Raw genomic sequence first — 72089 nt, 5'->3', positions numbered from 1 at the left:
GCTGGATGCTGGAACTGGAATCCAATCTTCTCAAATCTCAACCGCGGGCTCGAGGGTTTAAGCGGGGAGCGACTGCCGCTTTGGGCTGTGGTTAGCGGCGGTGACTGTGATTAGCGGGTGGTCAAAGATGGAAGGGAGTGTGAGAGTGCATCGGAGACCGCGCGGAGAGTACGACGCCTGTCGCGGTCACTGGTCGCGCCACAGTGGGGCACGCTGCATGGGTGGCTCTGGGCTCTGGCTCGGGTATCCCAGCAGGGAAATTGGGCCGCATCGGAGGTAACGAAGCCCAGATAGACAAACAGAAGGGGCCAATGGAGGCTCGGTAAGCATCGGATGCCCCGCGGGCCGCGGCGACAACCGACAAGATTTCAGTTTTTTTATATGACGACGAAGGTTCAGTACTTCAGTAGAGCACGTGACACACGTCCATCACGGCACGTACTGGTAAACAAGTTCCAATTTTCTTACGCTAGTACTCTCTTTATCCCAAAAATTGCAATTCTCACTTTCCAATATGTTAAATAAATTTAAACTTGATCAAATTTATAACTATTTATTTATGATACCAAATAAGTATCACTAGATTAACTATAAAATATATTTTTACAGTAAACCATTTTAGAAATATAAAAATTGATAATATTTTTCTATAAACTTAGTCAAACTTTAAAAATAACTTGTATCAAATCTACAATTACATTCTTTTAGGACAGAGGGGGTATATGCTTGAGGGTGGGATGACTGTAAACCAAAACCAAAAGCCGGGTAAGTAGAGTTGTATCGTAGTTGCACAAGATCAAGACCTCGCAGGAGCCGATTGTGAGCCTTTGGCAACCAGCTTTTGCCCACCTGGTTAGGGACATGTATATATTTGAACTAGAAGGTTGGAATGGCTACTAAACTCTTTTGGGCATAATGAACACTTGAAATACCCTTTGAGTTTGGTTTACTTACCACATCCCAAAAACATAAGGACTTTGTGGGGATACAGTGGGTGCAGCCTGCAGCCCCTAGAAATTAAATCAATATCGAGTATCTTAGGGAATGTCCCACTACAAGAATTATGTGGTTCTATGACATGGGCTAACATTTAGTCCTTAGATTTGGGGTGCCAAATAGCCAAATAGGACGGCTATACATGAGCTAATTATGAGTTAATAAGTGCTAATGATGCTGATTAGTGGTTAGAACTCATTATCGCTTATTAGCCCAAGTTTTTTTTAGCAACGCTATTAGCCCATGTTTAGTCTGCTATCGCGAGATGGCTAATTTTTAGCCATGTGATCTAAACACCCACAAATTAAGCCAGTTATGACTTAGGAGTGGGCCAAACCATATAATGTGGGGCACCGTTGACTTTCTCTTGATGCTTATATTGTCTTAGATTTTCATAAACGCTTACATTTTGGGATGGAAAGAGTAATGGTTTTTGTTTAAATTGATGGATTCAAAATTCATACCAGTACGAGGGATCAAAACATTACAATTACTCCATAAAATCATTAAGTTTCCATGTGTTCACCAAGAATATACACAAAGATCTTTTTTGAGAGGTGCATGCACAAAATAATAATTAGTGCATTATCTTATTTCCATATAAAAAAAAAGGCACAGATGATGGGTAAGCTGTATATGGCACTGTACGAAGAAGGTACATGTATATGGCATGGGCAGTACGAGACATTTGCCATTTCTCATTTGGTATGCTGACTTTTGCTGAGTGTTGGCTAAAATCGGGTATGAGAGGTCAAGTCAAGCAAGTGTAACCATACGACAATACACGCATCGGCAGCCTCACAGGTAGAAGTATTAGACGATGGGTCATATAGAGGTACATTACATGATATGTATAGCCGTTGTCCAGCCCTATTCGTTTCGCTGAAATTTGGCTTATGCTGATGCTTATGCTAAAATGCTGTGAGAGGAAAGCACTCAAAAATATCGCTGAAGTAGTGCACCAGACTTTCCTCGGTTCCGTGAAATTAAACCGAATCTTATAAAAATGTGCATTCCGAACTGTTCTTTAAATGTCAGGTCTTGTTTGGATTGAAGGAAGAACATAGGAAACTTACAGGAAACTCATTTCAGATGAATCATTTCCTTTCTCATCGTTTGGAACAAGGGAAGCAGCAAAATACTTTCTAGAGGAACGGCAATGGTACCTGTACTTTTGCAGGAATCAGAAAATGAGCTCTAAGCTCAGGAAAACTTTCCTACGGCCATTCACGGTCTCTCTCGTCTGCTAACCATGCTTTTAGCTGGTAGAATTAACTTGTTGCGTGCGTACAGTCAATGGTTGGTGATAGAGTTGCACAGGGTCCGAGGCCCATATCTAAGAGTCACAATTTATTAAATGCCAAGTAATTATAAAACACAATTAAGTCGGTCCACTATTATTAGAGATGCTATTATTAGTTTAACACTTTTATGTTTTTCTATTCCCGTGTCATGGATTCATACGTTCTAAACACATCATCTTCCTACGTTTTCTATTCCTCTATTTTGCAATCTCATTCATATTCCTTTTCTCCGTTTTCGTACATTCCTATGTTTTAGGATCTTCGTTCCGAACAGACCCTTAGTCAAAACGAGTGTCCATTACATGTGTACACTTCCTTAAAAAGCTAATAAAACAAATTTAAGTTGAATACTACAACAGAAAAGTCATCTCATCACTGAATGCAAAAGGAGGGGACATTGTCCATTGCAATGCTCAAATTTGATCATGTAGTTTGATTTTACCGTGGAATGTGTCCTATAATGACAAATTACAATAACCCAGATCATCAACAAACAAACATTAAGCTCTAGATTCATCATACTTTGCAGATGTTCAGATACCAAATACAATTATTCAGATCATCAACAAACAAATATTACCCTCCATGAGCAGCAAGAAATTGAGTCAATGGCCTATACAATGTTGTGGACACAATCTGAGATGAACCATTGTACCGTGAATCCATGACCTCTAGCAAACAAACTTACATTCTATATTCAGGTGAATAAGCTATGTGATAGTTCTATATTCAGCATGGTATCCACTGCAATCTCATGAGAAGAAGTCCAGGAGACAATATGGTGTCCTGAGAGGCCAATGAACAATTTATGATTGTGCTATCTTCAAATTACAAGATGATAGCTGTTGGGGACCAAATACTGGGGTACCCAAAGAGGATGAGCTAATGACCATCAAACATTGATGCTTCCGAACAAGACAAGAACGCAACTACACTTCTTGACCAACGATCGAAGGTTGGCTCTGTCTCATCCGACCCCTGAGGGCTGGCTCCGCCTCGCCCGACCCCTAAGGGCTAGACTCCGCCTCGCCCGATGTCTGGGGACAGACTCCGCCTCGCCCGACGGCTGAGGGCTGGCTCTGCCTCGCCCGATGTCTGGGGGCAGACTCCGCCTTGCCCGACGTCCAAGGGCTGGCTCCGCCACGTCCGACCCCCGAGGGCTGGACTCTGCCTCGCCCGACGTCTGGGGGTAGACTCCACCTTGCCCGACGACTGAGGGCTGGCTCCGCCACGCCCGACGTCCAGGGGCTAGGCTCCGTCTCACCCGATGTCTATGTGCTACTCCTTCATAACTACGCGTGCAGATAAGGCAGGGTGCTCAAGTCAACCGCAATACCGAGGACCATACCCTGCACGCCTGTAGAAAAGTACCGTCCGGATATGATAAGATGGGCGCTTTAAAGCCCTTCCGGACATGTCAGAGCCCAAACATTGTTACAGGCGCCAACATTTGCCCTACAGTGTTATGGGCGCCGGCATTTGCCTTCGAACACGAATCCTGACGGAAACATACGACAACCACTACGGTCCAGAGGAAACTCAAGTCATCTACAGAAATGAACGTGGGGTCTCTACGCCGTCTGCTCCCTGTAGGGTCGTGGCTCGGCACCCTGGTGCGTCGCGCCACCCGTCGGGATGGGATGAGACGTGACCCCTTGCTGAACGACGCTAGAGCATGGCCCTATCAGGATCAGCGAACGTGTTATCCCTAACACCGTCTGACCATGTCAGCGGGGATGGCTCAGAGGAAAAGGAAGACTCGGCACCTTCGAAGGAGCTTCTTGGCCTCTGGTTTTTCTTCTTTCTTCCATCTGTAATCCCTACTCCCCTTGATCTATAAAAGGGAAGGCACGACACCCCACTAAGGGGATGGATCGATTCAACACTTCACACATAGCTGAGCAGCATTGAGGCTCTCAGTACCCGTTTGACCTTTCCATCTGAGACTTGGGACATGTCCCTCTCTTGATCGTTTGTACCCTCTACTACGAACCTTTCAGTGTTAATAACACGAGCAGCAGCAGCAAACTAGGCGTAGGGACATTCTGCCTGAACCAATATAAACCTTGTGTCTTTTAGCACATCATCCGGGCCCAACGCGCAACAAATACAAATTTACTAGTTGGTGTTTACTCAAAACACCGACAGTTGGCGCGTTGCGTGTTCTGACATTAACATCAGGCCACGGATGGCTAGCCATAGAATCAGCTAGGTCCCGGGCACACACATGCGCTTCAGTGACCTAGACTTTATCGTCACAGTGGGAGGAGAGTTGGCACTGGCTCACACCGCCAGCCAACCTCTCCCCTCCATCGGCCTCAACTACGGGTGGCTTGAGCGCCAGCTCCGTGCCTCCCTAAGACCCCAGCCGTCTAGGGAGGACCAACGTCGCCTCATCCTTTCCGACACCAATGACATGGCATGGCTCGCTGGAGGAGAATCTTTCTCTCCAGAACACCACATACGGAGCGCCCCGACAGCGCTTTCGTTCGGTCTCCGCAACGCTGCGGCGACCGTTAGCCACCTTGTGGCACGACGCATGGTCTAGCCACCCACGAACAACGAGTTTGTAGGGATGATCGAACACATCATGGAATCTCTCCACAACCTCCTCATAGAGGAGCCAGGGTCACCCTCTGGCTCTGACTCCAGCAGGGGGAGCCATCACCCCTCCTAGGAATGCTTCATGATGGGTACCCCCAAGGGACACGTCAAAAGTGTCTCCAGGGAGGAGGCTACCCCAGTGGACAACCTCGATGATGAGGCCAAAGGGGAGATAGCGGCCCCACCTTGCATGGGTGTGGAGCAGCTGAAAGCCCAACATTGGGAGATCAAGGAACAGTGACTCCAGCTTGAGTGGGAATGCGTGGAGCTCGATTGGGAGATCGAACGTTGCAGAGATGGTGGGCGCGCACACGCCATGGCCCGTGATGTAAACTAGAGGAGCATCACCAATGATAAAGCCCTTCCTCACTTCGCCCGGGCAAGCTAGAACATCGCCGCTGCGGCCCTACTTCATGGCCTTCTAGAGGCCGCGATGCCCGAAGACCATCGGGCCCACCATGAGATTCGCACGCTACTTGACCGTGCAGCGGCGTAGCAGGCTAAGAGCTCATTGTCTCAACGACGCAAGCTTGTTGCTAGCCATCGTACACCCTCGGAGTGCCCCGGTAGGGATGCATCAGTCCACCAGGCGCCGCGAGATGGTAGGCAGCTCACCGTGGTTCTGGTGCACCAGTGTCTTGACCGCAATTGGCACGCACGAAGCACCCTCGACGCCTACAGACGTGCCTACGATGACCTAAGAGAGGGAGCCAGACATGACTATCACCCTTGTCATGGCGGACGCTCCGACAGCAGCGAGGACCGGAGCCTGAGCCCTGGCCTGCCGGGGCCTCAGGCCTACGGCCGACACATCCTCAATGTTGCCTTCCCACCAAGGTACCAATCACCAACCAACATTTCGAAGTACTCTGGGAAAACAAATCCTGGACTATAGCTCAAAGACTATCAGCTTGCCTACCATGCTGGCTGTGCGGATAATGATGACTTCATTATCCACAACCTTCCATTGTTCTTGGTCGATTTGGCACGAGCGTGGTTGGAACACCTGCCATCCAACAGAATCTAGAGTTGGGTGGACCTGAAGGAGATCTTTGTGGAGAACTTCTAGGGCACATACAAGTGCCCTAGGAACCCATGGGACCTCAAAAACTACCGACAGAAGGCTGGTGAAACCCTCCGTGGGTACATCCAGCGCTTCTCTCGATAGTGCAACGAGCTACCTAACGTCATCGATGTCGATGTTATAGGGGCTTTCCTATCTGGGACTACCTGCAAGTCTTTGGTCCATAAGCTAGGACGCAAGGACCCATGAACCACTAAGAAACTCCTGGACATCGCCACCAGCCACACCTTAGGAGAAGAAGCGGTCGGGGCGATCTTTGATCGTCTTGATGGCAAGGCAAGGTGGGACAAGGGCACCAGCGAAGGCGCCTCCAATCGTTCTGCCAAAAGGAAGAACAAGAAGCAACAGCGCAAGGACTCGCTCATGGCCGCTGCTGACCGCAAGGGTGGTCGGAAGCCCACGGAGAGCACTCCGAACCATTTTGAAAAAGTACTCGAGGGGCCACGCCCAAACCATGCTATTCTGGTCAAGCATCTATACAAGGACTATAGCCTCATGTGGTGGTTCTTGTCCGGAGGCTCCAACAAAGGGGAGCACGGAAAGGACCCTGCCCCCACCACGAACGATGTCGAGGAGAAGGACGATGGCTTTCCAACACCGGACAGCTGCCTCATGATCTTCGGAGGATCGGTGGCCTATGACTCTAAACATCATCAGATGGTCACACACCGTGAGGTCTATACAACTGAACCGGCCACACCTTCCTTCCTCCAGTGGTCTGAGTCTGCCATAACCTTCAATCGGACCGACCACCCAGAGAGCGTCCCACATCCGGGGAGATATCCGCTTGTGGTCGACCCGATCGTTGGCATGAAGCGGCTCACCAAAATACTGACGGATGGAGGCAGCGGCCTCAACATCATGTATGACAAGATGCTCGACAAAATGGGCATCGACCGGACATGCCTCCGCCCAACCTGAGCACCTTTCCACGGTATCGTGCCTGGAAAGCAGGCTATGCCGCTTGGGCAGATCGATCTGTCTGTTACCTTCGGGGATCTATTCAATTATAGGATGGAAACCCTCACCTTCGAGGTGGTCGAATTCCCTAGAACCTTCCACACCATCCTAGGACGTCCATGCTACGCGAAGTTCATGGCCATCCCCAACTATACATACCTCAAGCTAAAAATACTGGGCCCCAGTGGGGTCATCACCGTCGGCACCTCCTTTTAGCGTGCCTATGAGTGTGAGGTCGAGTGCTGCGGTCACACCGTAGCAATCGTCGCCTCCGGAGAGCTCGCTGCCATCAAGGAGGAGGTCACCGAAGAAGCACCCGACACCAAGAAATCGACCGGGTCATTTGAGCCTGCAAAGGGCTTTAAAGAAGTCATCATAGACCTCAGGACCACCAAGGGTAAAATGGTGCGCGTTGGTACCACGCTTTCCTCTGAATAGGAAGGCACGCTCGTCGGCTTCCTCCACGCTAACAGAGACATCTTTGTGTGGAAACCCTCGGACATGCCAGGCATCCCGAGGGAAGTCGCCGAGCACACCTTAAAGATCCACCCAGGCTCCAAATCAGTGAAACAACACCTGTGTCGCTTCGACAAGGGGAAATGCAGGACCATCAGCTAAGAGATAGCAAAACTTTCAGCAGCTGGGTTCATCAAGGAAGTATACCATCCAGAGTGGTTAGCCAATTCCATTCTTGTACAAAAGAAGAGTGGGAAATGAAGGATGTGTGTTGACTATATGGGTCTCAACAAGGCTGCCCGAAGGATCCGTTTCCTTTGCCGTGCATAGACTAAATAGTCGACTCTACCTCAGGATGTGAAACTCTCTGCTTCCTTGATGCGTACTCCGGGTACCATCAAATCGTGATGAAAGAGTCCGACCAACTTACGACATCTTTCATCACCCCCTTCGGATCGTTCTGCTATGTCTCAATACCATTCGGTCTGAAGAACGCTGGGGCTACATACCAGTGTTGTATGCTCAAGTGTTTTGGGGACTTCATCGGGCGGACCGTTGAGGCCTACGTTGATGACATCGTGGTTAAGTCTAAAAAGGCTGACCACCTCATTGCCAATCTTGAGCAGACCTTTGCAAAACTCTGAGCAAATGGCATCAAACTCAATCTCGAGAAGTGTGTTTTCAGGGTCCCGAGGGGTATGCTACTTGGTTTCATCGTCTCCGAGCATGGCATCAAAGCCAACCCAAAGAAGATCTCAGCCATCACAAGGATGGGCCTGATTCAGAACATAAAGGGGGTTCAATGAGTTATAGGGTGCCTCGCCACGCTCAGTCGATTCATGTCGCGCCTCGGTGAACGAGGTCTCCCCCTTTATCGACTCTTGAAGAAAGCCGACCACTTCGAATGGACATCTAAGGCCCAAGTGGCACTTGACATGGTCAAACTGCTTCTGACAAAGGCCCCAATCTTGGTTCCTCCAATCAATAGATAATCCCTTTTGCTATACATAGCGGCCACCACGCAAGTGGTCAGCGCCGCCCTAGTAGTGGAGCGGGAAGAAGAGGGGCACGCCCTCAAGGTGCAGCGCCCTATGTACTTCATCAGTGAGGTACTATCCAACTCTAAGACCTGCTACTCTCAAATCTAGAAGCTCCTGTACGCCATCCTTATCACCAAGAGGAAGCTACGCCACTACTTTGAGTCACACCCGGTGACGATCGTAACGTTGTTCCCCCTCGGCGAGGTCATCCAAAGCCAAGATGCCATGGGAAGAACTGCAAAGTGGGCACTTGAGTTGATGGATCGGGGCATTACATATGCCTCCTAAATGATATTCAAGTTCTAGGTGTTAGCTGACTTCATAGTGGAATGGACCGAGGTCCAAATGCCGCCAGCGGTCATTGATCAAGAGTACTGGACCATGTATTTCGATGGGTCCCTGATGAAGAAAGGCACTAGTGCGGGGCTAGTCTTTGTATCGCCCCTCGCGGTACGCATGAGGTACATGGTTTGTCTCCATTTCCCCTCATCCAATAATGTGGCTGAGTATAAAGCACTCATCAACAGCCTACGCATTGCCATCGAGTTGGACATCCGACGCCTCGACATCTAGGGTGACTCCCAGCTAGTCATCAACTAAGTCATGAAGGAGTCAAGCTATCATGATGCCAAGATGGCTGCATACTGCCAAGAAGTCCGACGGCTGGAGGACAAATTCGACGGCCTCAAACTCAATCACATCCTGAGGCGCCTCAACGAGACGGCCGACGTGCTTATGAAGGCGGCATTAAAAAGTCCTAATGGCTAGAGGGGGGTGAATAGCCTAATAAAATTTCTACAACAACACTTAACAAAGTGGTTAGACAATTATGAGGCAAAGCAAGTGTTGCGCTAGCCTGCTTAAAATGCAAGCCACCTACCACAATTCTAGTTTAGATAGTGTCTATTCACACAATAGCAAAGACACTATTCTATGTTAGTGTGCTCTCAAAGACTAACTAAAGAGCCACACCAACCAAGCAAGCAAGCTCTCACAACTAGCTACACTAAAGAGCTTGTCAACTAGTTTGCGGTAAAGTAAAGAGAGTGATTAGAATAGTTAAACCACCGTGTAGATGAAGTACCAATCAATCACAAAGATGAATAACAATGGAGACCAATCACCTCGGAATCAAAGGATGAACACAATGATTTTTACCGAGGTTCACTTGCTTGCCATCAAGCTAGTCCTCGTTGTGGCGATTCACTCACTTGGAGGTTCACGCGCTAATTGGCTTCACATGCCAAACCCTCAATAGGGTGCCGCACAACCAACACAAGATGAGGATCACACAAGCCACGAGCAATCCACTAGAGTACCTTTTGGCGCTCCACCGGGGAAAGGTCAAGAACCCCTCACAATCACCATGATCGGAGCCGGAGATAATCACCACCTCCGCTCGACGATCCTCGCTGCTCCAAGCTGTCTAGGTGGCGGCAACCACCAGAGTAACAAGCGAAATCCATAGCGAAACACGATCACTAAGTGCCTCTAGATGCAATCACTCAAGCAATGCACTTGGATCACTCCCAATCTCACTATGATGATGAATCAATGATGTAGATGAGTGGGAGTCCTTTTGCTAGGCTCACAAGGTTGCTATGTCAATAAAAATGTGCAAGAGACTTCCCTTGAGCCGGCCATGGGGCTATAAATAGAGCCCCCATCAAATAGAGCCGTTATACCCCTTCACTGGGCAAAACGCGCTCTGACCGGATGCTCCGGTCAAACTGACCGGACGCTGGCCCTTAGCGTCCGGTCGCCTGATGGACGCCACGCGTCACTAGCTTCAAACGTTGTTCGTCAGATTCCAATGGCTATGAAGCTGACCGGACGCTCCGGTCAAAACTGACTGAACGCTGAAGCCCCAGCGTTCGGTCATTTCCAGTAAGCTCCCCGAGGCATGTTTTTTCGACCGGACGCGTCCGGTCCACCTTGATCGGACGCAGACCAGCGTCCGGTGCTCAACCCTACCCACTGTGCCGTCTGACAGCTCGACCGGATGTAGCCTTTCAGCGTTCGGTCGCTGAGTGACCCAGCGTCCAGTCAGTAGACCGACGCCAGCATCATTTCGACCAACTCCATTTCAACTCTAACTTCTTCACCCTTGCTCAAATGTGCCAACCACCAAGAATTTTGCACCCGACGCAATAGAAAATAGACATTTCATTTTTCCAAAGGGACCCAAACCCATCTCAACCCTGCAAACATCTTGTGCGCATGAGTTAGCATATTTTCACAAATGTTATCAAGGGTGTTAGCACTCCACTAGATCCTAAATGCATATGCAATGAGTTAGAGCATCTAGTGGCACTTTGATAACCGCATTCCTATACGAGTTTCACCCCTCTTAATAGTACGGCTATCAAACCTAAATGTGATCACACTCTCTAAGTGTCTTGATCACCAAAACAAAATAGCTCCTATGGTTTATACCTTTGCCTTGAGCCTTTTGTTTTTCTCTTTCTTCATTTCAAGTTTAAGCCCTTGATCATTGCCATGCCATCACCATTGTCATGCTATGATCTTCATTAGCTTCTTCTACTTGAAGTGTGCTACCTATGTCATGAGCACTTGATAAACTAGGTTAGCACTTAGGGTTTCATCAATTCACCAAAACCAAACTAGAGCTTTTAGGCATCCGACCAAGAGCCAGTGCCAACAGGTGTCTTCGCCAACAACCAACACAAGCCCTCAGTGTGCTATGAATGGTCAAAACAGGCCAATGACAGTCCGCCCGATCTAGCCTCGGGGCTACCAACCAATGGCTCCGTCCCGCCCCGAGGTCATGGAGCTTGAAGAAGATCCAATGACAGAGCCTAACCCTCTGGTCGACTAGAGAATACGCTACCTCAACTACCTACTCCATGACACACTGCCAATGGACAAGGCAGAGGTTCGATGGCTCACACGCAGCGCCAAGTCCTTCATTCTTGTGGAGGATGAACTCTACAAACGAAGACACACCAGGATCCTGCAGCGCTGCATCCCCCTTGAGCAGGGGAAGCGCTTACTGAGTGATATCCACGGTGGGGTCTGCGGTCACCATGCCATGCCTAGAACCTTAGTTGGAAATGCATTCTGACAGGGCTTCTACTGGCCCACTACAGTAGCTGACACCGAGCAGATCATGCGCACCTGCGAAGGGTGTTAGTACTACGCTCGGCAAACTCACCTCCTAGCCTAGGCACTTTAGATGATCCCCATCACGTGGCCCTTTGTGCTCTGGGGGCTCAATCTAGTTGGACCTCTCAAGAAGGCACCCGGGGGCTACACCCACTTACTTATCACCATAGACAGGTTCACAAAGTGGATAGAAGCTCGGCTGATCTCCGCGATCAAGTCCGAGCAAGTTGTGCTGTTCTTCCTCGACATCATCCATCGCTTTGGAGTCCCAAACTCTATCATCATGGACAACGGTACGCAATTCACTAGAAAGAATTTCCTTCGATTCTACGATGAATACCACATCCGGGATGATTGGGCCACCGTCGTGCACCCCCAAACAAACGGGCAGGTTGAGCGTGCAAACGGCAAGCTCCTATAAGGCCTCAAACCCGGGATCTTCAACCGGTTGAACAAGTTCGGCGTGCGCTAGGTCGCCAAGCTTCCTTTGGTACTCTAGAGCCTGAGGACAACCCCTAGTCAGGCCACCGGCTACACACCATTCTTCATGGTCTACGGTTCCTAGGCTATCCTCCCAATCGACCTCGACTATGGAGCACTAAGGATCAGGGCATACGATGAACAGGGAGCCAAGACATCCCACAAGGACGCCATGGACTGGCTGGACAAAGCACGCAACGTTGCCCTCCTCCGTTCGGCCAAGTACCAACAGACGTTGTGACGTTACCACGACCGACGAGTGCGGGGCCGAGCCTTCAATGTTGAGGACCTAGTCCTCCACCTCATGTAGAGCAACAAGGACCACCACAAGCTCTCCCCGCCCTGGGAGGGGCCGTACGTCATCATAGAAGTACTCTGGCTAGGCGCCTACAAGCTAAAAACCATGAACGGCGAAGTCTTCACGAATGCCTAGAACATCGAGCAGCTATGTCGCTTTTATCCCTTAATAAACGCATACTTTCTCTTATCAGTTTTTTCATCAAAATCCCTGATCTTTTGTAACCTCCGACCCCTGCAAGTGTGAGGGATCGGACCTCACTCGAGGGCTGGTATGAGTATATTTATCTTACAAACATTCTCTATGCTTTCCCTCTTTTCTCATGGTAAGTCCTAAGAGCTAGGATTTTAGGAACAAACTTTGAGTAAAATAGGTAGGACTGTAGGAAACCCATGCCCCGATGGCTACGGTCTCTTTGCTCACCAGCGTGATTAGAATTGGCTCACCTGCACAATGAGCTCTTGCAACCTTAACCACGGAAAGGGTCGGGATGCGCTAAACCTTTTTTACACAAAAAGGGGATAAGAAATAAGAAGTTGTTTGCTACAACAAAATTTGAAAGCTTGTCCATTTGTTACAAATTTTCGCCGCCTAGCTTCCTAGCTTAACTATATTCTTGCGCGGGATGTTCGCATCCCTTATATCCGTAGGAAATTCTTGTTTTAGCAGGTAGTCCGAATCAACCAAATGGCACAACATTTGCCAGGAAATAGATGGGACAAGCTTCCCCTAACAAAGTGATTTCATCACAAAAAGGGACTGATGTATTCATGAATACAAAAAACTGTTCACACGGGGGCTCCCCACAACTTAAACGGTTACATTTGCTGACCACTTCTACTCTAAATACTACTACGGCTGCCACGCCACGCTCTCCGTCGGCAACGTCCTACCGCTCCGCAGGATCCCTGAGGGTGCCATTGTCTACAACGTCGAGCACCACGCCAGTGACCATGGTGTCTTCGCCAGGGCATCAGGGGACTACGCCATCGTGATAAGCCACAACCCTGACAACGGCACCTCAAGGCGGAGCCCGGTGAGAAGGAGCAGACCCGGTGGCAGCAGGCAGCTCTAGGACAGGGACGCTACCCACTAAAGTATGGCCACCATGGCTGGTGGATGTCTCCGACATCTCATCAAACTTTATGAACTAGCCGACGAAGGCCTAGCAGATGGTGACAAAGCCGGCGACGTGCAGCACCCTCTAGTGCGCCTCCTCCTTCGGCGAAAGCGGCCCTTTCTCTACGAAGGCGACCAGCACCATCTCATATATGTTGGATGACCTCCAACTCGATATCGTGCTCTGAATTCACGAACGGATCTATGAGTTCTCCTCTCCCTCGCATTACCCTCTCTCACTTAGGAATCACTGTGATGCACAAACGCACTCGGCGAGAAGGAAGAAGGAGGAGGGGCAGCAACTCAAGAATAGGTGGAGGAATGAGACGAGAACCCTCTCCCTTCCCCTATTTAAGGAGGAGACGCAGCAGTTGGAGAAAGACGAAGGGTTGGGGCAAAAAACCCTCTCCCTTCCCCTATTCAATGCCAATGGGAATTCGATGAGACGTGTCTTGACCGACGGGACGCGCCCCGCTCGACAAGACGACGCCTGGTCAAATGGGACGTGGCCTGGGCATGGCGCACCTCTACCACACGCCGGACATGAGAAACAAGGTGTAGCCGCATGTAGACGGCTCTCCACCTTCCCAGGCAGGACTTAGAAAGGCCCAACAATAGCACCTCCATCAAGGGGAGCCCAACGGGCCTCCTGAGTCGATCGGACAGTCTAGGCGAACCCCGAGCGACAGGGTTGAGGAACCAAATGGCTGCCAAAAGATAAGCACCCTTATTTACTTACTTTACGTATTAATTTTACTACCGAGCCTTCGACCCCAGCAATGGCAGGGGTGCGAACATCGCTCGGGGGTTGCCGAGAGTGTCAACTCATTTAGACACTCTCTTCGCCCGACCTCTCCTTACTTTTAAAAACTAGAGGCACGGTGTGCGGGTGTAAACTTTGAGTATGTCAACACAGAATTTTGTCCCATGCCGAGGACACACGAGCAAGCCAAAAGGGTCTGCTTAATGGAGCTAGAGATCCGCCTAGCTTCAGCACAGGGGTTGTCGATCCTTTGCACTCCTCTCAAGACGTGATAGTCAATTTGACCCTGCAATTGACAAGGAGAGAAAGCTTATCAATAATTAAGGGTGGAATGTGCTGGTGTTGCCAGATAGTCCCAAATGTGCGGCTCTAAGAGCCGATATGAAAGGAGATCGACTAAATAGTCGATTCCAGCATATTTGTAAGAATAAATCGGTTAAAGCTCATGGGGTTGTATAAGAGAAATCGGTTATCATTCTAGATGAATATCATTGTTTAGACAAATATTGGTCACTAGCAAAAAGATATCAACAGTAATCAGTTTATCCTAAGCCAATGACTACAAGTAACCGAACCCCTTTTATGAAAGAAACAGTTCATCATCATTCAACCATTTAATAGAGATAAATCTAATGAACATATTAGATCTTATCTATCGCTATGACCAGTGGGGCATGAGGCAGAATCATGTAGGCCGTAGAAACAACAATAGACTCGATAACCCTAACTTATTACTAATATCAGTGGGGCATGAGGCAGAATCATGCAGGTCGTAATACAATAATAAGATCATGGGGCTAACATATCTTTCAACCTATCGCTACTTCAACGCTCTCGTGATGCGAACTATTCGTGAAAGCGCTCGATATCGGCTAAAACAGCCGATTCAGACATAACACACAGTTAATGTCATGCCCTCTCAGGAATAGATCTACCAAATAACGATCCCCACTCCACAGTGCTAACAGTGGGGTGTGAGGTAGAATCACATAGGCCATGATAACGGGCCATGGAACAGTTTTCGTTAACCAATAGATCTACTCAAGATCAAACATGCCTCAACCGCACGCTATGCACGATCAAGATTGACGTAAAACAGTCGATAAAACATAACTCATCATTTAAAGTGTAGATTAAATCAATTTAGATTAACAAACGATGGGTTAACAAAGATATAAGGTCGATCTAGATCAATCCCAATCGGGCGAAGTGATATTGCTGTAATTAAATAAACAATGGAAGCAATAAGCAATATCGGTAACTTAATAAATCTATCCGAAGGAATGTCACCCTTAGATAGAGCCGATAACTTGACCTTAATCTAATTCGAGCAGTGGAGCTCGACCGGATTGATGCAGCCATACTTGAACTAAACAAGAGTCGATAACTAACTCATACCAGAGTCACAGTGGAGGTCGACCAGATCGATGCAGTCGTACGAACAGAGGTATAAGCCATGACAGTACTTACAGACAAGCAGTGGAGGTCGACCGGATCGATGCAGCCATACTTGCTAAAGAACTCACCGAGATCTACTCTACTCCTACTCCTAAAGGGTGGCCAGAGCCGAAAAAGTAACTAACTTGTATTTAATTGATTGTGTGTTTTACAATAGCCGGGGTTTGATATTTATACCCAGGACCTACGTATGACTCCTATCTAAGCATGACTCATCACAATCTTTGGCCCTAAGGGAAAACATTCCTAATTTAAGATAACTTAGACTCTAATCTTTCCCCTTTTGTAGAGTCCATCATGTTTTGTCCCGGCGCTGATCTTAGCCTTTATCATTATCTGCTGGCGCTGCCTGAAGAAAGCCGATTCCAGTGCTGCATTTAAATCAGCTGATTCCAATCTGCACGCAATTGATTCCCTACTGACATGATCTTGGGAGCTTTTGAGTCCCTTGTGACTCTTCTTCCAAATTTTGGTGTAAACACATGCCTCCCCCGATTTTGGGATAAGAGTAATGTTATCCCAAAATTATCGCATCTGTATCCCTGATAGGTCTACAGTCATAGGTAGAGAATCTTGATCTGGGGTCTACCATTTGTCGTCACCTATGTTAGCTCTTGAGCCCATGCTTCAAAACTTTTATGAGAGCATCATTGCTTCATGGGCACTTGGGTTCATCCTTCTAGGCTGGCTATAAAATGTCTATCCGACCTTGGCGAGAGCAACTCAATAATTCAGCCATATTTCTCTTCTATTTGCCTCCTGAATTCTCAGAGCGTTGTTCCTTTTCCGTATCTGATTTCAATTTCACACCGGTGGCGAAATCTATCTCTCTGCCTTCCCAGGCTATATATATAGGCCACGGCTGGGGATCGAAAAATAACTCGCCTCACCTCAAACCTTCTGCGTCCTTAGTATAGTTCCTACTTCTCCGTAGGTTTGAGATCATGGAGAACAGCAAGAAGTTTGCTGAGAAGGCCCTCAACGGACCTGCATCATTGCGTCAGCGCCTTCATCGTCAGGAGGGTACAACTCATGGTGCCCCCACTGTCTTGGGGAATAGGACCAACTCCGTTCGGCCTTTAGGGTCCTCTTCGTTAACAGCTCGTCGCTAGCTCCCTTGTTATCAAAGGAGAAGGATTGACAACGATAATCTGCTTGCCTCCATTGATCAGCATGGCCAGAGTCTCGCTGAATGTCTCTCCCTCACAGAATCGGCTCTGACCATGGTTCGATGTCGATCACCTCCCGAGGCCGATTCAGTGGAGGATAGGTTGGCTAAGGCCGAGGCTAGAATTACAGGTGAGATATTTGTCATAACCTAACCTTTGCTTCCTTTCAATTTCATCTTCAAGACTCTAATCATCTCCCCTTTGAATCTTTTAGTTTTGTTTGCCCAACTAGAGAGCCTCCGACTGGCTGCGGAGCACGCGGCGGGACTCATCATCGCCAGAGGTGCCGTCCAGGTGGTTCGCCTACACGACATCCCAAACCATGTCAGGGAGGTCACTTTGCATGGCGTTCGCCATGGTGCCGCCATGGCGTTGGCTTCTGTGGAAGTTCATTCTGGCCACGAGCTTTGGTTCCTTCCCCATGGTTTTCCAGCCATGGCGCACCCTGGAGATTATGAACGCCTGACTGAGGACTTCTTTAGTGCTGCTAACTCCGTAGCCTTTATCTCCCAGGCCGATGATATAGTAGCCAGAGTGTTTCCCGGCCCATAGTTTGTAATAGGTGATATTAGCAAACAATTTCTCCGTCTTGAGTGATTTTTTCCTTTTGTTTTGTACTTCATACTATATGCATCACTTTGTCCATGTTTGCTTTGCTCCTACGGGCGGTACACATTGTACCGGCTTTACCCCTCTGGGTTTATCTTCGCACTAGAAGTGATACCCTTCTGGTATTGGCTATTAGAGCTGACAACCGAGCAAATTGGTTGTCAAGTATTAATCCAAATGTTAGGGTAATATTCCTTTAAATATTCCCCATTTGATTGCTCTATCGAATCCTTCTTTTCCTTTCAGTGTTTCCAAAATATAAGTATTACCCGGCGTACAACACTTGATCTGATAAGGTCCTTCCCAATTAGGTGACCACTTTGCCAGATTTGTTGTCCTTTGACCCCGGTCGGCAATTTTACTCTCCAGACCAAATCTCTCTCAGAGAATTGCTCATTCTTGACCTTTTAATTGTAATATTGTGCAATCCTCGGTTTATGGGCTTCAATATTTTTCAAGAGCACGCAGTCGAAGGCAACTCAATTCTTCTTAGTCATTCATCACAAAATTTTTGTAGACTTCGGCTGATAAATCGCTCTGCAACATAACACACCTCGATCCAGTTTAAACTTCCCAAGGAGGGACTGTATTATGGCTATACGCGAGTTCATAAGGTGACTCTATCAGCTCTTTTGCCCTTGGCCATCAAGGGTAATTCAGCCCTAGCCTTCTCGAGAGTCTTATCCCCCTTCTCTATTTTTGAAGATCAGGTCCTTTGTTTCGGCTAAAGGGCCAATTTTGAAAATAGCCGATTCCAGACTCTTGGCTTTAATTCTATCTAGGTCTAAAAACACAGCCTTTATTAAGAGAGCCCTTCGATCTTCTATCCTTAGTCATCCAGCGCCGTATTCTCTTCGACATTGGTGAAGTGGCATTTCGCCTTTTATTAACTGTGGTTGCCTTTTGCGCGTCCCAAGGTGTCCGCCTCTTTGCTTCATGTCTTCAAATACCAGCCGAGGGCTTCGGACTCAAGCACATCTCTATCCACAACTGTTCCTTCGCTCTCTTCCGTCTGCCACAACCCTATAGTAGTTTTCTTCCTTCCTTCTGCAGATCTAATCATCTCTCATGGCCAACGAGAACAACCGAGGCAAGCGCGCAGCGGAGGAGATCCTAGAAGAGGACATGCCGATGAACTAGCGTCTCCGACGCATGAGTTGAGATTGGTAACCTCTGTTCATAATGATGACCTATTCTGACTCGCCTATAGGTTCATTGTGAATGATAGCCTTCATTCTTTCCTGAGGATCGGCAAACCTGCTGATGCAGCATCTTCCGCGCCGGCTTCATCATCGGATTCTTCCAACTCGTATAATGGCGATGATGCCTAGCGCTTCTTCCGACAATGGAGGGTGGCCGAGGACCGCTATTCCAAGGTGATTCAGAACAACGGCCAGCTTGAGATTTGTCTAGGGGTCTTCCAAACGGCCCTTAATGCGGCTAAGGAGGAGGCCAGCACCGTTCGAGCGTGGTTGGCTGAGTCTGACACCGCGGTAGCAGGTAAGATGAGTTCCATGAATGTTTCTATTCTAGTTTCCACTACCTTCGTCTTGATAGTCTTCTATAATCGCCAGCTCAAATGGTGCAGTTGGAGTCTCTCCAACTGGTGCTGAACACGACCGTGGACGCCGTTAATGCTCGGGGTTCCCTCATTAACGCTCGTCTCTAAGACATCCTGGCCCGCGTTCAGGAGATTGCCCTCCATGGCGTTTGTCACGACGCGTTGATGGTGCTAACTGCGGCGTAGGTCTAGACCGGGCATGACCTCCATGCCATGGAGGTTGGCTTCCTAATTGGCGATGGCCCTAAGGGACATGAGGACTTGATAGAAGAATTCGCCGTAGCGTCGGAGGCCATCATAGACATCACATCTGCTCAGGATGTGGTGAACAAATTCTTCAACTAGTTTGTACTTAGGGGGAACCAATGAAGAAAGACTACTCTTTCATGAATGTGCCTCAGTGCAATGTACTTGTGTATGACTATTTTTTGCTTTTTGTTTTTGCTCTATAGGCGACACATATCGTATCGACTTTTATTGTCTTTGAAGATTTTCATTTTTTGATCTAGAGGCGATACCCTCCTGGTACCGGCTATTAGAGCTGATGACTAATCGGCTATCAAGTGTTGATCAGATGTTAGGATAACATCCCGCTGAACTTTTCATATCAAAGGTCAAACAATTAATCAACCTAGGTCAAGTGTTCTATTAAGCGAAATAGAACTTCTTTAAGAAATCCATTAACCGTGAATCGCACTTACAATTTGACTCAACATCCACATATGTTGGCCTAAACCCATCTCTAGGACTCAATGCTTATTTTTCCTTTAATCCAATGGCCGACATGAAGTCATAACTTTTACTAAAACAAACTCTTAGAGCCGATCGCTTGCATTGGCTGTTGGCTTTCATTGTTGATCTTAATGAAGTCTCCTTCCCATAACTTGCCAGAAAACATTCAAAGTCTCCTAATTCCTAAAAGACTGGATTGGCTGTTGCGATGCTCATAGATTCATCAGCGTAAACCACCTCGACATCATCTCCATGCCATTAAATTAAACACTAATGCATGGTCAATGGCACACAACAGTTTGCACGAATCCAATCATGACCGAGGAGCAAATTGTACGACCCTTTTCCATCAATGATGAAGAATGTGGTGAGAAGAGTCTTACTCCTGATTGTTAATTCGACGTATAATACCTCTGGGTCTTAGACGTATTACCTTCGAAGTCCTTAAGCATCATGTCCGTCTCCATCAGATCTCTTGGTCCTTTGCCAAGCTTACGAAAAGTGGTGTAAGGCATAAGATTGACAGAAGCACCTTTGTCCACCAACATCTTGTTCATCGGCTTCCCATCAACAAGACCTTTCATATATAAAGCTTTTAAGTGTCGATGTTTGACTAGTTTATCAAATATTGCTTATTGTACCACCGTTAACTTGGCAACTATCTCCTCATACTCCGATTCATCGAAATCCGAATACATTTCTTGATCTGTCGGAGCTCTGAATTACGATGGTAATAGAAAAGTCATTTGGATATTAGTCGATGGTTGTTTTCTATCGGTTGTTTGCTTAGTACATCACACTTGAGGTTTACCGGATGCCTGAGCCTGTTCCATCTCTTTATTCCTTAGGCATTACACCCTTCTCTTCTGGCTTCTTGTTAAACCTCCTGGACACCATTGGCCTTCCTACCAAACAGATTTTCTTTCATTGCCTCCTTCATAATCAGCCCAGTCTTGATCAACAACTCTTTTTCCCAGTCGATCATGAATACTTTTATTTTTTAAGCACCAATCCATGTTATTATTATGATACGCATCTTGAGCATGGATAGACCGGCGGTTGGTTTGAGATTGCCTAAACTTCTAATATTAATTGCTGCATTCTGGACAGTCATGTCTGGTAGGCAGCTTCAAACCTCTATTCCAGCAATGTCTGAAGAAAGGACAATTCCAATGTGATTCGGCTTGTTTCTTTTCATACCTCTCTCTTTCTAGTTGACGTTGGTATTCTTGATCCTTTAACCAATGCAGATAATCATTTTCCTTCTACTGCTGCCACTTATTCAACAAAATCCGACATGTAACTCATGGCCTTGTCGCTCCATCTTTTGACGTTTCCCTTACTCATATCGGCTCTTTTGCTTAGCGCGGCGTCTTCTAATTTCTCTGTACTCGTTAGTCGATATTTGCATCTTGGGATCAACTGTTCCAGCTTCTCTTGATTTGGTTGATGTTAGGACCTTAGTCTTTCCTTTGAGTAGCCCAGCATCAACCATGTTTTCATCTCCTAAGAAAGGATTACCATCAACTTTCATTTTCTGAGGCGTATCAAATTTGAGCCTTCCCTGCTGAATAGCCCTCTGTATATGCTGCCGAAAATTCTGCATTCGTTGGTGGAATGAGAAGTAGCATTATGGAACTTGCAGAACTTTTTGTTCTTCAACTGATCAGGGGGAAACATGACATGACCATCGGGCAACTTGATCTGCCCTTTCTCAAGTAAGAAATCAAAGGGCTTATCTGATTTGGTAACATCAAAGACATAGCTCTCCTCGACTCCTCTTCCCCAAGGATTTGGCACCATTATTGTTTTCTTGCCCCAATTCCATTCAGCTGTAGCAACCTCTTCTTCTTCATCTTCATATCCGTCATCGACTAAGTATGGATCGTAAGCCTCGGCCACTGTGGTATTCTTCTGAAATCGAGTATCTGTGCGCATACTCTAGAATTGGCTATTGAGTGCTACCACTCGTTGAGCCAATTAACCCAAGTTATCAAATTCTTGTCCCAACAGATTCTCTTTCCACATTGATAGCATTCCTTGAACGGCTAAAGCAGCTAGTTGATCATCAGCCAAGTTTAAGGAGAAGCACAAGTTCCTGGTTTCTCAGAACCTGTGAAGAAATTCAGTGCCCGATTTATTTGTCTTCTGCCTTATAGTTGTTATATCGGTGATCTTCTTTTTCCCGGTACCAGTATAAAAATATGTATGAAATTTCTTCTCTAGATCAGCCCAATTGGCAATGGAATTAACTAGCAATGATGAAAACCAAGTGAAGGCTGGCCCTGACAGGGATAGGAAGAAGAAACGAATTCAATGGGCATCCTCAACTGATGCTTCGCACAATTGTGTACGATACCAACTGATATGTTCTATCATGCTTGTACTGTCTTGGCCAGTGAACTTAGCAAATTCTGGGAGCCTGTAATTTGTGGAAAGAGCGACAAAATCATACTATTCTAGATATGGGCGTTTGTACGAGAAGGTTAGCCCTTTTGGTTTCAGACCGAACTGATTCTTCATCATCTTGGTCACCTTCAGCAGCAATTCGTTAGCTTGTGGATTTGGATCTCTCTATACTTGCAGACCTATCTATGGAATGAAATCTCATGTGCCTTGATATCCTAGATTTGGCATTATGTGGAGGGTGTTATAATCTGTGCCATAGTGATACCCTTGTGGGACCTCTATCTACTGGGTCCTTTCCTGGCTTGCTGCTTGAAGTCTCTGATTATAAACATAAGAATCTATATCTCTACGGATCCTTTGAATTGATGGTGCTATTTTTTAAGCCGACGACGGTATGTGGCCTGATGTGCCAAAATTGATCACCTGATTCTGACTTTGTCTCGCTGGCTATTGCACATGTTGTACTAGCGGTCCAAGATTATACTATATTTGATTTGCAGTAGTTCCTTGAGTTTGTTTAGATGAACCCTAAACTGCCTGAATATCACCATTACCAGCTGGTGCTGCTTCTTGATGGTTGGTAGCGACTTGATTAGTCCCTTATGTCGATAGATCCAGAATGTTGTAATAAGTCACCCCATCTTGACTAACTAGAAACCCATGAATCGCCTCTCTCATGGCATTATGGAATATATCCAAGAAAGCTTCGTTATGGCTTGATATGGCATCACGAACAGATTTGTCTACAACTTCCTTAAAGAAACGCCTATTTTCATCTTCAGTTATATCTGTCTGCCCGTGTAGTAGAACTCTTGGCAGTGGAAATTTCTAAACAATTGTGTTGTCATGTTTTTTGGTATAGGACAACAAACACTTGTACTAAAACTCTTTTGTAGCTTTGCTGATGATACCCTTATCTCCATCAGGTAGATCTTCGTAATGCAGCATAAGGATGTCGTTGTTGTTGTGAACTACCATGACGATTGTGGGGTCCCACCAGGCGTGCCAAAAACGTGTGTCGACACAGAATTTTATCCTGTGCCGAGGACACACGAGCAAGCCAGAAGGGTCCGCTCGATGGAGCTGGAGATCCACCTAGCTTCAGCGTAGGGGTGGTCGATCCTGCGCACTCCTCCTGAGACATGCCAGTCAAATTGACCCTGCAATTGACAAGAAGAGAAAGCTTATCAGTAATTAAGCGTGGAACATGTCGGTGTTGCCAGATAGTCCCAAATGTGCGGCTCTGAGAGCTGATATGAAAGGAGATCGACTAAATAGTCGATTCTAGCATATTCGTAAGAATAAATCGGTTAAAGCTCATGGGGTTGTGTAAGAAGAATTGGTTATCATTCTGGATAAATATCATTGTTTAGACAAATATTGGTCACTAGCAAAAAGATATCAACAGTAATCAGTTTATGCTAAGCCAATGACTATAAGTAACCGAACCTCTTTTATGAAAGAAACAGTTCATCATCATTCAACCATTTAATAGAGATAAATCTAATGAACATATTAGATCTCATCTATCGCTATGACCAGTGGGGCATGAGGTAGAATCATGCAGGTCGTAGAAACAACAATAGACTCGATGACTCTAACTTATTACTAATATCAGTGGGGCATAAGGCAGAATCATGCAGGCCGTAATACAATAATAAGATCATGGGGCTAACATATCTTTCAACCTATCGCTACTTCAACGATCTCGTGATGCGAACTGTTCATGAAAGCACTCGATATCGGCTAAAACAGCCGATTCAAGCATAACGCACAGTTAAAGTCATGCTCTCTCAGGAATAGATCTACCAAATAACGATCCCCACTCCACGGTGCTAACAGTGGGGTGTGAGGCAGAATCACATAGACCGTGATAACAGGGCATGGAATAGTTTTCGCTAGCCAATAGATCTACTCAAGATCAAACATGTCTTAGCCGCACGCTATGCACGATCAAGATTGACGTAAAACAATCGATAAAACATAACTCATCATTTAAAGTGCAGATTAAATCAGTTTAGATTAACAAACGATGGGTTAACAAAGATATAAGGCCGATCTAGATCAATCCCAATCGGGCGAAGTGATATTGCTGTAATTAAATAAACAATGGAAGCAATAAGCAGTATCAGTAACTTAATGAATCTATCCAAAGGAACACCACCCTTAGATAGAGCCGATAACTTGACCTTAATCTAGTTCAAGCAGTGGAGGTCGACCGGATCGATGCAGCCATACTTGAACTAAACAAGAGTCGATACTAACTCATACTAGAGTCGCATTGGAGGTCGACCGGATTGATGCAGCCGTACGAACAGAGGTGTAAGCCATGATGGTACTTACAGATAAGCAGTGGAGGTCAACCAGATCGATGCAGCCATACTTACTGAAGAACTCACCAAGATCTACACTACTCCTACTCCTAAGGGGTGGCCGGAGCCGAAAAAGTAAGTAACTTGTATTTGATTGATTGTGTGTTTTACAATAGCCGGGGTTTGATATTTATACCTAGGACCTACGTATGACTCCTATCTAAGCACGACTAATCACAATCTTTGGCCCTAAGAGAAAACATTCCTAATTTAAGATAACTTGGACTCTAATCTTTCTCTTTTTGTAGAGTCCATCATGTCTTATCCCGACGCTGATCTTAGCCTTTGTCTTTATCTGCTGGCGCTGCCTAAAGAAAGCCAATTCCAGTGCTGTATTCAAATCAGCTGATTCCGATCTGCACGTAATTGATTCCCTACTGACATGATCTTGGGAGCTTTCGAGTCCCTTGTGACTCTTCTTCCAAATTTTGGTGTAAAGAGAGTAAAACTGGTCAAACCGGTAAACCCTATGCCCCAGCGGCTACGACGTTTTTGTTCACCAGCGTGATCGAATTCTGTCCCCGCACCCCAAGCTTTAGCATCCACCTTCTCAAGAAGGGTTCAGAGGGGTCTACCTATGGAATCTCCTTCAAGGAGAAGCTATCAGGTCACCCAAATTGGTCGAACGGCTCGGATCGCTGTCGAGAGATAGAAACAAAAAATTGTGATGCTCGTGTAGGTTACACCGTCCCCGTCGCAAATGTCGGACCTAAACCCTGCACAGACAAGTCCAGTAAGAGCTCCCCGTCGCTCATGCCACCAAGGTAACATCACTGACCCTCGCCTTCATTTCCATTATATCATACATTCATCCCATATATCCAAGCGTTGCATATGCAATTGCTGCATCTCAACGCTTCGCGTCGTGTCATAAAGCGGAAGTCGTCTCATTCGATATGAGCGGCAACTAACTGAGGTTCAAAGGTCGGCCCGCGAAGGGCTCTAGGCCACCTCATGTCAAACCGAGCCAGGGGAGAAAAACTGAGATGAGCCCAGTGGCCTTGCACGACCCCGCTTAGAAGCGGACAGGGACATCTCGACCTTTCTCGTTCGATTCTAACCTTGAGCCAAGCCCACAGAATCTTCATCGAGGAGAGGCCAATGGGCCACCTGAGCTTATCAAATGGCTCAGGCATCTACTAGGAGGCGAGTTAAAAAGTAGTGGAATGCCACATGAGGGCTCTGTCTACCCTGTCAGCGGATGACGGACCCGAATTCCACTCGAAGGGCCCGAGGCCACCTCACGTCGAAAAAGAGCCAGTGGAGAAAACATAGATGAGCCTCAGCGGCCTTTGCCCAACCCGCATAAAGGCGAATAGGGTCATCTCAACCTTCTCGTTCGAACCAGCCTCTAGCCAAGCCCATAGAATCCCCATTGAGGGGGAATCTATTGGAAGGTAGGTTAAGGAGCAATAGAATGCCACCTGAGGGCTTTGCTGACCCTGTCACGAGCGACGGGACCAGATTTCGTTCGAACATCCCCGTTAGCAAGCTCATCAAGCGCGTCACTCGAGCCATCGAGGCAAGTGACGTCGCCTTAACCCCTCTGGTTGCGAAAACCGCGGCCAGGGCAACAGTCACAAAAATGAGCTGACCCTTGACCGAATCCCCGCCACACGCGGGGGCTTGATGAAGGTTGGACTTGCAAGGAGACCAAACACACGGTCATAGATTGATAGCTAAAATCCTAAGGAAGGGGTATGTGCGAATACAAGAGTAGTTTCGCTATCCTCACTTCGGTCTCCAATGATATCCGACCCCAACAAACCGTAAGGGGTTGGATCTCACTCGGGGGCTGATAAAGGTATAAATACCCCCCTTTTTCAAAATAGTTGCTGCGTCAGACCTTTTCCTTATGTTAAGGTTAGTGGCAAGGTTTGTGGGAATGAATAACCGAGCATGCCTAGTCAGACTGCCAAAAACCCACGCCCTGACGGCTATGGTAACTTTGCTCACCTGCATAATCGAAGTTCCCCTCTTACACACCTCGGGCCCTACGATCTTAATGAACGGAAGGGTCGGATTGCATGAGCCCCTTTTTCAAATATAAAAAGGGAAGAAAGCAAGTTCAATCGAACAAAATGAAATTACGAATCTGTTTTCAAAATACAAAAGTGCCAACACTTGTCCATAGATTACAGATAATGTTTATCAGACCCATTCGACTAACTATCCCCTCCGGGGGAGCACTTTGTCTTTGATCCTATTCGCCAGATTCCACGCAATAGGAGTCACAGCTGTCTCGATCTCATCTAGCTCGGAGGCTTCGTAGCCAGGCATGAAGCCGAGGCTCATTGTCTCCAAGTCAATGGTTTCCACATAATGAGAGCAGGCAACAACAAAGGCTTGGGTGATCCTGGTGTGAAAAGCGCCCTCCTTAAGCTAGTGCACCTACGTCGTGATGTCTACGGCAGCAGAGGCCGCAAGTGAGCCGGTTCCCTCTGGCCGCACCACCTCTAGGTCATCAAAGACCACCCCGATGGCAGCACGCAGGAGATCGTGCTCATCACTCTCCACCTGAAGGATCCCCCGTGTCTCGGCAAGCTCCATGACCAACTCAGCGAAGATGCTCTCGGCCTCTAGCCTTCGAGCCGCCATGGCTCCAAGATCAGCCCGGAGGGAGCTAACCCCCTGACGTGCCTTGTCGTGCTCTCTGACGGCCTGGTCGCGCTCCTCATGGGCCGCACCGTCCTCCGAGTGGAGCCTCTCCACAGTCTGGCGTAGTTCATCTCACTCCCTATGCAGCCGGGCAACCACCTTGATGTCCTATTTTGCCTTCTGCTATAGGGCCACAGACCTCTCCTCGCCCCCTAGCTTGAGCTCCCGCTCCCTCTCCACCTCAGCCAGGAGGTCAATGACCCGCTGGTGGGCCTCAGCATCCCTCTGGAGCAGCTCATCCCACTTCTTCCAGACTCTAGAGGCCTCCTCCTCATCCCATCATGCCCTTTCCGATAGCTCATCAAAAGACTTCTCAGCATCCTCGGTGTCCCGACATGCCTCGGCGTCCCGCTGCTGGAGATTGACTGCCTCCTCGGCCAAGGGAGTCAGCTCGGACACCCTCTATTAGGCGACAGCTAGCTAGGCGCTCACATCTCCACGCAGCTGGGCCTCTTCGATGAGGCGGTCCAATTCCACCTTCTGCTCGTGGAGGAACCAGGATTTCTCCTGGCTACGAGCGATAAGGGACTGAAAAGAAGATCAATGTCAAAACACAAAAACACATGAAGAAAGAAGAAAGCGAGAGAGGAGACTAAGTGGATACCTGGCCAGTGGGAACGATGACGTCGCGTAGCACGCCCCTGGCCTAGTTTAGGACTTCCACCATGGCCGAGATCCCTTCATTGAGACTCTCCCGCTCTATATTCTCAGTAGCATCATTGAGCGAGAAGAGTATCGATGTTGGGTCTTGTGGATCCCTCCACTGGAGCAGAGGCAATGTACAAAACCCTAGGGGCGAACCCTTTGGTTTTATAAGGGCGATGGATGCGAGGAAGGCAACTGTCCACCTAGATCTCCATGCCTGGCATGATCCACCACCCTGTCACCACGCGAGATATGCACCCCCAATCCCTATCCTTTCCCTCCAAAGTCGTGTTGGACGTTTTGCCTCCTCGGGCGAACCAGGACTCTTTACCAGCAGAAGAGATACGAGTCAAAAAAACATTCCTCTAGCTCGCCTGGGCCTAGGAGTTCAAGGGCTGGCCCATCAACAGTTTCGATGACCATCCCAAGGTAGCCTTACGATGAAGGATGGGCCCACGAGCGGCCAAAACCCAGGCACATGAGTGCCACAAGTATCTCAACCCATGATTGAGTCTCAGTGTCGACAGAATATCATCGACAGTCCTCTGAGGGATATCCCACAAAGGTAGATTGATCAGTGGAGGTGCGCGTGATCAGGAACCGGATGGTGACACAAGGTGTAGAGAGCGATTTAGACAGGTTCGAAGTGTCTGATCGACGTAATACCCTATGTCCTGTGTCTTTGTTGTATTGTATTGAGTATGAGATGTATCGATCTAGATGGATCATGTCCACTAGGGGACCCCTGCCTCTCCTTATATAGTCTAGAGAGACAGGGTTACAAGTAAAGTATCCTATTTGGTACTATATAATGTCTTGTGGTGCACGCTGAGCAGCGCCGTGCATGCCTTGATCTTGTGGGCCGGGCCACCTCTGATGGTGCGGCCTATGTCTTGTCATGAGGATACCGGAGGGGCATACCCCCACAGCTAGTTCCAGAGCCTGACAGTAGGTGACGTAGTCATGTGGTGCTAGGGTCAGAAAGTAGAAGACCAGCCGAGTAGGCAGCTAGTCCCCAGCTAGTCCCCAGGCGTAGTCTCGAGATGAGAATAAGCACATTCACCACAAGGTGAAGTGTGCCCACTTAGTCCTCGAGCCTGCTAGAAGATGAAGAATGAATCTTGTAGCAGGGTCAAAGAAAAAGAAGTCCAAAAGCTTGCCAACATCGTCTAACATGTACGTATCAAGACCCCAGACGTACTGCCCAAGATCAGCACTCTGATCTGAACAGCATGGAGCAGCTTGATAGCACACCGACGAGACGTAGCAAGATCCAAGCACCAAGGGAGCACCGAGGAGTCTCCGGCGTCGCTGGCGATGACCGAGCACCGAGGAGCGAGGAGTCCTCGGTGTCACTAGTGATGTCCGAGCACCGAGGAGCCCCCGACGTCGCTGACGATGACCGAGCACTGAGGAGTGAGGAGTCCCCGACGTCGCTGGCGATGACCGAGCATCGATGAGCGAGGAGTCCCCGGCGTAGGCGGTGATGTCCGAGCATCGAGGAGCTAGGAGTCCTCGGCGTCGCTGGCGATGACCGAGCACTGAGGAGCGAGGAGTCCCCGGCGTTGCTGGCGATGACCGAGCACCGTTGAGCGAGGAGTCCTCGGCGTAGGCGGCGATGTCCGAGCACCAAAGAGCGAGGAGTCCCCGACGTCGCTGGCGATGACCGAGGAGTCCCCAGCGTCACTGGCGATGACCGAGCACCGAGAAGTCCCTAGCGTAGGCGGTGATGTCCGAGCACCGAAGAGTGAGGAGTCCCCGACGTCGCTGGCGATGACCGAGCATCGAGGAGCGAGGAGTTCCCGGCATTGCTGGCAACGACCGAGCACCGAGGAGCGAGGAGTCCCCAGCGTCACTAGCGATGACCGAGGAGTTCCCAGCGTCGCTTGCGATGACTAAGCACCGGGGAGCGAGGAGTCTCTGGCATAGGCGGCGAAGTCCGAGCACCGAGGAGTCCTCGGCGTAGGCGGTGAGGTTCGAGCACCGAGGAGTCCCCGGCGTAGGTGGCGAGGTCCGAGCACCGACGTAGCTGACGACGTCCGTGCGGTGAAGTGTTCCCACTTAGTCCTCGAGCACGAAGTATCCGTGCGCCCACTTAGTCCTCGAGCACGAAGTATCCGTGCGCCGAGGAGTAACTGAAATAGCTAGCGACGAAGCATGAGCGACGATCAGTCTGATCAACTGGTCGGCGGTGAAGTGAGCATTGAGTAGAAGCGACCGGCAAATAGTCCGATCAACTGGTCGATGACGGAGTCCATGAACCAAGCGGTACGACCAGTTGATCGGTGGAGAAGTCCAAGCACCAGGTGGTCCAATCACCTGGACGATGATCCTGCAATACAAACATGTAGAACGGGTAGTACATGATGTAAAAATAAATGAACTCTGGAGAAAAATCAGCAATGGTGTATGCAGTTCGACGATCAGTTGGCGTGAAAATATATTTATGTTTAATATAAACCGCCCGAATAGTTAGTGTGTAGCTGAGTCTCTAGCCCTAGCTAGCCCGTTAACCATAACGCAGAGCGCGGAGCTCGTGCACGTGTAGCAGGAATAGGCATGACCAAGGAGTCATTGCCGACCACCCATAACGCAGAGCGCGGAGCCCGTAGCACGTGTAGGGAGGAGCCGGAGACAGGGCCGTCTCTGGAGGCATCTGAGCATCAACGTGACTGTTCGAGGGTTCAGAAAATTGTTTGGAGAGCAAATATGAAGAAAATAGTTCAGAGAAACATTATGACGATATACGGAGATTGAAGAATATTTAGAAGAATATTAAAGCGTGACTTAGCTTAATTGTCACCATGTGGAGCAGTCGACGAGGGCTGTCTAGAACGGCGGTGAATCGGCAGTGAGCGGTCGACGAGGGACGATGAGCACGATGGCGAGTCGGTTGCGTGTGGTCGGCGAGGAGCTTCTCGTAGTACTTGTCATAGTTGCGCTTAGCGCGCAGTTGATTGTAACACCTTTGGTGTTTATACCCTAAAACATGTCATGTCATCATATGCATTGCACATCATTCATGTGCTAGTGAAAACTTTGATATGCATCCACTAAAACAAGTTTGTTTTTATGATGATATGGGTTGACTTGTATGGTTTGAATCAAGTTAAAAATCTCTGTATTGATTTGGAATTTCCGAAAACCCTAATTTTCTATATTTAAATTCTACCCTAAAAACGTAATTCAAAATCTAAGCACATTTTGGGGTTGAGCCTAAAAGCAAAAGTGTAGAGCTTGTCAAGTTGAACAAAGTTTGTTTTTGGAGTTTTCAAAGTTGTTATATAAATTTTTAAGTAATTTGAAAAGGTGATATGTTCTTAAAGTGACCCTTTTGATTTTAAACTTGCATTTCAAAATGTAGACATAATTTGGGTATGGTTATTAAAGCAAAGTTGTAGAACTTTAAATTTGGAACAACTTTTATTTTTGGAGATTTTTGAGTTACCATATAAATTTGAGAGTAATTTCTGATTTAAATTGAGTGGCAATTCGGTAATTACCTAGAACAGTACCCGCGGACGACACCTCACCGTCGGCGACCTTCCGACGGCTTCCAGTCATGCTCGTGGCCATCTTCGGTGTCGCGCTGGCGTGAGAAGGCTGTTGCGTGGCTTCTCCTTGCTTCCTGGCCACACTATAAAGCTCGCGACGTCGTCGTTCTTCTTCTTTTTTTCTCTCCTGTTTTTCCCGCCGCCACCGCCATAGCTCCGTCGAGCTCGCGCCGTCACCGTAGCGCCAACTAGTCACAGCAAAGCCTGTCATAGCTCCGTGTGCTCCTTGCACACCCAGTCGACCAGCTCTTGAAGCTTGACTCTGCCGAGAACTGTTGTGCGTGCCTTTCTTCCTCACGGCTGGCAGCACCACCGTCGTGTGCGTGTCGCCGTGGCCAGCAATCCTCGGTGCGTCTTGGCTCTTGCTCAGCGTAGTTCCTGCTTCACCATGTTGCCGTGGTGCTTTGTGCCCTGTTGATTGAGCCTTTTCTCCACCGCAGCCATCGGAACACCGCAGTCGACGTTGCTTGCGCCGCCGTGTCTGCAGTGATCGTCGACTCGTTTCCCCGCTGCTCCTCCGATCCTAATTTCTGCTCGAGTGTGTTTGGGGTGAGCTCCTGATTCTTCCCAAGCGCTTTATTTAACTGCTATTGGTCTTGTTTCGCTGGCGTAGCGCAGCCAAGCCGTCATGGCCGCCATGGCCGGCATCAAGCTCGAACCTCGCCGTAATTGGTCTAGCATGTGCCACCAACCGAACCGTCGTGCGATGGGGAACGCGGCAGTACCTTCGTCGTGGCCGAAGACCACGCCGTCGGCGAGAAATCACCGGTCAGAGGGCTCACCGCCGTAGTCAGCGAAGACTGACGGGTGGGGTCACCCTATCAGTGACTGTGTATTTGAAAAATGAATTTTTTTCTATTTTGCAGAATTAAATGAATAGTGTTGTGATTTGTTATTTTGTATAGAATTAATTAGAGCTCCAAAAATTATGAAATTTTTTGTGTGACCTCTCTGAGATGTAAAATATTTAGGAAAAATAATAAATGTTGATTTCCAGTACATTTTGAATGTGATAAAAATTACTCTAATTAATTAATAAATGAGTTTTCATGATTATTCTAGACTTTATTATTTATCCAAAAATTATGAAAATTGTTTTGCCACTTAGTTATCATGTGATAAGCCTTCACAGACATTTTTAGCTCATTTGGAGAAAGTTGATTTATTTCATATCTTTTAATTAAATAATTAATTCATAAAAGCAAATAGTAAACCTTAATGATTTAGGTTTTGTTTGAATTTTTGATTGAGTGATGATCTTGGGTCATTAGTATAAAGTGATCCTTGGTACTTAAAGTAAGTGTTTGAATTTACAAAATGGTTTAAGTAGTTGTTGGCTTGTAACTGTACCGCGAAGAAAAGTTGTATTCAAGTTGTTAATTTTGCATCCATTGTCATGCATCATGTTTTATATCTCGCATCATATTAAACATGGCATTGTTACTATGTGTAGTGAACGAAAGCGAGAACGTGGTAGTCAATCAAGTTGTTGAGGAAGTTAATCCGTCTATTGAGGTTGGATTTGATACCTGTGGAACGTCTATGGAACCTGACTTTTCCGACAACCAAGGCAAGCCCCGGATGCATTTAAATCTACCTTGTGTTTTACAAATTTATATCGCTTTTACTTTAAAATATTGCATTAAGTGATTAGGAGTTGAGTGGAAACCTAATTGGTGCATTACCAATCTTGTTCTTTTCATATCAACCTTGTTACCCGTCTTGTTCTTTTCATATCAACCTTGTTACCCGTTTCAATCCGAGAATGTCTAATTATGCTTAGCCATGCTTAGAACGATAAAAGTCGGGTGATTACCGGTCACCTGCGAGATATAAATGGTTTCTTGGATACGACTGGTTATTTATGTTATCATGAGATATGAGGATGTGGAGTAATAAATCTAGACCGAGCGGACTCGGTGTATGGGAGCCACAAGACATGGAGGTCTTGTGAGCGGGTTCTTTCCGCCTGTGTTGATTAAGACACGTCCATTGTTGAATTGCATGAGGTGAGACTTTGTAGTACCGATCACATACTCCGGTAAGCCTTAACTTGGCTATTCTAGTACGAGGATGGCTACTCGCGCACTGGGAGTGGAGAGATGGCGAGAATAGCGTGTACCCACGTGGCAATGGGCTGGATTGGTGGAGTACTGTATTCTCGGGTGGCGCGGACCCGTTCTTGTTTTAGAGGATCTGAGGGCAGGTTGGTATATGTAAGTCGGGGACTTGCATATGTCGTGTGGTTGGGAATCCCCAGCTAGGTTATAATCGGTTTGAATCGTCGTTGCTCCTCGGTTATGGAGACTTAACTCATTGTTCATCATCGTAGTTAATAAATGAAACTTGAGTTGGATTGAAGAAAGAGTTTGATATGAAGTTCATGATCTCATTACGGATCATGGCAGATTCATATATGGTCTTTTTGAAGAATTAAATGCTGAAGGCAAGAATCTTTTAAAGAGCTTTTACGCAAAAGAACTTTGAGTCTTGCTAAAGCCCTACCTTGAATCCCTGAGCCTGCAGTCCTGAGTTATACTCCGTTTATATTTTGGTTAAGTCTTGTTGAGTACTTTTGTATTCAGGGTTCGTTAACCCTTGTTGTAGGTGAGCCTCATGGGCAGGTCTGTCTTGGATCGTGCTGCGTGACTATTGTTCAAGTCGATGATGATAAGTAAATGTGTGACCCTTGGGCAGGGTATTTCCTTTGTGTGTTATATTTTACGTTACTTATGCCACTCCACTACTATGGTTTGTAATAATCATTGTACTTAGTTTATAAGGTTTGAAACAACTACTTTGTAAATTAAGTTATTGTAAGACTTCCGCTATTTTACTCTGATGTATATTAATGAATAAATTGTTGTAATATTGCAATGACTCTGTAATGGAATCCTGCTCGGAAAATCGTGGATGATTCGGGGTTCCCCGAGGACACCCGACAGTCTTCTTAAGTTATCGGGAACATATGCATAGTCGTTAGAGGTCATTAGACAGTGACAGGTGTATGTGGGCCCTATAATTTAGGAGGTTCTGCCACATTGATCGACCGAGGCGACGATGTTTTCTGGTCGACGACGATGGAGTTGCCCAATCCTCGAACTTTCCTACCGATCGTCATAGCGGCGGTCGTGGTCGTTGTAGCGCCGTTCTTCACGGCGATCATCGTTGCGATGCGACAGGCTTGCTTGATGGTTCGGGCAGCTTGTCTCGATGGCTTGACATGTTCTGCATGGTGTCTGAGTACATAAACAGCTGGAACGGCCGGTGCATGCCCACGTGAGCTCCAAATTCTTGATTATTTTTGGACAGACACGTTGATTGGTGTTGGTTCAATAACTTCCTTTATTTGCATGTGGCCAACATGCACGTACAGATGCAATACCGATCGAATCTCGTAGAGTCACGACGGATCCTGATACAGTGGCAGTAGCTCCCAGAGATCGATCAAAGGCTGAGACAAGAGCGGACCTCGAACTCCAAGGCGCGAAAGGTGAAATCCACAGGCAGCTATGTGTTTGGGCATGGCTGTCCTGCTCCTGCCCGCTTGATTGCCGTCGAGAGCGTCGGGTAGGCCAGGGACGCCATCGTAGCTGTCGGAGTTACTGCGAACAACATTAATCTTGAGATCCCATCTGGCTCATCATGGGATCAAGCGCACAGCCCCTACCTGGCGCGCCAACTGGCTCGCCAGGCTGACTCTTGCCATATCCCCACAAATGAGATATTAGGACTCCAATCGAACTATCTAGTTATTAAAATACCAAATCTCACAGCCATACCCGCGAAGGGTCTGAGTTACCCCCGGGCGATTATATCCAAATCACCCGGGGGCTCGGGGGCTACACCCGACGGGTGCGCTCGCGTGCACCCTCTGGCAAACCAAAATACCCCCCAGGCGATTCTATCCGAATCACCCGAGGGCTCGGGGGCTACACCCGTCGGGTGCACTCGCGCGCATCCTCTTGCGTATCGAAATACCCCCCAGGCGATTCTATCCAAATCTCCCGGGGGCTCGAGGGCTACTGTTGGGGACCAAATACTAGCGTACCCAAAGAGGAGCTAATGACCATCAAATGTTGATGCTTCTGAACAAGACAAGAACGCAACTACACTTCTTGCCCAACGATCGAAGGTTGGCTCCGCCTCGCCCGACCCCTGAGGGCTGGCTTTGCCTCGCCCGACCCCTGAGGGCTGGCTTTGCCTCGCCTGACCCCCGAGGGCTGGACTCCGCCTCGCCCGATGTCTGGGGACAGACTTTGTCACCCGACGGCTGAGGGCTGGCTCCGCCTCGACCGACATCTAGGGGCAGACTCCGCCTCGCCTAACGTCCGAGGGCTGGCTCCGCCTCGTCCGACCCCTTAGGGCTGGACTCCGCCTCACCCGATGTCTGGGGGCAGACTCCGCCTCGCCCGATGTTCAGGGGCAGACTCCACCTCGCCCGACGTCTATGCGCTACTCCTTCATAACTACGCATGTAGATAAGGCGGGGCGCTCAAGTCAATCGCAATACCGAGGACTATATCCTGCACGCCTATAGGAAAGTACCATCAAGATATGACAAGACGGGCGCTTTAAAGCCCTTTCAGGCATGTCAGAGCCCAAACAGTGTTGTGGGTGCCAACATTTGCCCTACAGTGTTATGGGTGCTGGCATTTGCCCTCGGACACGAATCCTGATGAAAACATACGACAACCACTACGGTCCAGAGGAAACTCATGTCATCTACAGAAACAAACGTGGGGGTCTCTACGCCGTCTACTCCCCGTAGGGTCGTGGCTCGGCACCCTGGTGCATCGCGCTGCCCGACGAGATGGGATGGGACGTGACCCCTTGCTGAACGACGCCAGAGCATGGCCCTATCAGGATCAGCGAACATGCTATCCTTGACACCGTCTAACCATGTCAGCGGGGATGGCTCAGAGGAAAAGGAAGACCCGGCACCTTCGAAGGAGCTTTTTGGCCTCTGGTTTTTCTTCTTTCTCCCATCTGTAATCCCTGCTCCCCCTTGATCTATAAAAGGGAAGGCAGGGCACCCTACTAAGGGGACAGACCGATTCAACACATCACGCACCACTTCACACATAGCTGAGCAGCATCGAGGCTCTCAGTACCCATTCGACCTTTCCATCTGAGACTTGGGACATGTCCCTCTCTCGACCGTTTGTACCCCCTACTATGAACCTTTCAGTGTTAATAACACGAGCAGCAACAGCAAACTGGACGTAGGGATATTCTGCCCGAACCAGTATAAACCTTGTGTCTTTTAGCACACCATCCGGGCCCAACGCGCAACAAATACAAATTTACTAGTTTATGTTTACTCGAAACACCGACAATAGCCTTAGCATATTGTCACAAATTTTTCTCATCTCCCCTTCTATCTCCTCACCTTTGGATGCTATGTTCTTTGGGGGGCATAATTGATCCTTGGATACACAAAGGACCAATTATTGCTGTATTTCAATCTCTGTATTCTTATCCTGTGATGCAGAGGCAACAGACTATATCCAAAGCTAGTTATATGGATTGTCTGGCTGCACAGCCATCAGCACTTGGATCCCCTTACTGCCGACAAGAGGATGCCTACTAACTCCTAGGAGTTGATGAGAACCAAGACATATGTTCAATGATTTGCAAAGATTTAGTCAGGTCACCTCATTAGCTTTGCCGACCAGCGCCGTCCAGATTAGGCAGCCCCATCCGAATCTGTGTGACCAAACTCCAAGATTATAACTGCTGATGCAACCACCTCAAAATTTTGATTCTGCTAGCAATTTAAAATCGTGAAATTCGCATTTGTGTTCCCTATTCCTTAGCATACGATCATTACTTTAATTTAATAAATTAAGCTGGGAGGCCAGGTGGTGGACACTAATTCAAGTGATGATGTCAAGTAAAGATGACAGCTAAACTCTGAATACTTGCAGCGGCAGTACATTTCCCTCTCTAGTTGTCCTTCCAAGATACACAAGAAAGGTACTCTACTTAACAGATCCGCGACTGTGCAAATTAGCGTGCAACAGTTTCTATTGATGTCAGTGACTCAGTCGTTGGATTGTCCAACACTAACCTACAATCCATAGTATTATAGCAGCAATTATCCAAATAAAAACAACAGTCATGGATCCTAAAAAAGCAGTAAGGTACTCAGGAATGGTTGCTCCAGAATTGCAGGCAGACAATAGTAGCAGCAAGCTAAGCAAGATAGTGTTACATTCATTAGGCAGTCTACAAAGGAGAAGCGTTGAAGAGTGGTCATATTGGACTATAGTAGCATGGGGAGCAGGTAGTGAGCTAGTAACTGCAAAGCATGAGAAGAGATCAAACACCTTTTGCTAGTGCTAGGTGCAGACACTGGAGCTGGCCAAAAGTTATTTAGTATCAATACTTGTACAAGGACTTAATTCTACAAATAAACAAATGCCTATTATGGGATTATGCTTGCAGCAAAGGATCGTCATTAGCAAGTATGCTTGCTCATTCATAATTCTAGCACACGTCACTCGTCTCCTTAATATTAGAAGGACAGCAAAATGTTGTTATGTTTTGTAGCACCAATTGAAGTGGGAAATGATACAAAACTGAACAAAGAACCCAAACAAGTATTTCACAGATGTTTCAATCTTGCTGCACCTGACGTTCTAGTAATCTGAATTCAATTTTGCTACTACAACACCATTCATAAAGTCTACACAGATGGATCAGACAAACACGCAATTTTGCTACTGCAACAACATATATACACAACTAATGGACCCAAAAAGACAACTCAAGAACCGCTATCCTTCTTTTACTGTTGTCCATTGTAAATCAAAACACTCTGAAGGAATCGGCAAGCTGCTATACCACTTGAAGGAATTGTAAGTCTGAAACTGAACAACTGAAAAACAAACCACCTAGTTGTTGTCAAATAATTTAGATTTAAACATTAGTCACTGCTATACCTCAAAAAGGGCTCTGATCTTGGAATGGCGATGCTGTCAGACACCAACCTCCTATATGGTGCACGGCGCCAGTCCACCTCCCCTCTTCTCTACAGTGTCCCAGCAGCGTCTCGGACCACCTTCCTCTCCTCCAGGCACCTAGGAGGGGACCTGGACTGCAGAGGCGAGGTGGTAGATGCTGATAATACAGGCAGGTGCTAGGCTGCAACATACGTTGAGATGTGTTGCTCATCGAGCCCGCAACTGCTGCTTGGGGGAGGACGATGCGGACGGCGAGGCGGACTCGCAGCGGCCGGGCAGGATGGGGTGAGTCGAGCGGACTACGGCAGTCGGGCAGGGTGTTGTGGATCGAGGGACGACCAAGATGCGGACGGCGAGGCGAACTCGTGGAGGCCGGACTTGATGGGGCCGTCGCCGCAGAATGCGGCCGTCGAACGACGCTCCGTGGGCGGCACGGAGGGCAGTGGCCGAGCGGCACTCTGGGCGGCGGCCTGGCGGCCGGGCTTCTCCCGGGCGGCAAGGAGCGCGGCGGCCGCGCATCTCTGTGGGCGGCGCTTAGGGCGACAGCCGCGTGGCGCGGAGGGAGTCGCTGTGGGGGAGGGCAGCGGCCGGGGCGCCGGGCGGCGCGGAGGTAGTCGCAGCGGGGGAGAGCAGCGGCCGTACGACGTTGAGGGAGTCGCGGTGGGGACCACACGTCGGCGTAAAATTGAAGGGTGCCATCGGCTTCACCGTGGAAGTGAACGGGTCCGGCTCCTCCCCTTACCGTCTGTTTGGTTGTGGGATCAGTGGGTTGGAGTGGCTCCATCCATGTTTTGGGGACGGCTCCAACCCTTAATTTGTTTGGTTGTGAGAATGGGTTCGATCTGTCTTCTGTTTGGTTGGAGGACTGAGATGGGGTCGGATCCATCCCATTTTCTGTTTGGTTGGATGGATTCAAACAGAACCTGCATATGGTCACCTTTGCACTGAAATGGTGAGGTTACCCTCCTCAATTTATGCAACACATAGCAATATTTGTGCTCAACACATAGCAATATTTCATATGCTTGCACCATGCATCAAAGATCAGCACATAAAATAATATAACAGGCACATATAAAAGTCTTGGCCATATTACAAATAAAAGTCTTAGGCCATATCCATAGGCACATTACACACTAATATCAAGTCTGATGCTTGCACGATACATCAAGTTCAAGCCTTACACAATATATAGCAAGTTCAAGGCTTCCACATAGCTAGACACAAGCTTACTTAGACCATAAATATAAAGTTCTATGTGGTACTAACAAAAGAACCATTCCATGACTACAACTTACCCTTACTGCCCAGGGTAGTTGTCAGCAATGTTCTTTGCGACCCAATTGAATTTATGTTCAAAAGGCAAGGAGTTGAAAGCTCTAGCTATGTGAGGATGTTGGACCAAGTAGGAATGGTAGAAGGATAAGTGAGTCGAATTGAAACTACCACTCATAGCCATCAAGTTGTCATACAAATCATCCGGCACATCATTGTCAGGTTTCCCCGCTTCCTTTATCGCCTTGGCTAACTTGGTACTTCCCCATTTAATTGCAGCAACCAATGGATCTTGGTCAGTCATGGCCCTCTTCTTGCCCTTGTCCCTCTTCTTAGGATTGGTGGCCTTGGTAGCCGATGAAGTTGCCGCATTGTTGTCTTCATTTGCATTCCTATCACTCTGTACCTCCATCCTCTGCACCTCATTGTTCCAGTCATCTGTATTGTCTTCCTGTGTACCTAGAGGCACACCCAAGTCCTTTGCAAACTTGCCTGTAGCCATGGTACTTCCAAATATTGTGTGCATCTCCTCAAAGTGTTGAATAGGCTTGTTTAGAAAATCAACATCAGACTTGTGATCCTGCAATATATGTACAATTTTAGCAACTACTATTATGTGACAACTAATAATTCAGCAACTATTATTAGATTATTATATGTGAGAACTAATAATTCAGCAAATACCTTAATATGATTGTTGTAGTGCTCATCATCAAGAGTTATAGTGAAGGTATCTTCATCCCAACCAGCAGCACTCAAACCACGAAGGTCACATATTTTACGAAACTTCTTTTGCCATGTCTTAAGGTGATTCTTAACCTACTCACCACTGCACACAATGCCAAATTTCTCTTGAAGAGCCTTTGCACACCCATTGTAGTGAACCATCTTGAAGGTAGATGAAGTCTTGGTGCCATTAACCACTAAATTGGCAAGGTATTCGAGCATGTAGGCTGACCAAGTTGAAGTCCAAGTAGCATGTCCACCAGTCCCTGCACTACCCTCTGCTTCCATTCCCCTACAAAATAAACAATGCAATATATATCCTCAAATAATAATGCCAACAAAGTAGCAAACAAAGTAGCAAACAACGTGGCAATCAAATATCTGTAGAAATATGTCCTCAAATACAATTTCAGCCCTCAAATACAATTATTACATTGTCCAAGAAAAAAAATACAACACATATTACATTGACCGATACTAGTTTCCATGGCTTTAACAATCTGCCCACATTTGGGCAGCCAGGCCTTCCCTAAAAGCTAGCATAATGGCATTCTCACTTGCTGTCCCAGCATATGTGGTGTGCTGGGTGTCCTCATCGTTGTCACTTGGTATATTGAATTCATCACTCCCATCTTCAATCACCCAATTATGAATGATGCAGCAAGCAACAACAATATTAACTTGAGTTTCATAAGGAAAAAAAAGGAGAGGCATCATCAAGTACTTTGAATCTCCTTTTTAGTGCTCTAAATGCTTGCTCTACTATGATTCTCAATGAGCAGTGCCTACGGTTGAACAATTCCTTCTTATTTTGCACCAGATTCCTCCCCCATTCATTCAAGTGGTATCGTACACCCCGAAAAGGGGGTAAAAATCCTGGTTTGGCTTCATATCCAGCATCAACTAGGTAATATTTACCTAACATATGATGCATAGTTAGGTTACATCTCAATGATCCATTAATTTTGATGAACAAATTTATGGACAAGACATAGGTTCTTGTATTACCTTGTGGCACACGAAGGCCACCCTCACGTGTTAAAGCATCACGTAAAACTAGTGCGTCATGTGCTGTCCCCTCCCATCCGGCCAACACATAGGTGAACTTTTGGTCAAAATCTACGGCTGCCAGTACATTTTGAGTACAATGCTTGTATCTACCACGAAAAGCATGCTGCATTTCCTTTGGAATAGTGGCTCTTATATGTGTACCATCAAGTGCTCCTATACAATCCTACGTGATGTTCAAAGAAGTCAAGATTAGGTCAATTAGGTTTGGCAAAAAATAAACTTAGAATATGACATAAGGTTGAGCTTCACACCTTAAAGTATGGATACCACCTTGGGTTTCCTTCAATTTTAGCTGGAGTGTCCAATAAAGGGGGCCTAATATAATCATCTCGTAGCTCACCAATAGCATGAAGTACTTTGTTAAAATAACGACTGACCGTTTTTCCGGATCTACCAAAATTGGTTGCAATTACTCTATTCCTAACATTGTGCCCCACAGTATGCAAAAACATTGCCACTTGCTCCTCAACACACATATGAACGGTATCTTCAAGTAAACCACGATCTCTAAAGAACTTACAAAACCTAAAGAAACGTGTTTTGTTCATTCTCAGCATGTTTACACAAGTTGTGTCATCCTTCCAGATTTTGTCATTGAGGTATTCCATTCTCTTCCTATCCCTTTCATATATTGGTGCATAAGTAATCCCTTCCCTTCTTGCAACTCGTTTTTTTTTCCTAGACCGAACAACAATTGCCATGACACACAACAACCAATGTGCAGCAGCAGCAAAAACAAATGCCTTGAGCCTGTTATTCATCTACATACAGCAGCACAATCAAGCACAACAGCACAATCAATATAGATCAGGTAGGTAAAAAGCAAATATTCAGAAGCAGACCCCATCCAATTCCATATAAGAGGTAACATGGTCTTAAAATTCATGTAGTTTGGTTCAAAGTTACTTACAATTTAAGTCTGAGCACAATATACTACTGAAAGACCATCCATAGTTTGTTTCTATTCATAGGAAAATGGTGCTCCTAACCATCTAGGCGTTGTACGCAAACGCTATGAAAAGTAACAACAGAACAAGACTAGACCAGTACTCACCTGCAGGGATCCGGGGCAGAGGGCCGACCTGGCGCCGGTCCGGGGCAGATGGCGGGACGACGCAGAGGGCGGCGCGACCCTGGCGGAGATACGGAGCCGGTCCGGGGCAGAGGGCGGCGCCGGTCCAGGGTAGAGGCCGGTGGGCGGGCGGCTCCTCGGGCGGACCTGGAGGCGGGCAGGGCGGCTCCTCGGGCGCGGCGGGCGGCTCCTCGGACGCGGCGGACCAGGCAGGGCTGGCGCGGCGGACCAGGCGGGGCCGACGCGATGGCCAGGCCGGCGCTGGGCGAGGCCGGCGCTGCGCGACCCTGGCGGAGATGTGGGGCTCGGCGCTGGGCGGGGGCGGTTTGATGGAGCGGTCGAGTGGAGGGGAGGTGAAGGGATAAGGTTTGGGGAGGTGAAGGGATAAGGTTTGGGGTTACTGCAGCGCACGTGAATTTTTCAACCCGAGCGGAGCGGCTCCATCCGCCAGATTTCAACGGAGCAACCGAACCCGCATATTGGAGGAATATTCTCCTGGGGTCGAACCCAACCCATCCCAAACCTCCACCCAAACAACCAGAAAATGGGTCGAACCCATTCGGGTTGGCTCCAGCACTCCAACCAAACAGACGGTTAAAGTTTACTCCCTCTCGTACCGGATGTTTGACGTATACATGGAGTATTAAATATAGACTAAAAAATAATTAATTATACAAATTGCGACTAATTTGTGAGATGATTTTTAAACCTAATTAGCCCATGATTTAACAATATGGTGCTACCGTAAACATATGCTAATGACGGATTAATTAGGCTTAATAAATTTCTCTCATGGATTACTAAGAACTTCTGTAATTTATTTTATTATTACTATTAAACACTCTCACGTAATATCTCAATATGACATTTAATATGACATCTCTAAACTTTACCTTTTGAATTTAAACACCCCCGCTCTTTTTAGGAGTAGAGATGAAAAGCAGCAGGAGGCCGTGTCGGCCGGCCCATCGTCACAGCACAAAAAGGTCCAAAAGTTTTGGTGGTGAACGCGTACGATCGACACGTCGGATCCTTCGTCACCGTCCGAAGTGAAAGTGACCATGCGCTCCATCTCTCCCCAAGTCCTCCACGCTTTTGACCTCAATGAATTATAATTACTCTCCCGTCTCCTCACCCCGCTTTTGTCGCTTTGTCAAAGCTTCACTTTGTATCCCGGTTTCATGCCGCGTCTACATATGCTTTCTAGATAAATTCAAGTGGTTTTGGTCCAGGACAAAGGCCGATCGTGTTATTACGCACGCCTAACTACAACGCTAACTATGACTTTATCTTATTTTTCTCAGTTTTTTTGCTCTGTCCCCCACTCTTTAAAACGAAGGTTTTTTGTGTTTATCCCATTATACTTAGCATTATTATGCCTAGCATAATGGGATAAATACCAAAAAAAAACTCTATCCTCAGCTCTGTTATCCACAAGCACTATACGCCAAAGAATTCATGGCGCGGTAGACAAGTTCTGCGGAAAGAAAGAAAAGATAGGAAGAAGGAAGGAGGCTCACGGGTGTGTCAAGCGGGTGATTGGGTGAAAAACGACAAGGGTTGATTGTATTATCTTCTTAAAACTTTTTAATCCCTTTTTTTTTTTTGCTTTTCTGACATTGTTTAATCTTGACGACTCTACGGGATGAAACCAAGGCCAAACAAAGATACTAATTTTGACCCCCAAAAACTAGGGGGCAAAATCATATAAAAATTGAACAAAATTAGCAAAACCAGCCGAAAAGTGAGTATTAAAAATTCAATTAATTGCCAAAAAGTGAGAGCAGAGATAGCGCACAAACATCCTCGGCGTACGAAATCCCAGTGCAAAAATCACGTGGATTGAATTGAACTCCTTCACGGACAGTACTTGTGCGGTTGCCAGTACTCCACCCAACAATGATTTGACCGGTCCCATCTGATCCTGGATTCAAATGCTCATCAAATCCACATCATGCCAGCCGCCAACCCCCTACCCCCTGGAACCACTGCTCTCCAACTACCCCGATCCTCTCTTCAGCCTCTGCGGGACCCACCGCCGTACGATCAACGTCAAATGGTAATGTTATTACGCCAGTAATGTGCTTAGCTGCTTATTAGTTATTAGGCCTGGTGCCAGCTCGGTTGGTGATCAAACAACACTACTCGCTCCCTCCGGCCCACAATATAATTCATCTAGGATGGAATGGAACAAGACTATAATTTAAGTATTTTTACGTTTACTCGTCTCTATACCTCAAAAAAACGCAGAGGTATCGTTGTACTGCCTTGCTCGTCGCCCCGCCCTGCTCAGTTGGTCCCAGATTTTATTTGACTCGCTCCTCCAAATCAGAATAGGATATCAAATCAAATCAAATCGTTCTAAATCTTAATGGGGAAAAAGAAAATGTCAAACCAAATCAAATGAAATCGAGAAAAAAAAAATACAAGTTAAATACGCTGGGTATCGTCGTACCGCCCCGTCCTGCTTAGCTCGCCCTCGGATTTTTTGCCTCGCTTCTCCAAATCAAAATCGGATATCAAACCAAATCAAATCAAATCGTTCTAAATCCAAATCGGAAAAAAGAAAATATCAAACGAAATCAAATGAAATCGGAAAAAATATACAAGTCAGTGGCGGTGCTTGGCAGTGCCGAGGAGGATAAGGTCTCCGCCTGATGCGAACAACGGCCTGTTGCTGCAGTTGAACTCGAACTCGACCTCGCGTCACCTGCACGAGGGCTCGTGGACCACCAGGCTCGGGTCCAACGCCACTGTGAAAATAATAAGAGCAGGTCAATAACACTCCAATTCGATTGTAAGCCATATGCAAGCAAAAGAGGATAGATAAAGCTATGCTTGGTGCTGGTTTCGTCGGTCAGCTCATCACGCATGCCAAGACACTTTCTCTGTGCTGAGGTTAACTCTTCCCTTCCTATCCTTGCATATTGAATGAAAAACAATATTTAGACTATAGATATAGACTAATTGTTGTACCTGCTAGACTCTAAACTTGTCTATCGATGACTTGGCTTGGCTTATAGATAAATTTATTGGGCTTGCTCTAAAACCCGCTCTCGCACATGACCCGATCTGGTCCAAACTCGAGATCTGTGGGGCAAAAGAAATTACACCTTTGTAGGACTGAGAGAATCCGTGCAATACTTAGCAGACAATTGTGTCTTGTCGTTATCAGTGTGAAGCGGAACTATTTCTGTGTGGTTGGAGGAAGGTGGAGACAACTTTATATTTTCTATATATTTTGATTTATAGATTTCTTAATATGTTTATCTAAGCCATAACTCACATGTGTCAATATAGTTGTACTTAAAAATCCGTGATCCCCGTGCAACACACGAACATCTATCTAGTTAATACATCAAATCTTTATATTGATAGGTAATATAGGACTGGTATGATGAAATATATTAAGAAACACGATACCATAACATATATAGTTTTCATTTATAAGATGATATTCCTTTACAAATATTGATAACCAACTGCTCAAATTGCAAACCATGTCGATCTCCGGATGGAGTTATATTCTTGACCGAAAGTGTTATTTGTTACCTCCTGTAGCCACAGGTAAACATATACTACTCCATAAACGGAAAGGCATCTGCACTTGTCTATACCAACCTAGGCGAACTACATCCTAAAAGATATAGCGTATAGAAATATTAAAAAATTGTAACCAAATATAAGAGATTTTGGTGCATAATAAATAGTACTCCCTCCGTTTCTTAATATAAGCCATATAGATTTCTAAAGAAAATTCCAAAATATAGGTACGTATCAGCTACAACACCGATTAGTTTGGAAACTTTTCCACCGTACATAGCACATGCCCCAACCAATCCCTTAGATTTAGGAAACAATTTGATTGGGAGAGAGAAGATGGCCTGATTTTCCTTTTTTCCTCGGTCTCACATCCTTCCCCAAGCCGTGCATTAATATTGGTGCTAAAAACTATATGGCTTATATTAAGGAACGGAGGGAGTATTAAAATAGTACACTGTTGTTATTTGCCATTTATTAAGCAATACCTATTTAACCACACGGATGATGGTCTATATACATATAGAAAAAATGAATAAGGTATACGTCTTTTGTATTTTCTTTTATCCAAATGCTTCTTTATGAGCGCTCGCTCGCGTCGTGCTGCATGCACACATTCTCAGGGAGTCCCATGTTCTCCGACTTTGGGTTTTGGGCCGTCCGATGTGCGGGTGAGTGGGAGAACAGTGGAAATAACTCACCTGTTGTCATTGCCGCCGGAGAAGAAGAAGGCCGAGAAGGGTTTGGGTTTGGGTTTTCGGGGATTTCCATGTTCTCCGGGCTTAGGAGGAAGTTTCTGGGGAGGATGACCAAATCGTCGGTGGTGGTGGTGGTCGAGACGGCAGCAAAGGATGGGGCGGCGGAGGCGCCGCCTGCCGGGCAGTTGGAGAGGGCCGTTGGGCAGTGCCGGCGACGGGGGGGGGGGGGGGGGGGGGGGCGATGACTGGAGAAGGAGAAGAAGAGATGCTGAGATTAGTGTGGCGGTGCGGCGCCGGAGCCTGGGGAGGGGGTGTAGGCGCCGAACCATAGGATTGAGGTAAGCGTCGTGGTGGTGGAGTGTGGCGGCGTGCCGCCAGAGCCAGGAGGGGAGGGGAGGGTGAGTGCGAGAGAAAGAAGATGAGGTATGCTGGAGGAAGGAGGTGAGTGGGCAGCGGTTATCTGCACTGCACACGCAAGTCCTTTCTTTTAATCTATCTTAGAAGATGTAGTACGAGTAGACAACTATTTTAGGACGGAGCAAGCAGTCTATCAATGAATTCGAAGATATACAAGTCAGCTACGAATGCTTCGTAAAGCAACAGGTTGAGTTATTTTGGAAGTCGGAAACGATGCAAAATGGAGGGAGGAAATCTTTGCATTTGCCCTGAGAAGCAGACAGAAAAATCTTTACATGGACATGGACGGCTGCAACTCCATACTTACCCAAACCAACCAACTAAACCAAAAAGTTAGCGCTCGCCATTTGGAAACCGCGGACGGAGGCTCCTACAACTACGACCTCCGCGGCCACGAAAACGATTCCCATGTCGTGGTCGTGGCCGATACCGGCACGCCACCTGACACCGGCCGCAGCGTCCCGGGCCCCACGGCACAGTGACTCCATGCCCGTACGCGCCCCCACGTCTCGGACCCAATAGCTGTCCGCCACGTGCGCCCCCGCCCCGCCACCACGTACCAGGTCACGTGCCCCCGCCCGCCACCTCGCAGCGTCATCAAAAAGATCTGCGCTGCGCCCGAGGAACGAACGACACCGGGCAGGCGGGCACGCACGAGTTCGCGAGTCCCCTCCTCCCCCTGCGTGCGCGTCGTTGGAACCAAGGATTGGATTAGCCTCGCCGAGGCGGAGGGGGAGGGAGAAGCTGGTGGTCGGCGAGGGGCTCGCGGGGATGGGGATCTCGAGGGCCCCTTGTGGCGCTGGTGCTGGCGCTTTCTGATCGCCGGCGCCGGCGCGACCGCCGAGGAGCCGGTGGTGGCCGCGGACTCAGTGGCCGGCGCGGTGGAGGCCGCGGCGGCGCTCAGGGCGGAGGAGGCTGCGGAGGCCGCGGCGCTCAGGGCCGAGCTGGGGCAGCTCCGCGCGAAGATCTCCGCCTTAGGTCAGTGCCCAAGCCTCGAATCCACGGGGCGCGCTTGATTTTGCTCTCGGGATGTTTTGGGTTGGGGCGGGTGGTGGTAGAATCGTCGATTTTATGCCTCGCGGCTAGGTTAATTCGTGCTGTTTCACTGGATTGACGCCGCTCCGTTGAGCTCCGAAGTTTAGGGCCCAATTCAATTTCGCGGTGGTTGGTGAGCTACACGGATCTGTTTGGTGGGGGGTTTAGCGTCTGCCTTTGCTCGATTGATCGAGGAGCTCGGGGTGCTGCGAGATTTTATTGATTCCGTTCGTGCTGATTTCGACCATGGGATGAATGCAAAATTGGATAATTCTCTCTTTTTGGTACAAAACTGGATAATTCTCTCTTTTTCAGGAAACTGCTCATTTTAGGGAAAAATACCCAGCTCCTTCTGTTGTTTATACACCGTTACCACATAGTACTTCTACTAGCTTTTTTTTTCTGGCTGCCGTTTTACTTTACTTTATTTATTTTATTTACACAAAAGTTCCCATTTACTACTACTGTTACATTTACGACAGTGGGCGGTGGGCCAGTGTGTAATTGCAGCTCTTGTGCTTTTGCCTTGGATCAGTTGGATGGTGAACCACTGCCATAATAATTTTTGGGGCCTGCTTCATTGACGTGTACTGAAAATTCCAACCAAATACACTTCACACAGACCATACAGGCCCGTAGTCTTAATTGAATTGAATAGCTCGGGAAAGTCTAGCAATATTAATTGCAGTAAAACAGTAAATTAATGGTGCTCTGAAGATGCCTGTACTACTGAAGAGTATAGACTCAAACTGTGCCACGGCATGGAAATAATATCTTTTCATTGTGGTATTGTTTCTGTCATAAGCAAAGCAGTTTGCTTTACTATGCCACTTTGGCATTCTAAATTAGCCTATGTGACCAAATTCATTTCAATTTAGAGTCATACAGATTGAAATCGCACGTAATGATCCCTTCTAGTAAAACATCATTATGATTGGTTTCATGCTACAGAGTCAGACATAGCAGAGCGATCTCAGTTACTGAAGAATAAGGACGATGCCATCAAGAACCTGGAGAAAGCCATTGAGGAGAAGTCAAAGGCTATTACCTCTATGCAGGGCGAGATTGCTTCTCTCCAGGTATGCAATTTAAAACACAACAGTTAGTCTTAAACATTCTTACAAATAACTGTGCACTTATGCTTATCCATGTACAGGCAAAAGGGTCTGTAGCTGCCGAGGAGCAGGCTAACAAGGCCAATGCCAAGGCTGTTGAGCTTGAGAAGCAGGTATAGATTATAAGAGTTCATGAACATTTGGAACGTGCTAGATGTGTTTACGATTTCTCATTTTATTTTTCTCCTGTTCTAGATTGACAAGCTCAAAAAGGATATTGAAGCACAAAGTAGCCAGAAAGCAGCACTAGAATCTAGGGCCAACGATGCAGAGAAGAAGGTGGAAGAGCTGAATGAAAAGCTTAATACAGTAAGTGCATAATCCTTGTCTATGGAATAGTTGTGGTCAACTTATTTTTAATTTCATGTGCTACTGTAAGTGTATATGCCATCTGCTTTTCCCTTTCTAGTTGGCTATATACAAGCCTGCAACACATTCTTATGACACTAGCAGATCATTAAATTAGATATCTATACTAGAGTCTGAAGTCCATTGAAATTTTAAATTCTATTGAAGACATTTGGTGAAAGACCATTCAACCAAATGGATACTTTAGATGTTGGATTGCATTGTTCTTATATTTTTCCTTGCTAGATCCAAAAGGAAAGTGATGAGCAAAAACGCAAAATCAAGAAGACAGAACGTGCTCTTAAAGTCGCCGAGGTATGCAACAAGTTTGTTTATTATTAATGCACTGTTGTCCTGGTTGTTGTGGTATTGTTACATATTTGTTCTTTCACATCGTAGGAGGAATTGATGAGGTTGCACTTAGAAGCAACTGCTAAGGCAAAACAGCTGACAGAGGTAAGGATATATTCTGTCGCTATCATCAGTTGTACTTAATGAATTTAGAAATTTTAGCAATGTAATAACATCATCTGAGCATACTAACAAACATATAATAAGACAAAAAGTTACTAAATTTATTGCAGTGCAGGTTTGCTTTATACTCTCGGGTATGGATGGTGTTCAGAGTGCAAACATGTCTGTTTATGTTCCACAAAATCATTTTACTAGGCAAAGCATGTTGAAATCCTCTACTACTACTACTACTACTACTACTACTGATCTATTCCATATTTCATTCTCTTTATTATTTACTATTTCTGTTTAAAAACAATCACAAAGTAGTGTAAGAACAAATAAGTTCAATCTGCATAAATTCTTGTGGTTCCCAAAAGTTATTTGTAGTAATCAATCAAGACATTTATTTCCTCCAGTTGGGTGGTTCGCTACCAGTTTTAGAGATAAGTTTCGATAAATCTTTTGTTCCACAATAGCTACATACCTTTTAAGATGCACTATTTGTTGCTTGGCACTTCACTAGTGTGTTTAAAGTTATAATGGTTACCTACTTACCTAGACTAGGTTAAGCAGAGTATACATATTGTAGTTCTACTGCCTTGAAAAGCAAATGCTTGTCTTCGATGATGTCTTTTCTTGCTTGTTCCCATCTACAGCATATTTATGATTCATTCTCGTTTCCTTTTTTCAGGTTCATGGAGCATGGCTGCCACCTTGGTTAGCGGCACAGTATGCTCACTATGTGGTAAGAGCGGAACCACAAATATTTATCAATGCAATTTTTGTTCTCATGGAATTTACATGCTCATGATCTCTCACCGCTGTATTTATCATCATTTGTAGGAGGTTGTATCAGGCCACTGGAATGAACATGGAAAACCTGCTGTGCATAATGTTCTGCATAAGGTGCCTCTTCATACTTCTTTTATTTTCAATTCAAAATGCATTGCACAAATAAAACTACCATTTATATGTCTGCATATCTAATATTTCAGGCTTCAGAAAAATCAGCTCAGGCAAAGAAATGGGCTGAACCTCATATTGAGACTGCTAAGATGGTAATGCCCATCTGTTCATGTACTTAGTTTCTTTTGTTTTACCTTGCACTGACAGTTTGCTGACATTGTTACTTTCTATGATTGAAGAAATGGATTCCTGTCAAGGAAAAATTGGTTGTCCTGAAGAAAAATGCAGAACCTTATGTGCAGAAGGTATCAACAAGATCAGTGGAGTTTTATGAGTCGTCAAGAGATGCTATGACACCTCATGTTGTCAAAGTTAAAGAGTTCGCTCATCCCTACTACCAGGTAATTGCTGCATTTTCTGTTTCAAGAATATATACAGTTTCATCCTCTACTTCAAGGGCAGCAACGTGTTGATTATAGTAATCCATATGCAGTTGCTGATATTCATTTATTTGATTATGTTGATCCAGGAAGTCAAGAAGTTTTCTAAGCCTTACATTGATCAAATTGCTGAGATCACTAAGCCACATGTTGAGAAAGTTAGAACTACTCTGAAGCCATACACTAAGAGAGCAGTTCATGCATATGGGTCATTTCTTGAGTCGGCAACCACATACCATCGACAGGTTTGTGGTTCTTTTTTAATTCCATTCCAGTTCCTGTTGCATGCCATTTCAATATGTCCTATTCTGCCATGTGCTGTAGGTAGTAGCTGTAGCCTAAAGCCACACTTTGATCTGGTATCCAACTCGTGTGACGTGTGCATATCTGCTCCCCAGTCTTACCTTTTACCCTCTAGATGTAGCATGCCGAGCTGCTTATGGTTGCCACGGGACATGCCCTTATTTTAGCCTTCTTTCCTGAAGGGTGCTGTATAAATGTTTCTGCATAGGGTCTAGAAATGATAGCCCTTCTCATGATAGTTTGTGTTCTCTTCTATTTTTAGCTGCTTCATTAAGTTAATGAATTTAACTTTTGTTTTGATATACTTTTAGCTGGTTGTTATATATGTTTAGTTCTTTCTATCATGTGATATTTTTATTTTTTCTTTTAAAAAAACTGATGTGACAAAATTCTAACATGTGTAGGCTCAAGCAAGCATCATGGACTACCTTCACCAGCATGACATAACAAAATCATTTGCAACGAAGGAGTTAGTTTGGTTCCTGGTAAGCACTCCACATTAATTCGGCAGGGAACCACAGCTTAGTGGTCATCTAACAAACATACTAATTTATGTACAGGCTTCTGCTTTGCTAGCTCTGCCTGTCTTCATTATATACAGGCTTCTAGTAGAGACCTTCTGGTTAGTTTCTCATAAATTAAATGCTGATTTCAATCCTAATAGCTATTAGCGTGACCTCAAGTAAACTGAAAATTATCTTCCGTTGCTTTTATGTAGCACCAAAAAGAATAAAAGGCCTCGTGGTGGTAATGGTAACCATGGCCACAAGAGACACAAGCGGCGACACGCTGACAAGTAGATCAATTTACTGAACACGTTAGGGTTCAGTATGCTGTGTATTGTCGCAGATCTTTGAGCAGGATTGGATTGCTCTCCCTCTCCCTGAGGCTGTTCTGCTGAACCATGGAGGAAGGAGACTTGGGTCATAGGCACCCTTACCGTGAAAGCATTGTACACCACCAACATTTCTCTTCTTCTTTTACATTTTCACCCCAGGTGTGTGTAATATGGACTTCAGTGCAGCAGACCTTTTACCTGCACTTTGCTGGGGTTCAGGGGGTTATGCCTCGGCCTTTGTTTGATTGGTCATTGTTTATTGTAACTTGTGAATGTGTTTGAGTTGGTGTGCTTGTTTTTGGTGGGGACCTACATTCGAACTTATTTACTTATGTATACAGTGGTTGGTTGTTTAGCTAACTGGATGTCTCATGTTCACTTCATTGATGTATGCTTGGTCGACACCATGATCTGGTAGAAGAATGGTGGTTGACTCAGTTGCTGAAGTGTCATGAACAGGAAAAGTATATGTCTATAAATTGCTAGCCATCTGGTATGCTTGTGTGTTTGTACCAAAATCCAGAAACTGCACATCAGTTTGTCATGTAGGGTCCGAGTGCGGAACCTGACGATATTTGGCTCGTCTTCGCTCAAAAAAGAGAAGTTTGTCGATGAAATTTTGCTGAAGCTGTGAAAAATTTAGTCTGCACAAGTTTGGCTTAGGCATGTTCGAACCAGAACTTTTTCTCCGTGAACAGGCCGGTCTGCCAACTGGCCGCTTTGGCACTGATATGGCTTTAAACAAAACGTTATGAGCTATCTTTAGATCTCTATAATTTTCAAATCTATCTCCATATCAGGTCAAATGAAAAGGTTTAATTTTCAAAAGAAATCTATCTCCATATGAGGTCAAATGAAAAAGGAAAATGTTATGAAATAAAGATTACTATTTGCACAAGGAAAAAGAAAATGTTATGAAATATAAAGTTGTAGGTCTTGTCAAGCTTAGTATTTTTTATGTGTATTTATCTTCATCATTGTTTATATTGAAAATTTCTAATTTTCTAAGTGATCCATTAATCTTGGGATTTATCGGCTTAATCTTTCAAATATACTCCTAATGGTAGGGTATGCGCGCATTAATAGGGGTGTGAATATGTGTCAATATATATGAGCGTCTAGATTTGTCTAATTTACAGATAAAAAAAAAGAATCCTGCCAATTGAAGTGACGTAATTTAAATCTCACCGTTTCGATTGGCCGTAAGATTATATTTTCTTTGCAATTTTTCGTTTGAGGCAATTAAATTCTGCAAAGGACGAGATATAATAAAAATCCTTTTCTGGGCTTTGTTCCGCGCGCGACGGCCCATCAGCTGCTTCCACTCCCGGCGGCCGGAGCACACCCAAACCCCATGTCCCCACCGCAACTCAACTCCTCCGCCGCTGGCCGCACCGTCTCGTCCGCCGCGCGCCACCAGCAGCCTGCCTCCTCCCACCTCCTCGCTCAGTCTGCGCCCTCTTTGCCGCAGCTTCATCTGCTCTGCCCCACTCAACCAAGGAGCTCGCGCAACGGCTGCCACTGCACGATCTGCGCCGGCGACCGTTTGACGCCGCCGCCTCAGCAGCAGCAGCGTGCTACGTCACTTGGTACGCTCTCCTTCTGGTACTAAGCATCTTGCCCCCGTGGGAGATATCGATCTTAACATTTGCCTTATTTGTCGTTTTGATTTCCGCGTGCAGACTGGGCGCTGAGGGTGCAGAAGCTGGAGTCGCCATCGATGGCGGTCGTGGAGTAGCACGCCAAAGTTGGCGCCTTTCTTGCCGTCCTGCCAGCGCTTCCAGCTCGGTTTCCCCATGATCCTCCGGAGCGCACTAAGGGCCGGTCGCGGCCTCAGGCGGGTTCCCCTGGTTCAACTTATTGTGGAGCACGGTGAGCCGTACCGAGCACCACACCAGTTTGCTACTGATACCCGGGATGTTGAAGAATCATCAGCTGTGTTGAATTGGTGGGGGGTTACCCCAACTGGTCATGGGTATCAGTTGCGGGCTTACTCGGCTGCTCCTGCACGTGTTAGGGGTGAGAAACCCTTGGATTGTGCTGATGCAGTGGCAATGGTAGATGAGGAGATCAGGCGAATGAAGAAGATGCGGGTGTTCTGGACCGCTCAGCAGACTTTCATGGAGTACCTCCATGTCACCAGGGGGCTGAGCTTTTCGGATGCCGAACATATAAGCAAGCACTCACCTGCCTTTGTGAGCAAGCTGCTGAACCAGGTGAAGGATGCTATCGAGGACCCTGTGGAGGGGGATGAGGCAGTGTTCAGGTCAAAGGTGAAGACAAGGGAGATGAGGGATGAGAGGGCCACTAATGCGTTGCAGCGTCTGTTCAGGTATTATCCGATCAATGAGTTTGAGCCATTCTTCGAGAGCATCGGCTTCAAGCCGAGTGAGTATGAATCCTTTCTGCCTCAGGATCTCATGTTTCTATCCGATGACGAGACATTGCTGGAAAACTACCATGTTCTTTGCAATTATGGGGTTATGCGCACTAAGATAGGGGGAATATACAGGGATGCTGGGGAGGTTTTCAGTTTTGGTGATGGTGTGCTTGCATCTAAGCTAAGAGCTATTGAGGATCTAGGGTTCAGTAAGACCACTGTGATAAAACTGGTAACCTGTTGTCCTGCTGTATTGACACGTGGCCCACTCGCTGAATTGAAGATCATAAAGTGGCTAGATGACATTGGCATTCAGAGAGACTGGATTGGTCAATTCTTATCTATAAAGAAGTCGTATAATTGGAGAAAGATGGTTGAAGTTCCTCAATTTTTTACTGAATTGGGATTCGACAAGGAGGGTATTGGTAAATTGATCAGGCAACGCCCAGATTTCTTGTTGGATGGTTCTGGAAAGGTACTGTTTAGGGCAGTTGCCATTATGCTGAAAGCAGGGTCTGGAAAAGAAGATCTGTTTAATCTTTTCATGGACTTCCCAGATGTACAGGCCAGGAGTTTCGCAAGGAACATACAGAGTGTTATACTATTCTTAACTGGCATTGATGTAAGCGAGGAGGATATTAAGAAGTTTGTGGTAGCAAATGCATCAATGCTGGGTTCTGCTCGAGTGAAGAAGGCAAACAGCATTCTTACATATCTCAATGTGGGGAAGAAGCGTTTGTGGAAGATTATAATGGAAGAGCCACGTGAACTGATGAAATATGCATTAGGGTTAAAGGTCAACCGCCTACCGCCTTGTGACAGGACTGAGAAATCACTGAAGGAGAAGGTGATTTTTTTGAAAAACATAGGATTTGAGGAAGGCTCTGATGATATGAATAAGGCACTAAAAGCTTTCCGTGGTAAGGGTGATGAGCTACAAGATCGGTTTGACTTTTTGGTGAAGATTGGATTTGAGCCCAAGGATGTATCGAACATGATCAAAGTAGCGCCGCAGGTTCTGAATCAGAAGATACATGTCCTTGAGTCCAAGATATCTTTCCTTTTAAATGAGACATCATATCCTCTAAGCGCTCTGGTTGGATACCCCGCGTTCTTGTCGTTCACTATAGAGAGAACCAAAGCTAGGTTTCTAATGTACAATTGGCTGCAAGAAAGAGGGCTGGTTCCTCCTAATTTTGCTCTATCCACCTTATTAGCTTGTTCAGAGAAGCGGTTTTTTAACTATCTGGTCCTAAAACATGAAAAGGGTCCAGAAGTCTGGGAGAAGTTGAAGAAAGAGGTAGCTGCTGACAAAAGCGTGCACTGTACTTCAGATGATTTAGCATGATGTTATTTGCTGAGTGATATTTTGAGGAAAGGCAATGGAGTGCTTTTGCACATTAATTAATGAACAATGTACATGGATGGTAGTAACTGATATTTGAACTTAGTTCCATGAATATTGTTTTTGTTTTGTTTTATCGCTGGTCTGACAGACCTCGGATCTGATTATGGCACATCCAACCTTTGTAAATGTCATCAAGCACCAACTATTCGCATATGAGCTAAATCCTGCATGCTAAAGTTTTTTTTTGTTTGTTTTTTTATTTTTTTACCATACGTGTGCACCTGAATGTGAAGTTCTACTGTACAAAATCGATTAGCGAAGCTCACATGGCCATCAATAAGGCACCATATATAGACGCAAGTGTCTTGCTGATCCGAAACAATCTGCAATGTCTAGCCTGTGTGTCTATTGATTTGTTCTATCTCAACAAGAATTAGCCTGAGCAATGACATGGAGCTTGACGTCAATAATCAGCCTGAACAGCTGAGGCAAGAATCTGATTATTCTTATCAAGTTTGTGCCACCTGCAAGTTAAAGCGCATTAGCGATTTTGACACCAAGCAAGAGGGATGTGCTTCAGCCTCCGAAGGATCCAAGATTCATGGAGCAAGCAACCTGCAAAAAAGAAGCCGAACGCATACCATAAGTTGGAGTAGTTAGGATTAGCACACCAATGGCAGTTTGGTTTTGAGCTTGAGAACCATCAACCATGCAAGCAAACAGAAGCATCACAAAAAAAAAGGGACCAGCGAGGGTATGACCACCCCCAGACATTGCATTAAAAAGAAGACCTTCTCACGCAGGCCCAGAAAACCTCCGAATCCCTGCCCCACCCTTACACAGCGGCACCGTCGCCCTGTGAGACCGGACCGGTCCTTAGACCTATGCTTTGGTGTGGGACAGACGAGGGGAGTTTTTTAATCTTAGCCTGAAATTCGCTCCCACGGAAAATCGAACCCAGGACCTGAGGAGTGCCGCCGGGACGCTCTAACCAGTTGGACTAGAGGCCCTTTGGCAAAAAAAAAAAAAGGACCATCAACAACATGTGCCACCAGAGAAGTATATTCTGAACCTGGAGTCTGGAGAAGGGAGACTGTTAAGGCCTAAATGCACAGGATTAGCAAAGGAAGGAGTATCATATTCAACAGTTAAACTGTAAGATTCATCAGTGGCACAATCCTCATGAAGAAGAAAACTCTCACAACAGATAGTATTAAATCTTTGATCATTGCGTGTTTTCCGTAAGTACCAAAGAATTAAAAGGACCAAAACCTGCAGTGGCTTTTGATGGGCCGTACGTCCTGCAGAATAAAAGTAATATGAGAATGAAGCCCATGGTCCGAAGGAGTCTAAGTATCAACTTTCAGCCCAATGGTGGATCTAAACAACATGGGCCTACCGAAGCTACATTCACACCTGTCCAAGCACTCTTTTTTTTTTGAATGGATCCAAAAGTGAATTCAGTATGTATCCCTAAAAGAAGTGCATATAAGAAAAAAAGTATTCTTTTTTTTGATAAAAAAATGCAACATCATTTCTACTAATTGTTAGACCTAGAACAGGATCTCTAGGCATAGAACTAGCACGTCTGCTTGCTATTTAATAGAATCATGAGCCCTAGAACATCTACTAGTGTAACGAGAGAGATAGAGAGGGGTGGAGTAGAAGAACGTGTCGAACCTGACACCATAAAGGAGGATCCGCTCGCGTCCGCCATGGAATCGGTGTCTGCACTAGGGCAGCGACGGTCGGTGAAGACGACGTCGGTGATGTGCGGTGGCGACCGGCGGTAAAGGCAGTGGAGTCCAGTGACGCAGTCCGGAGGCGGCGCAGTGCTATGATGGAGGTGCTTCCCGTCACTGGCTGCGTCCCTTACTAGATCGGGTTTAGGGTTTATCGGTGGGGAGCTCGGCTCAGGCGAACCTCATACTCAGAGCCGTCGGCCCCCATCTTTATTTATTGCGCATTGTGGCAGGGGTCTTCTAGCCATAGTGGGCTGGGCGCCCCCGATCAGGGCGCGGATCAAAGGCCCAACTGGGCCGTTGGGCCCAGTTTAGGATTAGAGATTAATCTAACAATCTTCTCCTTGATCTCCTACCATCTTTTAATTTCATATCATTTACTTTTGTTCACTCTATTACAGATTAGCGCATAGAGCATGTTTCATCGTCACGGTCAATTGCCGATAGATTTAACAGCTACAACACACCACTCTGTTCTGAAATAGATACTTAACTTTGGGTCTTCTTTTGTCCAGGAATTATAGGCTTTCCCTTAAACCCATGTCGGCTACATGTTCTCTGACACGTTGGGTGGTAAGCCTTTTGTGAGCGGATCTACGAGCATATTTTCGATACCTATATGCTCAAGACTTATGACATGATCCTGGACTTTATCTTTCATAACATAATATTTTATGTCAATGTGTTTGGCAGCACCACTTGACTTATTGTTGTGAATATACTGTACTGCTGGATTATTATCGCAGTATAACTTAAGTGGTCTATAGATGTCATCAACCACCTTCAAACCAGGTATGAACTTCTTTAGCCAGTTCACCTGCCCCGTTGCCTCATAACACGCTACAAACTCGGCATACATTATGGACGATGTAGTGATGGTTTGCTTTGAGCTTTTCCATGAAATAGCTCCCCATGCGAGAGTGAATACATATCCAGACGTGGATTTCCTACCATCTCCCGCATAATCAGAATCTGAATATCCCACTATATGGAGTGAATCTGATCTTCTATATGTCATCATGAGGCTTTTCGTTCTTTGCAAATAACGCAATACTTTTTTTTACTAATTTTTAGTGTTATGTTCTAGAATTGCTCTGGAATCTGCCAAGTAACTCGATAACAAATACCAAGTTAGGGCGCGTACATACTTGAGCATATTGCAAGCTTCCGATAGCTGAAGCATATGAAACCGTTTTTATTTGATCGATCTCATACTGATTCCTAGGGCATTAAAAATCCCCATATCTGTCGCCCTTGACTATAGGAGCAGGTGAGGGACTACATTTGTGCATACTGAATTTCTTTAAGATCTTTTCTATGTATGCCTTTTGTGACAGTCCTAATACCCCTTTACTTCTATCTCGGTGAATCTCGATCCCTAGAACGAACAAAGCTTCACCAAGATCTTTCATATCAAATTTTGAGGACAAAAACTTCTTTGTCTCTAGTAGTAGACTAACATCACTACTAGCAAGTAAGATATCATCCACATATAGGACAAAGAAGATAAACTTCCCATTCTTAAACTTTGCATAGACACAATTGTCCTCAACATTCTCTTTAAACCCAAAATTCCTTATTGTCTGATAAAACTTCAAGTACCACTGTCTTGAAGCTTGTTTTAATCCATAAATAGATTTCTTTAGGTGACATCTCATTCGTTCTTTTCCTTCCATGATAAAACCTTTTGGTTGTGCCATATAAACATTTTCCTCCAAGTCCCTGATGAGAAATGTCATCTTTATATCCATCTGATGTAATTTTAAATCGTAATGTGTCACTAATGCCATTATGATTTTGAAGGAATCCTTACATGAGACTAGAGAAAAAGACTCATTATAATTAATCCCTTCTCTTTATGTAAAGCCTTTTGCCATAAGTCGTGCTTTATATCTCTCTATATTCCCTTGAGAGTCAAGTTTTGTTTTGTAGACCCATTTACAGCCTACTATTTTGGCTCCTTTAGGAATTATTTCCAAGTCTCAAACTTTATTGGTATTCATAGATTTCATTTCATCTTCCATGGTCTGAAGCCACTTTGATGAATGACCACTTCTTATGGCTTCTTCAAATGAGGTGGGATCATCCTCCATTTGAAATTACTTAGTGTTGTGTGCTTCATAGTCAGCAGGAATAGCTGATTTTCTAACTCTTTGAGACCTTCTAGGGACCTCCACATTTGGCACATCTTCTGTTTGAGGCTGTTGTTGCTCCCCCTCATATGTGGCAATAGGTTCTACAGGATCCTAAAGAACAAGTTCCTCATCGTCATTTATTGTTTCCACAGGCGGAATAACAATAGGTGCTGGCACCACAGTATCTTGCACTGTCGGTGCAGCGACAGCAGGTAGTGAGAAAAATGGCTTGTGATACACCCGCTTCTCTTCAAGGTCAATTTCTCGAGCTACCATGTCCCCCTCATCATTTCATCCTCTAGGAAGACAGTGTGTCTCGTTTCCACAAACTTTGTATGTCTGTCTGGACAATAGAAACAAAAACCTTTTGACTTTTCTAGGTAGCCAATGAAATGGCAACTTACTATTTTAAGATCTAGCTTCCCAATGTTTGGGTTAAATACTTTAGCCTCAGTAGGACTCCCATACACATGTAAGTGGTTTAGTGAGGGTACTCTTCCTGTCCATAACTCATACGGTGTTTTGGTCAGCGACTTACTTGGTACTCTATTGAGAATATAAATGGTGGTTTTTAACGCCTCCATCCACAGGCTCAATGGTAAGGTAGAGTAACTTATTATACTACACACCATATCCATTAGGGTACGATTGTGTCTTTCAGCTACTCCATTCTGCTGAGGTTCGCCCGATGTAGAATACTGGGCTACTATGCCATTCTCCTGTAAGAACCTTACAAAAGGTCTAGGAACTTGGCCATATGGGGTATGCCGACCGTAGTACTCCCCCCACGGTCGGACCTGACTATCTTAATCTTTAAATTATGTTGGTTTTCAACTTCTGCCTTAAATATCTTAAATTTATCCAATCCTTCTGTTCTTTCTTTGATTAGATAAATGTAGCCATAACGGGAGTAATCATCTATGAATGTTATGAATGAATCACAACCATCCACACTCTTTACAGGAAACAGACCACAAATGTCGGTGTGAATAATCTATAAAATTCTTGCGCTTCATTTGGCATCTTTCTTAATTTTCTTTACATACTTTCCTTTTATGCATTCTCTGCATTGTTCTAAATCTAAGAACTCTAATGGAGGAAGAATATCATTCTTAACTAGTCTTTCTATTCTCCCCCTCGAAATATGGCCTAAATGACAGTGTCATAATTTCGACAACGCATCGTGAGCTCTCTTTCGTTTTCTATTTACATCCGCAAACAAGGATACATTCTCATTGTCGCATGCAACGTTCCCATCATCGCATATAACATTCACATCATCACATAGTGATAACAAATAAAGCTCATTTTGTAAGATAGCAAGACCAACACATGCATTATTAAATGTTATCTTACATTTGCCATTTCTAAAATGGCAATCATATCTATCATTGTCCAAGCATGAAACACTAATCAAGTTTCTCTATAAAGAGGGAACATAAAGTACATCTCTAAGTAAAAGTGTGAAGCCATCAACAAGCTCTATAGAAAGATCGTCAACGGCTTCAACATCTACTCGGACTCTATTTACAACTTTAACGTGTCTTTCTCTTCTTTGCGTAGTCCTCGTCGAATGAAATCCCTACAAGGAATTAGCAACATAAACAGTTGCACCTGAGTCAATCCATGAAAGGTCCTAATGGCTAGAGGAGGGGGGGGGGGTAAATAGCATAATAAAATTTCTACAACAACACTTAACAAAATGGTTAGACAATTATGAGGTGAAGCAAGTGTTGTGCTAGCCTACTCAAAATACAAGCCACCTACCACAATTCTAGTTTAGATAATGTCTATTCACACAAAAGCTATGACACTATCCTATGTTAGTGTGCTCTCAAAGACTAACTAAAGAGCCACACTAACCAAACAAGCAAGCTCTCATAACTAGCTACACTAAAGAGCTTGACAACTAGTTTGCGGTAATATAAAGAGAGTGATCAAGATAGTTATACCGCTGTGTAGATGAAGGAACCAATCAATCATAAGAATGAATAACAATGAAGACCAATCACCTCGGAATCAATGATGAAGACAATGTTTTTTACCGAGGTTCACTTGCTTGCCGGCAAGCTAGTCCTCGTTGTGGCGATTCACTCACTTGGAGGTTCACGCGCTAATTGGCTTCACACGCCAAACCCTCAAAGGGTGCTGCACAACCAACACAAGATGAGGATCACATAAGCCATGAGCAATCCACTAGAGTACCTTTTGGCTCTCCACCGGGGAAAGGTCAAGAACCCCTCACAATCACCATGATAGGAGCTGGAGACAATCACCACCCTCCGCTCAACGATCCTCGCTGCTCCAAGCCATCTAGGTGGCGGCAACCACCAAGAGTAACAAGCAAAACCCACAGCGAAACACAAACACCAAGTGCCTCTAGATGCAAAGACTCAAGCAATGCACTTAGATCCACTCCCAATCTCATAAAGATGATGAATCAATGATGGAGATGAGTGGAAGGGCTTTGGCTAAGCTCACAAGGTTGCTATGTCAATGAAAATAGCCAAAGGTGTGAGCTTCAACCGGCCATGGGGCTTAAATAGAAGCCTCCACAAAATAGAGCCGTTGAACCCCTTCACTGGGCACAACGCGGGGTGACCGGACGCTCCGGTCCGATCGATCGAACGCTGGTCCTCAGTGTCCGGTCACGTGATTCATGCCACGTGTCCCTTGCTTCAAATACTGTTCATCCAATTTCAACGGTCATTAGTTGACCAGACGCAATGCACAATACTGACGGGACGCTTAGCCTCCAGCGTTCGATCATTTCCAGTAAGGTTCTAGAAACAATTTTCTTCGACCGGACACGTCCAGTCATGCTTGACCAGACCCTACCAGCGTCCGGTCACACAGTGACTTTTCTCTATGCTACCCAACAATAGGACCAGACACACCCTACCAGCGTCTGGTCACTGAGTGACCCAACGTCTGGTCATTTGACCGACGTCAGCGTCTTTGCTGTTACAACTGACCGGACGCACTGGTTCCTCAGGGACCAGCGTCCGGTCACCTTATGACCAGCGAGACTAACTCCTTTTCACTTCTAACTTCTTCACCCTTGCTCAAATGTGCCAACCACCAAGTGTATTACCTTGTGCACATGTGTTAGCATATTTTCACAAACATTTTTAAGGGTGTTAGCATTCCACTAGATCCTAAATGCATATGCAATGAGTTAGAGCATCTAGTGGTACTTTGATAACCGCATTCCGATATGAGTTTCACCCCTCTTAATAGTATGGCTATCAAACCTAAATATGATCACACTCTCTAAGTGGCTTGATCACCAAAATAAAATAGCTTCTACAATTTATACCTTTGCCTTGAGCTTTTTGTTTTTCTCTTTCTTCTTTCCAAGTCCAAGCACTTGATCATCACCATGGCATCGCCATCTTCATGTCATGATCTTTATTTGCTTCATCACTCGGAATGTGCTACCTATCTCACGGTCACTTGATAAACTAAGTTAGCACTTAGGGTTTCATCAATTTACCAAAACCAAACTAGAGCTTTCAATCTCCCCCTTTTTGGTAATTGATGGCAACCCTTTCTCAAAGATATGAATTGAAATTCAATTGAATCCATGTTGCTTGCCCAAGCATATTTACCATATGTAAAAGGATATGGACAAGTTTCATGAATTCCATATGGTAGCAATTGCTCCCCCTACATATGTGCTAAGAGTTTGGATTGTAGCTCACACATATGCTTAGATAGGAAATATAGGAGACAATGTCTACCAAATGATGCTAAGGTATAAAAGATGGACCTTTGAAGCGTGATACAAATTGGAGTGCACCATTATACCATCCTTAGCACCATGGTTAGTTCTATACCACTTGGAAACTCTTGGAAATGAAATCATTAGATATCCTATGCATGCTAGTTTTTCTTTTCATAATTCAAACCTACAACTAGCATATACCACACAAGCATAGATATTGAATATTTAAAACTTGTGCCATGCAAGCAAACATATGAAATACACATTCAAATGTACCATACAAGTTCATGAGCTTGCTCCCCCTACTTGTGTGCTCAAAGTTTTAATTGATCACTTTCCTTTATCATATCTCTCCCCTTATGTCAAGTTCTCCCACTTTGTTGTCTTTTCACCATCTTAGTACACTAATATATCTTTTGTTATTTCCCCTATCACTTATATCTTTGTTTCTCTCCCCCTTTGTCATCAATGACTACAAAGGCTTAAGGATAGATATGTTGAGATTATCAATGTCAATCAATGGAGTGAGGATCATTTTCCTAAATTTAGTCCAACCTAGATCATTTGCCAAAGATATTTAACTCGGTTTGATCCAAGGACAAGCTTCTTCATGCCTCCAATTAAGGGTTATCTTGTACCATGTTGAGCTAAACACTTAGAGCTCATTTTCTAGATCAAACAATAGGTTTACAAGCCCATAAACATGTCATATACTACCACTAGATCAAGTCAAGCATAGAAGCAATAGTGATACCATATTGACATCGAAATCATTTGATTTTCATGAATGAGCCTAAAAATGGATAGATGCACTAAACATGTCCTTAGCAAGGATGTATGTTATGCCAATCAACTTTTACCTTGGATTGCCCAAAGGAGAGACATGTCATATAAGTGGAGGGTGCATCAACACATATTTGAGAAATCCAATATATTCAATTCATTCCTTAGCTTGTAAAACCTTTTCTCATCCAATGGATTGGTGAATATATATGTAAGTTGATCTTCGGTGCCTACACTCTCAATGCAAATGTCCCCTTTTTGTTGGTGATCTCTTATGAAATGATGGCATACATCAATATGCTTTGTTCTTGCATGTTGAACCGGATTGTTGGTCAACTTGATTGTACTCTCATTGTCACATAGCAATGGCACTTTCTTGAACTTGATTCCAAAATCACTCAAAGTGGCCTTCATCCAAAGTACTTGTGCACAACAACTACCGGTGAATATGTATTCGGCTTCGGCGGTTGATAATGCAACACTATTTTGCTTCTTTGATGACCATGAAACAAGTGATCTTCCCAACAATTGACATATGCCCGAGGTGCTCTTCCTTTTAACTTTGCATCCCGCATAATCCGAGTCAGAGTAACCAACTAGCTCAAACTTTGCTCCTTTGGGATACCATAAACCAACATTTGGCGTATGCTTCAAGTACCTCAATATTCTCTTTGTAGCCTTCAAATGACTTTCTCTTGGTGAGGCTTGAAATCTTGCACACATGCATACACTAAACATGACATCTGGCCTTGATGCGGTTATATAGAGTAGGCTTCGAATCATAGACCGATACAACTTTTGATCTACCATATTTCCACTTGCATCACTATCCAAGTTGCCATTTGTTCCCATTGGTGTGCTAATAACTTTGCTATCACTCATGCCAAACTTCTTGATCATGCTCTTAATGTACTTGCCTTGACTCATAAATGTACCATTCTTCAATTGCTTGATTTGAAGACCAAGGAAGTAACTCAACTCTCCAATCATGGATATCTCAAACTCATTAGCCATTATCTTTCCAAACTCATCACAAAAATCTTGATTGGTTGATCCAAATATGATGTCATCAATATATATTTGTAACACAAATAGATCTTTTCCAATCTTCTTGATGAAAAGAGTGGTATCAACCTTGCCCATTATGAACCCTTTAGAGAGCAGGAAATCCCTCAATCTCTCATACCATGCTCTAGGTGCTTGCTTCAAGCCATACAAAGATTTCTTCAACTTGTACACATGGTTGGGCTTCTTATCATCTTCAAAACCGGAAGGTTGCTCAACATATACTTCTTCATTGATGTAGCCATTAAGAAATGCACTCTTAACATCCATTTGATAGAGCTTGATGTTGTGGGCACAAGCATAGGCTAGCAAGATTCTAATTGCTTCCAATCTAGCAACCGGGGCATATGTTTCTCCAAAGTCAAGACCTTCAACTTGTGTATAGCCTTGTGCTACCAATCTTGCTTTGTTCCTTACTACTATCCCATCTTCATCTTGCTTGTTTCTAAAGACCCATTTGGTTCCAATCACATTGTGTCCCTTTGGTCTCTCTACTAATTCTCATACTTGATTTGTTGTGAAGCTATTCAACTCTTCATGCATAGCATTCACCCAATCAACATCATTTAATGCTTTCTCTATCTTTTTTGGTTCAATGGATGACACAAATGAGAAGTATTCACAAAATGATGCCAATCTTGATCTTGTTTGTACACCTCTAGAAATATCACCAATGATAGTGTCCAATGGATGATCCCTTGCAATATTGGTTGGTTGGAGGATTTAAACTTGATTGCTTGCACTTGCTTGATCATTAGGTTGCGATGATGTACTAGCCACTTGATCTTGTTTATTATCATGAGATCCACTTGCAATAACTTAATTTGTATCATCTTGCACATTTGAGTTAGAGAGCACTTGTACTTGATCATCTTCATCATTATTCACTTGCCTAGGCCTCAATTCACCAATATCCATGTTCTTCATGGCATTTGAAAGTTGAATGCCTCTAACATCTTCCAAGTTCTCATTCTCTACTTGTGAACCCTTGGTTTCATCAAATTCAACATCATGAACTTCCTCAAGAGTACCACTATCCAAATTCCAAACTCTATATGCTTTGCTTGTAGTGGAATATCCAAGTAGGAATCATTCATCACATTTCTTGTCAAACTTGCCCAATCGAGTGCCTTTCTTCAAGATATAGCATTTGCAACCAAAGACCCGAAAATATGCAATATTGGGCTTTCTACCATTCAAGAGCTCATATGGTGTCTTCTCTTTCAATCAGTGACAATAGAGGCAGTTGCTACAATAGCAAGCCATGTTGATAGCTTCGGCCTAAAAAGATTGACTCACATTGTACTCACTAAGCATGGATCTTGCCATATCAATGAGTGTTCTATTCTTCCTCTCAACAAGGTCATTTGATTGAGGTGTGTACTTGGCCGAGAATTGATGTCTAATTCCAAATTCATCACATAACTCATCAATTCTAGTGTTCTTGAACTCACTACCATTGTCACTTCTAACTCTCTTGATGGTCGTTTCTAACTCATTGTGAATGCCCTTGACAAATAATTTAAATGTTGCAAATACATCACTTTTATCCACTAGAAAGAATACTTATGTGTATCTAGTGTAATCATCCACTATCACAAAGCCATATTTATTTCCACTGATTGTCGATGTTTCACCACCGATAGCCTGCCACGGGGATACCCGAGGCAGTATGTTCAGGCTTCAGCGTATGCGGAACTCGACGATGAATGCGAGAGACAGTCGATTTATCCTGGTTCAGGCCCTCGACTATGGTCGAGTAACAGCCCTATGTCCAGTCGGCGTTAGCCTCTACGTTGGATTGATTATGAAGTGTTGTGTACAATTGTTGTTCTGTTCTGTCCAGGAGCCCTGCCCTCCTTTATATAGTCAGGAGGCCAGAGTCCTAGTCGGTTTATAATGAGAGTTCCTAGTAGGATTACTGAATATCCAAGTCTCGGGGACTACTTCAGAATACAAATTTTCAAACAACATAAAGATTCAAGACCCTCCAACTTTTTGTTCCAAATAGCAAGAGGCTCGGGGGCTACACTCAGTGAGTGCACTTTTTCTTTGAAAAAGCGCACGTCACCAAAAGACTTCCTCAACGCAGACCACTTCAAGACATTACGACAAAAAGAACCCGGAACGAGCCATATTCGAGTTCTTTTTTATAAAACTTCAACGAACAATCAGAGCAACTTCAAGATAAGATCCTCCAGCTCCTTGTTCCAAATAGCAAGAGGCTCGAGGGCTACAACTAGATGAATGTACTTTTTCTTCAAAAAGCACTCACCACTCGAAGATCCCAAGAAGCGCTACAAGGTTTCACTCTAGAAAGCACTCAGATGACGTTTGTTCCTACTCAATAAGACCTGAAGGAGCAAAACGAGACTTTCAGAGCTCAACCATGAAGTGCTCGGGGGCTTATCGATGTGGGACCCATAGGATACCCCGCAAGGGAGAGAGAAGATCTAGTCTAACTAGGATTCTTCTCATGTGATCTTAGTAGTAGTACTATTCAGTAATCCTACTAGGAACTCTCATTGTAAACCGACTAGGACTCTGGCCTCCTGACTACGTTCCGAAAAGCAAGAGGCTCAGAGGCTACAACCAGATGAATGTACTTTTTCTTCAAAAAGCACTCACCACTCGAAGATCCCAAGAAACGCTACAAGGTTTCACTCCAGAAAGCACTCAGATGACGTTTGTTCCTACTCAACAAGACCTAAAGGAGCAAAACGAGACTTTCAGAGCTCAACCATGAAGTGCTCGGGGGCTTGTCGATGCGGGACCCATAGGATACCCTACAAGGGAGAGAGAAGATCTCGTCTAACTAGGATTCTTCCCATGTGATCTTAGTAGTAGTAGTACTATTCAGTAATCTTACTAGGAACTCTCATTGTAAACCGACTAGGACTCTTTCCTCCTGACTATATAAAGGAGGGCAGGGCTCCTGGACAGAACAAAACAACAATTGTACATGACACTTCATAATCAATCCAACGTAGAGGCTAACGCCGACTGGACGTAGGGCTGTTACTTGACCATAGTCGAGGGCCTGAACCAGGATAAATCGACTGTCTCTCGCATTCACCGTCGAGTTCCACATACGCTAAAGCCCGAACATATTGCCTCGGGTATCCCCGTGGTAGGCTATCGGTGGTGAAACATCGCTCAAGAAAGCACTCGGATGCCGAAGTTTGCCAAGGCAACATTCTATGCCGAGTCATTTTTACATAGCGCAGACGAAAGGTTGTCAACACAAAGATCTACATCTAACAAGTCATAGCACAGACAAAGCACTCGACGGATCACAAAAGAGGAAGAAAAGAAAAGTACTCGACAAATCGAGGGATTTTGTCAGGATAACGCACAGAGTTGTTTATAGGGCAGAGACAAAAATGGGACAAAGTACTCAGCAAGTCAAGTAACTCCAACCACACCCGGGCAAAGAATACATCAACGAAAATAAAGAATCTTCATTCGAAGGGGAGTGTAATATTACAAGAGGCTGGTCAATTGGATCAGGCATTGTCATCAGGAAGGGAAATATCAATATTAAGACTGTCTACAACCCTACTGGCTAAACCTTCGACCTCAGGCTCCATCCTCTCAACAGCATCAAGGTATTCTTGGCTATCAGCTTCCTCTGCTATCTTGGACAGAGGCGCCTTTGGAGCAAGGACCCGGACCTGGGCCAGCACATTCTTGGTACATACTTGAGCGCACTTCTTCGCTAACTCTTAGAAATGAGTCGAAATCCAAGGAATGAACTGAGCCCAAGATTGCCCGTCATCTGCTAGAGTCCGGAGAACATCAGCTACTGAATGAAAGGATTTCCACAAAACGTTCCAATTTTCAGTAGCCGTCGCTAGCTTCCTAGACAAGTCTTCAATAGTTTTTTGAGCCTGCACAAGATCTTTATCAGCTCCACGCCTGATCAACTTAGCAAGTGCAAGTTCTTCTTCAGCATGAGTAATTACCTCCTCAGCCTTGTTATGACTTGTATGAACAAGAGTCTTCATTTCATCAATGCCCTCCGAGAGCTTTTTTCCTTCAACTCGGAGAGCTGGACAAGACACCAAACAATAAGTCAGTAGGAGGGAAAGGATTGAATACTAAAAGAAACAGAGAGAACCCGGAATACCTTTACATTCTTTCTTCATGGCTTCCAAGCTCTTCATAGCCTCCAAGTTCTTTGAGGCCTCCCGGATAGCAGCATCTTTCTGTTTCTCCAACTCCTAGGCAACAGTGTCTCTCTATTTCTCTACCTCTACCACTCAGGCATGGAGGGCTTTTTCCTCTTTTTGATGTGACTTACGCTTAGTCTCCAACTCGGCCCGGAGGAGTTCAAGGTCAGTCTTCAGAGAACTTACCTTGGAGGACAACTTCTTCTTGGTTTCAGATGAAAAGAAGAAGCCGGTATGGTCACAAGAGAAAGTCTAAACAATTAAAGATAGAGAAAAATAAGGCGTAAGGACGAAGGCAAAACAAATGGCCTAAGAAAGAATCTCAGAAAAACTTACGTGAAGCTTCTCCCCGAAAGAAGTCGCAGAGGACGCCAAGTTCCCCTAGGCTACGGTTAGCTCCGCTAGCCGATGGGTGGCATCGAACTATTGCACCACGTCATCGGTAAAAGAGGGACCGTCAGAAGCGAGAGAAGGGGAAGGAGAGGCCGGCTGGGGCGAAGAAGAAACAACCAAAGCAACCTCCCGGGAAGCCAAAGCCAATCCCTCAGAAGGACCCGACGCGACGGCCACAGTCACCTCCGGGGCAGCCAAGTCCGCAACTTTGCCAGGTAGCTCTGAAGCCCCCGCAGCAACTTCACCAACAGTATGTTGCGAGTCCTGAGGCTCGGAACTCAATGGCACGGCGGTAGGCTGAGAAGAAGTCGATGAAGAAACGAGAGAAGACGAAAGACTAAAAATTGATAAAAGAAATCACCGATGAGAACCAGAAGAAGGAAGACAGAAGCAAAAGGATGAAACCAGAATCTACTCACCCAGCCACTTTCTTCTTCACGAAGCCAAAAGAAGGCCTCGTAGGGGGGACCACAACGGCGAAAACATCCCCGCCACCCGACGACGGGAGCGGGATAGCAGATACCGGAGCCATGGAAGAAGCCGAGGCTGGAACCATGGAAGAACTCTGCACTGGAGGAGCGGAAGAGCTCGGTACCGAGGCTACCAAAGAACTCGACACCAGAGCTTCAGAAGAAGTCGGCGCGGGAGCCTCAGAAGAACTTGTACCCGACGTCCGGTTACTTCAAAAAGTTTAAGACTAAAAGTCAAGACAAAGAAGAGAAATTCAATGCTACAGGAATATGAAAACAACTCACCGCCGCATGATGAGGGGTACTTTGTCATCCTCCTCTCCCTCAACCAAGGAAACTAGAGCACCTGCTGAAAAAAGAATAAAAAGTACTCGGTTCAAGAGAAAAATAGGAAAACAAAGGAACAAAGAGTATTAAATGTGCTCACCTAAGAGCATGCTAGCAACAACTGGAGTACCTGAGAGAGTACTTGGTTTGCGAGGCTTCTTGGAGACAGGCAGGCCAGATGAAGACCCATCCGTTCACCCCCTCTTCGGGACACTACGAGGACCGCGAGGGACTAGACGAGGAACATATTCTTCATATACATCAACAAATCCAGAAGAAACTCCAGGAAGCGCTGTGGAGGTTAGGGACTTACTAGTTGCAGAAGCTCCAACAAGTTTATCCTCAGTCTCCGCCACGGTAGGGAGAACATCAAGTGGGATCGGGTCAACAAAGTTCCACCCAAGCTCCTACGAAAAAGGATAAAATAGCAAGATAGGGAAAAGCTAAGCAAAAATGAATGCAGCAAGAGTACATAAAGTACCCAAACAAAGAGATAAACAACTCACAGCTGGGGGTGGGTTGTTGGCAGAGAACTCAGAGACAGCAGGAGGAATAATGCTCACTCCTTTTAGCATCTTCTGGAGACGCTTGAGTACCTCCTCATCGGTCAGCTCAAGAGTTGGGACCATGCGTGAAGGATCCTCGGCCCTAGAATACTCGAAGCCAAGGTGCTCCCGCTCTTTCAAAGGCTAAACTCAACGACAAAGAAAACTCGAAACAATACCGAAACCGGTTAAACCCTGCTGTTTCAGCATGCTAATCCTATCAAGGAGTGGCTGGATCACTTGAATCTCAGTAGGTGACTCAAGTTTCTTGTCCCATCGGTCATTCACCACAGGACCAGATCCAGAATGGACGACAAGGGAAGGGATCAAATTGGCAGCGTAAAACCAGTCGGCACGCCAATCTTTTACATAATCAACCAGGTCATAGTCAAAGAAC

The 72089-nt window shown here is 45.7% G+C and overlaps 3 protein-coding genes and 3 pseudogenes across 3 annotated transcripts in view; 3 read left to right on the top strand and 3 right to left on the bottom strand.

Annotated features, from left to right (window-relative positions):
* LOC136472853 (uncharacterized) overlaps positions 1-79 on the bottom strand; it is a 5585-nt gene extending 5506 nt beyond the window's left edge. Inside the window, exon 1 of the mRNA XM_066470561.1 lies at positions 1-79. This exon is cut by the window's left edge and continues 196 nt beyond it. The gene's annotated coding sequence lies outside the window, so the exon portion shown is untranslated.
* A 39586-nt stretch (positions 80-39665) lies between these two features.
* On the bottom strand, positions 39666-40654 carry LOC136472852 (uncharacterized; annotated as a pseudogene).
* A 189-nt stretch (positions 40655-40843) lies between these two features.
* On the bottom strand, positions 40844-42138 carry LOC136472851 (protein ALP1-like; annotated as a pseudogene).
* Positions 42139-42451: 313 nt separating this feature from the next.
* On the top strand, positions 42452-42874 carry LOC136469524 (uncharacterized). The gene has a single exon (XM_066467687.1). The coding sequence runs from the start codon at positions 42452-42454 to the stop codon at positions 42872-42874; it is 423 nt and encodes a 140-aa protein (XP_066323784.1).
* A 4928-nt stretch (positions 42875-47802) lies between these two features.
* Positions 47803-52890, top strand: LOC136476888 (spindle pole body component 110-like; annotated as a pseudogene).
* A 212-nt stretch (positions 52891-53102) lies between these two features.
* On the top strand, positions 53103-56550 carry LOC136476887 (transcription termination factor MTEF18, mitochondrial-like). Its single transcript, XM_066474855.1, has 3 exons — positions 53103-53807; positions 53921-54194; positions 54288-56550. Exon 3 carries the CDS (start codon positions 54402-54404, stop codon positions 56331-56333), a length of 1932 nt encoding a protein of 643 aa, XP_066330952.1. The 5' UTR covers positions 53103-53807; positions 53921-54194; positions 54288-54401; the 3' UTR covers positions 56334-56550.
* Positions 56551-72089: the final 15539 nt, after the last annotated feature.

The sequence above is a fragment of the Miscanthus floridulus genome, chromosome 8, assembly GCF_019320115.1.
Source record: "Miscanthus floridulus cultivar M001 chromosome 8, ASM1932011v1, whole genome shotgun sequence".
In the NCBI taxonomy this organism is placed as follows: Eukaryota; Viridiplantae; Streptophyta; class Magnoliopsida; order Poales; family Poaceae; genus Miscanthus; species Miscanthus floridulus.
This window is presented reverse-complemented; position numbering and strand designations above follow the sequence as displayed.

Bases quoted from the DNA above. Each gene is read 5' to 3' on its own strand.
- LOC136469524 (XM_066467687.1), top strand. From the start codon at position 42,452: ATGAAAAGTAACAACAGAACAAGACTAGACCAGTACTCACCTGCAGGG.
- LOC136476887 (XM_066474855.1), top strand. From the start codon at position 54,402: ATGATCCTCCGGAGCGCACTAAGGGCCGGTCGCGGCCTCAGGCGGGTT.